The sequence below is a fragment of the Pseudorasbora parva genome, chromosome 14 (genome assembly GCF_024679245.1).
Source record: "Pseudorasbora parva isolate DD20220531a chromosome 14, ASM2467924v1, whole genome shotgun sequence".
Lineage (NCBI taxonomy): Eukaryota > Metazoa > Chordata > Actinopteri > Cypriniformes > Gobionidae > Pseudorasbora > Pseudorasbora parva.
The window spans coordinates 11,430,083-11,502,171 of NC_090185.1; the positions used below are offsets into that span (position 1 = coordinate 11,430,083).

The window sequence follows — 72,089 nt, forward strand, 5'->3', positions numbered from 1 at the left end:
CAATCGATTGGACCAGTACAACATTAATATAAGGCGGATAGGCTATACCGCACCCCATCAGTTAATTGGTTCTATACTGCCACCTCGTGGCGCAGTTGTGTCAACTTGGAAAATATGAACTCGACAAAACAACTTGTTATCATCACAAGATAATTAACTTGTGATCACGACATAAGACAGAAAAAAATATTATCCATGGCCGCTCAGGGCTTCCGTAATGGAGCGATGGTAGTTGTCAACAGAACTCCTGTGTTACCAAGTCTGCGTTTTTCTCGAGAATGTTTTTTCCATGTTCTTGTGTTGAAGTGAAGCGACCTCAATTACGTAATATATAGACCGTCACACAGGAATGCGAATTTTAGTAACATTAGGCAACCTTGGCAAAATAACACACACACATAAGTGAACACAGCATCAGGGTAAACGCAACCACTGAGGCTGCATTCACAGGTCAACGTCAAATAAATGCAGACTCAGACACTTCCTCTTTACGATGGCGTTGTTTGTTTCCGATGGCTGACGCGAAACTAACGTTTTGATGTGTCGAGATCACGAAGCGCAGGTGTTTCGAAACACTGCTCCGACCTGTCATTCAAAACACCAATTTCACGTGACTACGGTTAAATGAAGCTTCCAAGCGTTTGGTGCGCCTGTCGAAAATGTATTGTTCCCACCCTTTTTAATCAAACGCAATCACACATCTGTATGAACCTAGTTCCCCACGGTTTAAAAGTAAAGTTAATGTAACGAGTGTAAACGCACACAACCCGCAAATACACTGATGTCGAATATAAAGCGATTAGAGCACATTCAAAACAACAACAACAAACAACTTCTGCTAGCCTGGGATCCGAAAGAGAAATAAATCGAAATGTCTTACCATGGACACGTAAACACCAAAGTAATGATGGCAAAATAAAGAAAAACATTTTTCAGATTCCTATTAAAAATAAATGTAGGCTACGTTAGTTTTTAATCCATGAAAGTATTCTCTAGACCGTTTCGGTTTGATATCCACAACTTTCCTGCAAGTCTCTTAGTGGGCGTCGCCATGACACTCGATACTTCCGGTTGACAGTTTCGGTTTAGCACATAACAGTTATTCAGCGGTCACACTGGACGCGAGTGACCCGAATAAATAGCGCTATTCGCACGAAGTTGGACGCGTGAACATTTTTAAACCATTCACTACACAACAGACGCAAATTCGCGTCATGGGAGGGGCTTCTGCCAAGCAGCGGCAGTCGTCAGAAGGACTAGCCGAGTTAAGGCTGCTCTCGCCGGGGTTGATGAGCGCCGCGGAGCGCCTGGGTCTCACACCTCCGAAACCTGCTTGGACCTGCTTCCATAAAACATGCAACATAAACGGAGTGGACCCGTTTGACATGTTGCCTAGCACCCTACGCACTCCATTCAATGCCCAACAAGCTTCAAATAAACTCACAAATTGTGAAGTAATATTTGTATTTTAATATTTATAATTGTTGAAAAGTTGTTAATGTCAGACATTGTCAGTTTTTTTAATCAACATGAAAATAGATGCATGAACTTAAATTAACTTAAGTGCATTAATACAAATTAACGTTTCACTAATGTAAATTGAATTATGAGTCTATATTTAAAAAATAAAGAAATAAAAAAAAGAAACACGCAAACTAAGTTTATTTTAACTTTAAAAAACGCAATTTACTAGGATTTCCCCCCCCTAGCCTACATTTCACTGTGCCTACTTCAGAGATCACCTTTCCTACCTAATTTTGCCTGCATCAAATGCCTTACCTTTTTAGAAAGCTGAGACCCAGTAGTTTTTAGGAAACGAGCAGAATAATTGTGTGAAGTACTGGCACAGAGTTATAACGGTTAGAATGTTGTTGTTTTTACACAAGCTGCACGATTAAGTCGTTTATCGAAACGAAAAGCTGCAATTTCAACGTGCTAAAGCATCCAGATGTGTGGCCATGTTAATAAAGTTTGTAAGAAACCAAACCATTTGTAAATCCGTCAAGATTTTAGCGAGATAAGAGTATTTATGTTCGTACAGATCACTCACTTACATCAGGTTCCACAGAGCCCGACAGAAAGCTTGCCTGTGACAAGATGGATGACGATGGTCAAGACCACTCCCTACCATGCACGCTCCAGTCACAGATCAGCTGTTGCCAAACTGCTCCCCTGATGAAACTCACGTGCCTGACGCTTTCTAGCAGCTTAATTTTTTTTTTTTTTTTTTTTTAATTACTGCAAAAGAGAGATGACATGTTTATAATACACAAGTTTGTAACAATACACAATACAAAAGATTCATCAATAATATGTTCAATGTCATCAGAAAATAAAGGCAAGAAAGAATAAAGTAAAAGAGAAGAAAGATAATAGAACAAGAACATTAGAAAATGAGGGTAAGATATTTATACATCAGTTAGGGTATGCAGATTAAAGTCATTACATATAGAGGTCGTTTTACTTGCTTTCTTATTTAAAGAGGATGATATAGTGTTAAGATATATTTCAATTCTTTCAAAAAGACACAAACATGGCTTGTTGTTAGCGAATTTACATTTGTGGATATAAAATTTACAAAGAATAAACATTACATTTATAACAGAGAAAGTTGTTTTTACTAGGGTCGCAACCATAATGACCAAAAATAATGTCTTTAAAAGTTAAAGTTATGGATATGCCTTGCTGGATATTATCATTAATAAAGGCCTCAATATTTTTCCAAAGTTGTTTGACATAGCACCATGACCAAAATAAATGATAAACAGTTTCTATATGGACTTGACAAAATGAGCATCTTATATCAATATCTGTTTTATGTTTCTTCATGAAATGTTTAACAGGGTAAAATTGATTTATTATTTTGAAAGACACTTCTTTTACTTTATTAGTCAGAAAGGACCAAATCTTTTTCCAATTTAAATTTATAAATAAATTATTCCAATAAGAGATTGAGGGAGATACAGAGATGATGTTTTCAAGAAAAATGGATCTAACTTTATAATTTCTATCCCTCTTTCTAGAAAAACATATTGTACCTATAGGGGTTTCTGTTGGTTGAGGAATAGTAATATTAAGAGTAGAATGACTGATAGTTTTTAAGAGCATGCTAATTCCTGATGGTATTGCTCCCATAACTATAGCAAATTCTTTGGGGGCAACTGGCAAATTATATTCTGAAAGAAATTCAGTATAGGTCATTAATAAGCCTTGATTATTAAATAATTGATTTACTAAAAACAGACCATTTTTCAACCACTGGTCAAAAAAAGCATTCTATTTGTATATAAAATATTTGGATTGTTCCACATAAAACATTTATGGGGGGTAAAATTGTGTTTATATATTAAAGACCACGCCAAAAGTACCTGCTGGTGGAAATTTGAGAGTTTGATAGGAATTTTTGAAATACTGTAATTGCACATCAACAGAAAATTAATACCTCCAATATATGGAAAAGCTTGTTGTGGAAAAATATACCAAATGGAATGTTGATTTTTCAAATACTGATGAAGCCAATTAATTTTAAAAGTATAATTTAAGGAACTGACATCTATAAGATTTAAGCCACCTTTGTTATAGGTGTTCAGTATCACAGATCTTTTCAAATAATGTGTTTTGTTTTTCCAAACAAAATCTGTTAGGACTCTATGGATCATATTACCAGTAGGTTTATCAACATAGAGAGACTGGGCAGCATAAGATAGACGAGACAGCCCCTCGGCTTTAGTAAGCAAAACTCTTCCTTTAAGAGAGAGATCTCTTTGAAGCCAACAATTACATTTTTTCTTTGTTTTTGCAATAATTGATTTAAAATAAGTAGCGCATCTGTTTTTATCTTTAGTTATTTCTATACCAAGGTATTTAATCGTGCTTTTAACAGCTATCCCACAGATTGATGAAGCACTACAACTTTTAACGGGAAGTACTTCACATTTATTAATATTAAGACTTAGCCCAGAGGCTTTAGAAAATGTTTGAAGGGTGTTTAGGGCTATTCAAATTTGAGATGAATCTTCTAAAAATAATGCTGTCTCATCAGCTAATTGACTAATAATTAATTCTGTACTTCCAATTGTGATGCCTTTTAAATTACTCATTCTAATATGCATATTTAAAAATTGTACTGCAATTAAAAACAAATAAGGAGACACCGGGCATCCCTGTCTAAGTCCACGATCTAAAGAAAACCTGGGAGCGGTACCGTTGCTTAATTTAAATGAACTATTTCCATTTACATATAACACTTCAACCATTTTACAAAATAAATCACCAAAGCCAATTTTTTAAGTGCTTGAAATAAATTATGTTCTAAAGTATCAAATGCTTTATAATAATCAAAAAAAAGAAGAAGCTATTACTATGAATCATATCAGAGTAATGTCTAATATTAATCTTATATTATTAGATATGTGTCTGTTTTGCATAAAGCCAGATTGAGTTTCATCAATGATATAATGTAATACTCCTTTTAATCTTTTGGTCAATACTAAGGCAATAATTTTGCAATCATTGTTTAATAACGTTATTGGACGCCAATTATCTATTAAAGACAGGTTTTTATTTGCTTTGGGGATTAAGGTGATCAACCCTTGGCATAAAGTCGGTGGAAGGGAGGACTTATTTATGCTTTCCTTGTAAACATTCAACAAAAAAGATGTTATACTGATACTACATACATGGTAAAATTCGGATGTTAAACCATCTGTACGAGGGGATTTGTTTGTTTTCAAAGACTTAATTGCATCATCGATTTCTCTTAAAGTAGTAGGGGCTTCACAAAAAGCTTGATCAGATTCACTTAATTGATTTATAAAAGAAAATGATTCAAAGTCATGAGCATGTTGTTTGTTAAATTTAGAAGTATATAAATCATTGTAGAATTTGGCACAAAAATTGGGAATGACTTTCTGGTCTTCACAAAGAGTTCCATCAATCATAAACTTTTCAATGGTTATATTTAATTTGTTGTCTTTCCAATCTAAAAATGTAGGAGGAGTTTTGCTCATCTTTCTCAATCCATTTTTTCCGTGATCTAACAAATGCTCCCTCAGCTTTTTGTCTATAAAACTCAACGCATTTTGATGATGAGCAAGTTCAACCTTTTCAGCATCAGATAAAACTGTTTTAGATAGAAGATTTGAGATTTTGCATATAATACTCATCCTTTTTTTTTTTTTTTTTTAACTAATTGGCTACTAAAAGCACGTAGATATTTACCAATTTCGTATTTTGCTAATTCCCAATTACAGCAAAAACTGTTTTCCTTATTTGCTTTTTCCCAGTAATATACAATTATAAAATTTACTTTTTCCTTACTTCCTTATAATTAAGCAAGGAGATATTCATTTTCCAATATGAGGTAGTTCTATGTAAATTAGTAGTATCTGAAAAAGGAATGCATACTGAGATGCATTTGTGATCGGAGAGAGGCGATGGAATAATATTAGAGGATACATTATTTAAATCTCTAGAGATAAGCCACATATCAATACGAGACTGGTGTGAAAGAGAATTATTACTCTAAGTAAATATTTTTTGAGAAGGATGAGTATCTCTCCAGCAATCAACTAAAGAAAAACGTTGCATAAACATCTTTAAGTACAAATTTGAATTATCAGGAGACTTTGGAGGCCATCTGTCTAAGATGTTATCTAACGTCACATTAAAATCTCCTCCAAAAACTAAAAAAGAATTTGGGTATTTAGTTAACCATTTCAACACAAGTTCTTCCACTTGATCAAAAAGTTTTTCGTTTTTTTGTTGTTGATTAAACCCATAAATATTAACAATAACATATCTAACATTTGAAATTTCCATTACAAGACAGATATATAGTGTCCACTTGGGTCATAATCAGAGCAAACAATCTTCCCATTAAAACGGCTTCTAAGAATACAAACGCCAGCTGAATTACTTGTTCCATGAGCCATCCATAAATCTGATCCCCACTGGGATCTCCAAAAATTATAATCCTCTTTGGTTGAGTGACATTCTTGCAGCAAGCAAATATCTGAATTAAATTGTTTAAGATATAGAAAAAACGCTTTCCTTTTAGTCAGGTTTCTTAACCCTCTAGTGTTAAAAGAAATTAAAGATAGAGACATAAAACGAAAAAGAAGTCTATTATAAAGGTAGATTAAACAAGTCTCAGAAAATGTGTAATAAATATACACACAGAACGATGAGAACAGCAAACTCTATGTCAATGCAGATAATGTTGTTCAATCTCTAGGGCAGGATATAATATATATATATATATATATATATATATATATATATATATATATATATATATATATATATATATATATATATATATATATATATATATATATATATATATATATGTGTGTGTATACATATATACACATATACATAATAGAGCTGTTGCAGCCTTGCCTAATGCCTCTTTTGACTGAATCGTTTGTGGGCATGTGCCATGCTCCAAAGATACACAGCTGTTAATGTCATTGTAAAGCAGACTAATTAAATTTGTGAATTTCTGTCCAAAACTAAAATATTTAAATATAACTATTTAAATATGACTTTTTAAATATAACTCTGATTGTATTTGTCTGAAAGAAGAATGTCATACACCTATAATGACTTGAGGGAGAGTAAATCATAGGCTTGATTTCATTTTTGGGTGAACTAACCCTTTCAGCATTCATTTTCAACATTTAGCAAGGGCATATGTCAAATCTTCAGCAATAGATAAAGGCTTAAAGCAGGTTGGAACTGTTTTTCTTCGCGGAAGCTCTGCGTAAGAGCTAATAAAATATTTAATCTCAAGACAATATTTTGTGTCTAATTTATTTGAGACTATTAGCCGTGTAATAAGCGGGATAATGTGCACCCAGCCGGTTGTTATCGCAGAATAAACCCCGACAGAGTGATGCTCCGCTTTGCGTCGGGGTCCTGATCACTCTGTCGGGGTTTATTCTCCGATAACAACCGGCTGGGTGCACATTTTCCCTTACTTCAGAGAAGATTACATTCTTCTCTTCTTTTTTTTCATGACAATTTCCTTACTGAGCTGCTTTATGGAAAATTATCTAATCCTATATTTTACAAATTCCCATTTGTTGCAGAAACTATGTTCTTATTATTCTCTAATTGAAAATGTTGTGACTGATCACTGAAGTGACTGATCACATGAATTTTTCAGTTGGCCGAATTGAATTTCTGTGAATTCAAATTGCATCAATTCACAGAATTTCAATTCGGCCAACTAAAAAAATTAGATGTGATCAGTCACTAGAAATTTTCAATTGGATATTATTTATTTATTTTTACAGTGTAGTCAATCCTAGATTCGCAGGTGTTAATAGGTTTAAACCAGGTTTATCCTAAATGTACATTTCTCCATATATCTATCAGCTTATTTTTATTCATAAAATCCACAATTGTATGATTAAAGTGATAGCTTTCAAACTTAGTTGGCCATCTATCCTCCCATTCATCATATATTCCAGTCACCTCCCATTAAAATAAAGTCTGTTGGATAAAATGTTTTGAGCTCTAACATGTTTGCTACTGTTGTGAAGACCAGGAGAACTTGGGTATATCTTTCGGGCAGGCGAGAAACACACTTGCCATCTGTGGCTGCAGTCATCCAAGTCTAATTCTAAACAGTATACATTGTAATTTATCCACATTTCAGGGGAAGGGATTTACATGACAATCTAAACAAAGGAATGCATATGTTGTATAGGTAAAAGGGACACACCCAATGTCACCAGACCTAATCCTATCAGCATAACAGTGCCAATCAGACGAATAGATGCTCTGACAATGTTGCTTATAGATCAGGAAGTACATAAAGACGAAAGACTAATTAGCTTGATTTCGTTAGAATGTAGTCAATCTGTACCTCCAAACTGTAAAGCATTATGTACATATCTGTTTGTATTACATTGAAATCCTTGATATAACAATTTATAAATGTGTAATCCCACACTACTTCAAGCATTTGTATGTTTTGGGCAAGAGTACTATGACCATACACATAAGTTGATATAAAGAAATAGCCATACATTTTTAAGACCACCAGAAGCCAATGAACATGACCATCTGTCCGCATTTGAAGTGCGGATCGATGGGCACTCTAACGGCTGATATTGCCCACAACCCATTGCGAATCAGACGAGGATTCGATTAGAACTACAAACAAGCGTGACAAATGTGCGAGTCAGACAAGAGTGGAGAGGTTTAGATAAAGGGTTGAGTGATCAATTATCAGTATTTAACCTGATGAAAAGATATTTATTCAGTGTTGTCCACATTTATATTTCACCTGCAGCAGCATTGTGAACTTTTGCAATGATACATTTGGCCATTAACTTTTAAATGCATCCTTAGTAAAACTGCATTTGACCAATATTTGTGTGGTGGTAATTTTTGGTCTTCCACTTGAAGGAATGTTGAAGCAACATGGTTCATACCGAATGTGTGTGTATTTATCAGTTCACCATATTTGCGTGTGGACCATGTATGGCACTAAACACATTTTTCCAGTAAAGTATGATTTAGGGGGGGCCCTGACCACCTTAATCCGCTTCTGTATATATACACGTGTGTGCGCGCATATATAGGAGAGTAATGGAAGACATCGGGTAATGTGATATATATACACACACGTTGAAGCGGCAGTGGACTTCAGAAACCCCCTTTCAAATGTCTAAAATACTGCAAAATGGTTTTATATAAGGTGTGCACATGGGACATCCCATGTTTTGGCCATTAATTCATTTTTTTTTAGAGCTCAGAGGTGAGGTTTACTTGCACAGCAACTACTAGCTGGCCTCCTGTACACTATACAGGTCCTTCTCAAAAAATTAGCATATTGTGATAAAGTTCATTTTTTTCCATAATGTAATGATAAAAATTGAACTTTCATATATTTTAGATTCATTGCACACCAACTGAAATATTTCAGGTTTTGTTTTAATATGATGATTTTGGCATACAGCTCATGAAAACCCAAAATTCCTATCTCAAATAATTTGCATATTTCATCCGACCAATAAAAGAAAAGTGTTTGATACAAAAAAAGTCAACCTTCAAATAATTATGTTCAGTTATGCATTAAGAGTAAATCAGTGTCACTGTGTAGCCTACATTGTGACTAAAGTCATCTAAACATGCAATATCGTTGATGGAAAAAGACAAGTCTAAAATGTAGACTGAATGACACCAAGCAAAACATCTCAAATGGAGATTGCTGAAATGCAGCTTACTTGTTTATTGTTTTCAGATCATCTGCCCATGAGAGCTTGTGTGCATATGGTTGCCAGCAGTGTTGGGCAAGCTACTTGGAAAATGTAGTGAGCTAAGCTACCAGTTACTCTAGATTAAATTAAGCTTCACTACACTGAAGCTAAGCCCCTGGGAAATGTAGCAAGCTAAGCTACAGCAACTTGACAAAAGTAGTTTACTACATCTAAGCTACTTTTTATTTATTTAATTTTTTTTGAACCCACTTCATTCCAATCAATGCTATTTCAGTGATCAATAAAAGTCAAGCATATAGACACACTTTTTTTTAGTTATACAAAAACTGTCCGAAATCAATTCGGCAACAAAAACATGTGATCCATAATATTAACAAAACCAGGGGCCTATTGCACAAAACTAGGATAAGGGATTAAGCCGTGATATCTTGATCTTGTCATTTTTATGCAAAATTTAGTACACAGTCATGTAAACATACCCTGAAGGCAAACTCATACCAAGAACGATAACGATAATGAAAGACAACTGCATATTAGTGGATAAATTGAGCCAGGATCACCAAAATATCCCAGCTTCATCCCTTATCCTAGTATTGTGCAATAGGCCCCTGGTGTTGAGAGAGAGTGTGTGTGTTCATCTGTATGTGTATGATATGCATACGAAACTGTGTTTGCATTTATGCGCAATTTAGACTTGGGCACTTTTGCAGGACTGTAAGTTAATTTACAACTCAACTTGTACAAAAAAGTCCAGTCCAGAAAGTACAGTAGCAAAACAATTAAGCCCTGCTCCAAACAGTACCAACATGGCAAAAAAACAAACAAAAAAAAAAAAAGTCTGTGTGTGTCTCCCACACACATGAAACAAGTTTCAATCATATCAAGAGGTGGCCAGGCTGGACCCCGATACTTTTAACAAGAGGTGTTTATTCAAGAGACACAATAGATTTAAAAACTTTGCCGTTTCTCTTTTGTCACCGCGCGGACGATGCGCGTGCAACAGCGAATTGAGCGCTAGGAGAAAAAAAAACGTCAACTAGATAGTGCGAATGTGCACGCGCCTATCCCGTCTTTACGCGCTCACTGCCAAAGGAGTATTTTGAAAGGCTCGCGCACGCATCTGTGCGCGTCTGCGCGGGGCAGAAAGGAACGTAGAAAGTGAAGTATATCCGCATTCTTATCAGTTGTGTTTCCAACTTGAGCTTGATCCTCAGAAATGCTTGGGAAAATGTAACGTTAGCTTGTGTGGACGCTACCGCACTACTTGATCAACAGAAGAGCTTCGCTACTGAAAAGCTATTTCATTGAGTAAACAGCGACGCTACCACCACGCTACTGAAAAATGTAGTTAAGCTAGTAGCGTCACTACTTGTAGCGACGCTACTGCCCAACACTGGTTGCCAGATTAGACAAGTTTAGGTAAAACACTGGATGGTATACCTGTTCTTTTCACAGAAAAGCTCTGTTTAGGGGATTTAAATTACTGAAATCTGATCTGAAAACACCAATAAACAAGCTAGCTGCATTTTATCAATCTCCATTTGAGATGTTCTGCTTAAGTGTCATTTAGTCGGTCTGTGTTCTGTCAGGACGGTCAGGACTCATGAGCCGCTTCACTGAACTGCTGAACTACAGTGTGCTGTGAGCTGCTGAAATAAGCCAATCAGAGCAGAGCTTAACATTAATATTCATGACTCTTCCAAATAAGGCAAAAACAGAGCATTACATCCTAGGGACAATTTCTAGGGTTGTACATGGACCTGTAAAACTGTATCTGGACAATTTTTGCCCTTAAATAAGCCACATACCCTCTAAGTAGATATCAGAGAACAATTGAACTGTTTCAAATCATTCTAGGACACCTTTTTAGCCTGGAAGCCAGCCGAACTCAGCCCCGCCCAAAAATTGTTTAGGTCGGGCATCGCTCCATAGAGGAGTAATTATCTCCAAACAGAAACTGTTCGGACCAATGAAATCATAAAGCGGGCTTTAGACGATGACAGACAGATGATCAACAGCAATGTTATCACCACGTCAAAGGGGCTTGGATTATATTTGTTCGAATCCTAAACGGAGAGCTTGTTTGTATCTGTACAAGTTTGACATTTGACAATGTGTCGCTTCGTTGCTCTGATTGGTTGTTGGTCTATCCAATTGAGGTCTTTCCTGTTCGGTTGAAACACGCCCCATAATTACAGCCCAATGGAGCAGATTCAGACTCATGTTCTGACTAGAATTGAGTATGACCACGTCAGGGTAGCACCTTTTAGCATTTGCCAAATTATATCCAAACAGTGTATTTGTATAAAACACAGAACATGATATAATTTATGTGATTTATTTGTTGAAATTAATAGCTCAAGCAATCTCCCGATGACGAGGACTTGGATATTAAAGCACTGTTAACTGCATGCTCTGTTCAGGGCAACAGCGGCCATCATGGCAACGGTTCTCAGCACACGATCGGATTGAGACAGTCACCACCAGGCTTCACTGCAGAGAGACAGACACAGCTTTAGTCAGTCCATATAGCAGCATTCAATCTCTGATACAGAGCACAACATTTAGCTTATAGAGTGAACTGTATTCCAGTATTATAGAGGGTATGCAGCAACGCCATTTCTCCGTTGGCAAAAACCATTTGTCACTGGACAAACTCCAGAGGGGAATGGACCAGCGTCACCTGTAATTGACTAGATTACTCACCGAAGGGCAAACATGCTGGAAAGTTAATCATTTGACAAACACAAAAGACAGACACGCAATCTTTTGCCAACTTTCACTAAGAGACTACGACAGACCAGCAGTTATGGGCAGCTATTCCCTCTAAAAGCAATCACTAGCAGAAGCAGCGGCAGTCTGATTGAGAGAATTACCATCATCAAGTCCATCTCCCTCGGGCCAGAGGGGGCACCGGGATGTCAATGGGGTCCGTGGACCAGCCTCCCCCGATCCCCCCTCTGAAGACGGGTCTTGTGTTTTTCATGGCATTCATGCTCTAAAACCAACACATCCTTTCAGTCTTTTCCACTCAGTGAGCGTAACCAGTCACTCCGGCGGATGGAGACCTCACATGCATACCCTCTATTAGTCCATTTTTTAAAGCCACGACCTTCAAAACGGTGCCATGGGCCAAATTCAGGTACTTTAGGAAAGATAAAATACTGAAGACCGTGTGAGAATATAACAAATACCTTTATTTTGGAGCTCTACATTTACGTACACATCCATTGCTGCAGCATTTCTCAGCTTTCGGACAGCCAGTGTCATCAACGCACAACTTGACACACAATCCAAGATCAACTAATTTGTTTGGACACACTCCTGGCTTTGCTGTTATACAAACACACAACAGAAATCAGATCACTGAATGTCTCATTCTGGAAAAGGAAAAAAAATAAAGGCCCAGTGTAACATACCTTTATATGGCGCTGTACATTTACGTACACATCCACTTCTGCAGCATTTCTCAGCTTTCGGACAGTCAGTGTCATCAACACACAACTCAACACACATTCGAGGTATAGGGAATTTGTTTGGACACACTCCTGGCTTTGCTGTTAGAAACACAACAGAAACCAAGTCACTTAATGTCTCATTCTCTAATGAGAAGGAAAAAACCTGATCCATGCTGTGTAACATACCTTTATATGGGGCTATACATGTCCGCAAACATGAAGAAACGCTGCAGCACTTCTCAGCTTTCGGACAGTCGAGGTCATCAACACAGTCCTCCCCACACACTGTGACTGCAAGGATGCTGTTTGGACACACTCCTGGCTTTACTGTTATACAAACACAGAAACCAGATGACTGAATGCCTTATTCTCTTTAATGGGGGGAAAGGGGACAAGGAGAAAAGAAAAAAAAACCTTTATGTGGAGCTCTACAGGTATGTCCACATCCATTGCTGCAGCATTTCTCATCGTTCGGACAGTCGCTGTCAGAGGAACACATCTCCACACACACTCCGTCTACTCCAGGTTCGATTTTTGGACACACTCCTGGCTTTGGTTTATCTGTCGTGTATTTGTATAACAGCATATCACTGAATAATGACTGACTCCTCATTTAAAAAAAACAAAACAAAAAACACCACATGCCCCATGCTGGCAAAATGAGTATAATAAAATAAAAATAAAACTTCAGTCTCAAAAACCCTTCAAAAAGAAATAAATTAGCAACATCACCTTAAAATCCCTGGTAATAACACCAAATTTATCACAGCAAGTCAAAACCAAATAGGCTGAATTCAGGGTAATTGGGACACCAAGTCATCTCAAAGGCAAAAAGTATCCCATTCACCCTATAGAAAGACACTTTTATTACATTAATGAAACCGGCAGCCTATTTATTAAGACCTCATGTACTGCATGGGTCTAAAAATTAAATGTGACAGATAATCAAATGTTTATTTAAGACATTACAGATGTTTGTGTGAATAATCTGGATCTGTCAGTCAGCAAGAATTATTCCATGCATATTTGGACTTTGCCACCATGGGATATAGTATTTTATATGGAGGGGTTACAGACCCTTACGTCAGTATAATAACATACCTTCATATGGAGCTGTACATACATGCCCACCACATCCAGTGCTGCAGCATTTCTCATCGTTCGGACAGTCGCCGTCAGAGGAACAGCTCTCCGCACACACTCCTACTTCTCCGGGTTTGACTTTTGGACACACTCCTGGCTTCGCTAATATGCAGAAGCATAACAAAACCACAAGACACTGAATTCCTCAGTCACCATTTATATAAAAAAATAAAATAAAAAGTAACACATTAACACATTCTGTTGAACATACAGGTCACAAGTCACTTTTTAGATATCAGCAAATGCTGATATTGATTGGATCATTATTGCAGTGATTATGTTTCTATTATGCGTTTGGCAACAGTTCTTCCAACCCTAACTTATGGAGTGTGTAGTGTTTCATTTCTTAAACCACCATGTAAGACAAGGTCATATTCCAGGATGACAGTCAAGATTCAGACTCAAACTGTGAATAGTTGAGGAGTGAAGGATCATTGTCACATGAATCGGCACCTCTGAGTCCAGACCTCACAGTCACTGAAAGTCTTTGGGATGTGCTGGAGGAGACTGACAGAGTGCTGGACTCTTGCATTATCAGTAGAAGATCTTGACCAAAAATGTATAAACCTCTTGATTAAAATAAATGCTGTGTGTATAAAGAGCATCCAGAGAGCATTCACAGCGCTTCACTTTTTAGAAGCGAGGGAAATTAAATGAATTCATTTTTAAATAAAGTTGTACCAAATTGTGGACAAAGTGAAGTGCTGTGAAAACTTTCCAGATACACTGTGAGAAATCGTCACTGTGCATTTCTTGCACAACAGAAAGAGAAATAACACCAGCATCCGGAGAGGAAACCAGGAAAGACCGAACCAGGAAAGACATCAATTGGATAGACCTACAACCAATCAAAGCAACGTCAGAGCTCAACTGACAAACATTGAGAGAAATTGTGAAGGTGAATGCATATAAAAACAAACTCTCAGTTTAAGATTAACAAATATAATCCAAGCCCCTTTGATGACGTGATGATTACGTTACTGTTGATCATCTGTCCGTCATAGTGTAAAGCCTGCCCTGATGATTTCATTGGTCTGAACAGTTTCTGTTCGGAGATAATTACTCCTCTATGGAGCGAGGCCAGACCAAACCGCCAGACTTAAATGGTGTGGGCGGGGCTAAGTTAGGCTGGCATCCAGGCTACTTTTTAGTAGTAAGAGAAATTAAATTAACCTGTTTTGGAATAAGGTTGTAACAAAATGTTGACAAAGCACTGTGAATGCTTTCCAGAAACACTGTGTGAGAAATCTTCACTGCTTTTCTTGTACAAAGGAAAGACACCAATAACTTGACAACAGTGAAAACATCCTGTGAATGTTAATGCAGACCTACCTACAGTCATTATTATGTACATACGTCTTCACACAGTGTAACAAAATTAATGGGACCATTCACTTAAGACAAATGATTTACTCATGATTTACTCACACTCAAGTTCTCATCCTAGGTGTAGATGACATTCTTCTTGCAGACAAATAAAAGGGTTATATTAAAAAATGCTCTGGCTCTCCCAAGCTTTATAATGGCATTGACTTGGGTCATTTTTGAAGTCATGTGTAGCAGCTATGTGATGATAGATGCACTTTTAAGGACATAAAAAAACACCCAGCCAATGCCATTATAATGCTTCAGTATAACATTCCTCAGATGATTGTGGTCATCTTTAAGAAGAATGTCATACACCTCTGATGACTTGAGGGTGAGAAAATCATGAGCTGATTTTCATTTTTGGGTAAACTATCCCTTTAAAAGACCTCACCCGTTTCTACTCTTCCTTACCTTCAGAACCTGTTGAGCAGAAGCACACAGAGAAATATAAAACTATCAACGAGCAGAACAGTCGAGCCGCCATCTTCTCAACCAGCGAGCTCATAATAAACTCCGCTGAAAACACGCTCAATTTAAGGGTCAGGTTTTTTTTAAAGGTAACCTGTGTTTTAAACACCCAAAGAAGTCTTGCGCAAACGAAATCCTGATTCAACTCACGGGCCTGAAGCTTTAAATAGCTTAATCTTGAAGCCCTGATGAGCTGTTCAGGTGTGTTTGATTAGAGATGACGCGTTCAGGCAATTACCGCGTTACGCGTGACGAACGTGACGTCATTAGAGCATACGAAACAAATTGATTTTTTGTAATTAGCTTATATTTTATGTCCTCGTAAGTGGACACCAGGGTCCTGTACCTGGTAGTTTAACAAATTCAGGGTTACAGGATTAGTTTCGAGGATGACAAAACCAAACCAAACAATTCAGGCTTTGTTGGTCTCATGATGCTGATCATCAGCTTTCTCTGTCAACTCAGGTTTAGCTGTGACATCAGTAGTGAACAGCCAATCACACACTGTGGATCAGTCAAACTGAGATTTACTTATTACATGACTGAAAAATATTAAAACAATTTACACAGCAAGAAGATAAGAGCTGTCTATGAAAGAGGACATTTTAAAGAAAAATCTTACTACGTCAGAGCAAGTAAAAGTTAGTTTAGTTGATATAGAGAGAACTGGACATTAAAACTAACATGTAGTCATTTTATAGTGTTATTTATTGATTTTAAAGCTTATTTGTATGACCTTTATATTGGCTATATGTATTTAAACAAGTGCCTATTAATGGTTGATTATCTAAAAGTGAGTGTGTAGTTGATAAAGGGTATAATAATTGCATGATACCGAAATCATCCAAATTATTATTATAAATAAGCATTGTTTAAAGCTAGACACTTTTAAAAACTCCTTGCTATGTATTGACCTTTAATTTGGAGCAGAAACAGGGGGAGTGACTTATTACATCAGAGGTGTTTCACTTTACTCACAGCCTGGGCCGCATTAATGCACGGGGTTACCTCATAGGTTACCTGGGCTTAAGCCCAGGGCCCCGGGCTGGGGGAGGGCCCCGATGATGCCGGAAAATATTGTAACCGGATTGTATAATATGTTGGCTGTCCCTTTAAAATTACGCTTTATCGCGTTGAATGCACATGCGGGCTTTGCAAGTCCTGCTCGAGAATTGCTCAAAAAATCAAGCCCGACTCTACCGAGCCCCTTATTTTGTCCGAGCCCGGCCCTGCCCGACACATTAACTGTAATTATGAGCCCGATTTAAACCCGACCATTTGTCAATACAAGGGTTTTCTGATGAGAAAGATCGAGCTTGTAATGAGCGCAACGGACCGGTGTGACTCCGCTCAATGATCCCCAATCATCATGATCCCTCACTGGTAAAATTATGTTCGCTCAAAAGACGTATGTGAAAACTGGTGACACTTCTGTTAGATTCAGAGAGAAGTGCACTCTTGAATATCACGCGAAAATGTGGCGCTTTCAGCCGCGCTGTAGGCTATATCACTTCAAATAAAGCACAAAAGAAACTACCAACATGCAAAATCGTAGTATTTCAGTAATCTATTGAGGTATAAAATAAAACAAAACGTGTTTAAAGTTGCATCAAAACTGTGCTAAAATATTCTGCCATGTAATATAGCAATACAGCCTAAGGCATAAGCTGATAATATAATTTTTTTTAATGCTCAAATAAATGTGAGCACTGCATTTATACTGAAATATAGGCGCTTATTTTGCTTTAACTTGTAAAGTAGCCTACACAAACAACAATGTATAATATTTAAATGCATCAAATAAAATGTTGACTTTGTCCTGATTATATAATTTAAATAAATTCGTATTCTTAGGGATTCACTATTTTCATTACAAGAAAATAGTGCTCTTCTACGCTTCACTTTTGCATTGGCTGATGACAGTCTAAAGATATTCTGCTCAGAGCACATCATTGTTGTCTCTTACCGAGTTAGTGTCACAGGCTTTTGAAGAGTTTGGACTATTACACTATAGAAAAGTCTTTGCTTACATCATTTACTGTGCAAACATGCCGGTGCAAAATGGCAATTTCACTGTCGGTGAAACAGCTCTTGACTGATTATACTTAAAGATAAATCAATATGTAATTTATACTTTATGTATATGCCACTGATCCACAGCATGTGATTGGCTGTTCACAACTGATGTCACAGCTAAACTCAGGATCAAAGCCTGAGTTGACAGAAAGCTGATGAGCAGCATCATGAGACCAACAAAACCTGAAGTGACTGGTTGTCAACAACTAATCCTGAGTCAGTTAAACAACCATCATGATACAGGCCACATATAATGTAGTGACTAGTCTAGAACTAAAGTATCTTCCAGCACAAAGGTTATAAAACTCACTGCAATCAGCCAATCGGAAGCATTTGCCAAATTAAAATCAAAACTATTATATAACAAAAGAAACCACAGAAGATAAATCAAGTTTATTTGGTGAAAGAGCTCAGTCAATCTGCCGAGGACTCTTTCTGATGTTAAAGCACTGTTAACTGCATGCTCTGTTCAGGGCAACAGCGGCCATCATGGCAACGGTTCTCAGCACACGATCGGATTGAGACAGTCACCACCAGGCTTCACTGCAGAGATACAGACACACAGCTTTAGTCAGTCCATATAGCAGCATTCAATCTCTGATACAGAGCACAACATTTAGATTATAGAGTGAACTGTATTCCAGTATTATAGAGGGTATGCATCCGAAGGGCCCAAACCCCCTCAGCCGGACTGAGTGGCAGAAGAGCGGCCGCAGGAGTGGATTTAACAGAGGAAAACACGAGTAAAACAAACGGTTATCAGTTTAAACTAAAGCTTGGGCTCGATGGTGTTCTTAATAAAGACCCATGGCTCGACAAGAAGCCAGGAATTGTGTTTCCTGACATTTATACGAGCCTGATCATACATATTTAAATCACCGTCCGTCGGTTTCCAGAGTGAATTCTGCATGTAATATATGGGTCTGTGTATTGTGGCCACTTGTCAAGAATATGAAACGTTTGTTTTCCTCAAAATCTGAATACATTATAGGTTCACACAGTTCCATTATATTACCAGGGACTCAACGACACAATGGCCCTCATTTATCAATAGTGCGTACACCAAATTTCCAGCGTACACCCAAACCCGCGGTGACTTTGAGCTTAATCAATATGGACGTTGGCGTACGGCACGCTCAAATCCTACGCCAGCTCAGGAGGTGGTGTACGCACATTTGAGTTAGTGAGAAAATGCGCAGAAAAACAATTCCTAACACCACAAAACACACTGACAAAGATATGCTATATTATGACCCATTGTAAAAAAAAACAAAAAAAAAACAAAACAACAACAACATAAAACTTCTTTGTTTATTTTTGTGCAACATGGACTTCAATGTTTAATTTGTGTGACTATACTAAAGCATTTGATTTGTAGGCCTGTATTCCTCCAGCTGCGAGCCTGTGCGCTTTACCTGACGGGTCAGGGTTAGGCCCGGCAGCTGCGGACAGACTGGGATTGAAAATAATTCAGACTGACAAAATAATGACATTCTTTTAAATAATAAAATAAATTATAACGACAGTCTTCTAAATAACAATAAGCTTCATTAATAATACAAATCATAGCCGAATAATAAGAGTCTTACAAATTGTCATGCTATTATTAATCTGAATGGTACTCCACATCATATCGTACACCCAATAGCCTACATGTGCCGTGATACGAAATTAAAATGCTAATTGTTTCAAAACATGTGCTGTAAAATAATGAATTGTGATCGCTGTCTGGATGAGAAATTTAAACTGCTGGAGTGCGCTTCTCAACCCCCACACTATTAACAGTAGGCCTACTCATAACTTGGGTCCATATTTTGTTTTTGTGGATGCCTTTAAATCGCACTCTAAACTCCCAAATAAAACAATTTCATTTTTTTTGCACTTCCCTGGTGAGCGGCTCATTGGGCGCATCTCAATCATCTCACTTCAGTAGTCAGGGCACTGATCAGGGAGTCAGCCCATTGACTTATGTCCTAATCAGTGCCCTGACTAGTGGACTAGTGAGATGATTGAGACACGCCCGATCTCCACAGCGGAGAAGTGTCGCTTCTTTGCCGTCTTCCGTGTGTCCATGGCGTAAAATGAGGGCGTGGGGGAGAGAGACGTGAATATATAGGGGCGTGTTATTCTAATGACGATCGGTTTCAGCCGCTGCATTTATCAAGGGCAGGTATTGCGTACACCTGGATTGCAAAGGTGCACACAGCTTCATAAATCAGGCGGTGAGAGGAGTGTAAGCATAATCTTACGCCAACATATACGCCTGTTTCGACGCAAGATTGATAAATGGCCATTGAGTCTTTTATTTACGTCATGTCTACACTTAAGAGAGGATTAGTGTGTGCAGAACTCACTGGACAAAAGAATCTATTCACTGCTGGAGTTACCGTCATCACCTGTGATTGACCATTGCCTTTTAGAAATCAAGGACATAGGTGATTGGCTACGTTACTCACCGAAGGGAAAAGACGCTGGAAAGGGAATGATTTGACAAGCGCAAAGACAGACATGATCTTTTGGCAACTTTCACTAATAATAAGAGACTACTGCGAAGACAACAAACCCTAGACCAGCAGTTATGGGCAGCTATTCCCTCTAAAAGATATCCGTAGCAGAAGCAGAAGAGGTCTGAATGAGAGAATTACCATCATCAAGTCCATCTCCCTCGGGCCAGAGGGGGCACAGCCAGGGACGCCCATGGGGTCGTGGACCAGCCTCCCCCGATCCCCCCTCTGGCGACGGGCTTTGTTTTGTGTTTTTCGCAGCATTCACACTGAAAGGCCGTGTTAGTTTACAGTCTTTTTGCCACTCAGTGAGTGTAACCAGTCACTCCAGCAGATGGAGACGTCACGTGCATACCCTCTATTAGTCTATTTTGTAAAGCCATGACCTTGAAATGGTGCCATGGGTCAAATTCAGGTACTTTAGGAAAGATAAAATACTGAAGACCATGTGAGAATATAACATACCTTTATTTTGGAGCTCTACATTTACGTACACATCCATTGCTGCAGCATTTCTCAGCTTTCGGACAGCCAGTGTCATCAACGCACAACTTGACACACAATCCAAGATCAACTAATTTGTTTGGACACACTCCTGGCTTTGCTGTTATACAAACACACAACAGAAACCAGATCACTGAATGTCTCATTCTGGAAAAGGAAAAAAAATAAAGGCCCAGTGTAACATACCTTTATATGGCGCTGTACATTTACGTACACATCCACTTCTGCAGCATTTCTCAGCTTTCGGACAGTCAGTGTCATCAACACACAACTCAACACACATTCGAGGTATAGGGAATTTGTTTGGACACACTCCTGGCTTTGCTGTTAGAAACACAACAGAAACCAAATCACTTAATGTCTCATTCTCTAATGAGAAGGAAAAAACCTGATCCATGCTGTGTAACATACCTTTATATGGGGCTATACATGTCCGCAAACATGAAGAAACGCTGCAGCACTTCTCAGCTTTTGGACAGTCGAGGTCATCAACACAGTGCTCACCACACACTGTGACTGCAAGGATGCTGTTTGGACACACTCCTGGCTTTACTGTTATACAAACACAAACCAGATGACTGAATGCCTTATTCTCTTTAATGGGGGGAAAGGGAAAAAAAATAAAAATACCTCTATGTGGAGCTCCACAGGTATGTCCACATCCATTGCTGCAGCATTTCTCATCATTCGGACAGTCGCTGTCAGAGGAACACATCTCCACACAGACTCCAACATCTCCAGGTTTGATTTTTGGACACACTCCTGGCTTTGCTAATGCAGAAGCACAATAGAAAAACCACAAGTCACTGAATGCCTCATTCAACATTTTACAAAAAGAAAGTAATAATTTTAATGGTCCTTTAACATTCTGTTGAACGTTGCACACACGTCACAAGTCACTGTTTGGATTTAAACTGGCAAATGCTGAGCTATTGATTGGATCATTATTGCAGTGATTATGTTTCTATCATGTTATGAGTTTGGCAACAGTTCTTCCAACCCAAACTTATGGAGTGAGTAGCTTTTCATTTCTAAACCCACCATGTAAGACACAAGGTCATATTCCAGGATGACAGTCAAGATTCAGACTCAAACTGTGAATAGTTGAGGAGTGAAGGATCATTGTCACATGAATCGGCACCTCTGAGTCCAGACCTCACAGTCACTGAAAGTCTTTGGGATGTGCTGGAGGAGACTGACAGAGTGCTGGACTCTTGCATTGTCAGGACATGATCTTGACCAAAAATTGATGCACCTCTTGATTAAAATAAATGCTGTGTGCATAGAGCATCCGGAGAGCATTCACAGCACTTCACTTTTAAGTAGTAAGAGAAGTTAAATTAACCTGTTTTGGAATAAGGCTGTAACATAACATGTTGACAAAGCGCTGTGAATGCTTTCCAGATACACGGTGTGAGAAATAATTACTGCTTTTCTTGTAAAACAGAAAAACACTAATAACTTGAAAACTTAAAGCTACCAACATAACTAACATTTCACGGGATATTTGTGCTGAATATTTAATGCAGACCTAAAGTCATTATGTACTGATTTCTTCACACGTTGTAACAATTAAAGGGACCATTCACTTAAAAGACAAATTAGTCCACGATTTACTCAGCCTCAAGTTCTCATCCTAGGTGTAGATGGCATTCCTCTTGCAGACAAATAAAAGGGTTACATTAAAAATGTTTGAAGCCATGTGTAGCAACTATGTGATGATAGATGCACTTTTATGGACATAAAAAAAGCCATCCAGTCAATGCCATTATAATGCTTCAGTATGACATACCTCTGATGATTTTTGTGTTCGTCTTAAAGAAGAATGTCATAAATTACACCTCTGATGACTAGAGGGTGAGCAAATCATGAGCTGATTTTCATTTTTGGGTAAACTATCCCTTTAAAACACCTCACCTGTTTTTACTCTTCCTTACCTTCAGGAGCTGTTGTGCAGAAGCACACAGAGTAACACAATAAAACTATCAACGAGCAGAACAGTCGAGCCGCCATCTTCTCAACCAGCGACCTCACAATAAACTGTGCTGAAACCACACTGAATTTAAGGTTCAGGGGGATTTTAAAGCTAAACTGTGTTTTAAACACCCAAAGATCTTGCGCAAATGAAATCCTGATTAAACTCACGGGCCTGAAGCTTTAAATAGCTTAATCTTGAAGACCTGATGAGCTGTTCAGGTGTGTTTGATTAGAGATGATGCGTTCAGGCAATTACCGCGTTACGCGATGACGGAACGTGACGTCATTAGAGCGCACAAATTGATTTTTTTGTAATTAGCTTATATATTATGTCCTCGTAAGTGGACACCAGGGTCCTGTACCTGGTAGTTTAACAAACTCAGGGTTACAGGTTTAGTTTCGAGGATGACAAAACCAAACGATTCAGGCTTTGTTGGTCTCATGATGCTGATCATCAGCTTTCTCTGTCAACTCAGGCTTTGATCCTGAGTTTAGGAGTTTAGCTGTGACATCAGTCGTGAACAGCCAATCACACACTGTGGATCAGTCAAACTGAGATTCACTTATTACATGACTGAAAAATATTAAAACAATTTACACAGCAAGATGATAAGAGCTGTCTATGAAAGAGGACATTTTAAAGAAAAATCTTACTACGTCAGAGCAAGTAAAAGTTAGTTTAGTTGATATAGAGAGAACTGGACATTAAAACTAACATGTAGTCATTTTTATAGCGTTATTTATTGATTTTAAAGCTTATTTGTATGACCTTTATATTGGCTATTTGTATTTAAACAAGTGCCTATTAATGGTTGATTATCTAAAAGTGAGTGTGTAGTTGATAAAGGGTATAATAATTGCATGATACCGAAATCATCCAAATTATTATTATAAATAAGCATTGTTAAAAGCCAGGCACTTTTAAAAACCTTTATTGACCTTTAATTTGGAGCAGAAACAGGGGGAGTGACTTATTACATCAGAGGTGTCACTTTACTCACAGCTGATTGGTCCAATTTCAGTTTGAGATGTCTTATCCAGTACATAACCTGACCCAGAGCAGGTTAGCCGTGGAGGAGCTAAAGCCCAGGATTGGCACAAAGTAAGTTTAAACATATCTAGCAGACAGCTAAACCTGCTTCATGGTATAGGCCTCAGGTATTTGTTGGTCAAAGGCAGTCCTTTCAGTTCTCAAAACCAGACACCCCTCGCTGCAGCCTGTAGCACGATGACGTTGCTGGATCAGATCCAATACGTACTGGATGGTGGATCGTTATGGCAATGTCATTCATACAGATCTCTGAGTTAATTTATCATGCGTATGTGCTAGTCATAATGTATGATCATTATTGTATATAGATGATGTTCTAAACTGTGTAGTTGTAGTACTGATAAATAGTATTAAGTCATTATTGATTAATAAATCTTTTCATAAATGTGATGCTTAAATTATCCTAGTTTCGCTGTGCATGCATGCAAAACAGTTACTTTTTTATATATTCTGATCATACTTGCTGTTGAGCGGAAGGAAAAATGAGTCAAGTAATTGTCTGTAATTTTAATCCTCAATGCAAAACGATCTGTAAAGAACTTTAAAATACCAGTAGCCTAAACATTCAAGGAAAAAATGCAAAACGCGTGTCCTGATGGCGTGAGCATGTTATTAATCATTTTTGTGCGAGCGGTTTGAGTATTTATCTATCCAGCAAACTCTCCTGTGCATTCAATGTCCCCAAAACTCTTCTGCGCATGCGTATATGACGTCATCGAATTGTGAATGAAACCACCGCGCATGCGCGTCCAGTACGCGTTGGATCTGATCCAGTACGTCATCATGCTACAGGCTGCAGCGAGGACTTCTTGCTCAAAACAGCAAAGCGCCAACAATCCACCTGAACACACCTGGTTTTCAGACCAGCTCGCTGATGGGTGAACAGAAGACCACGAGTGCATTTGAGATTTAAACAACATGGAGCTAGAAATGAAAAAGATAACTGTGTCGGGCTGAAACTAGAAAAAAAAAAGCACTTGTGTCTATTTGAATACGTTTATGCATATGCCACTGATCCACAGCATGTGATTGGCTGTTCACAACTGATGTCACAGCTAAACTCAGGATCAAAGCCTGAGTTGACAGAAAGCTGATGAGCAGCATCATGAGACCAACAAAACCTGAAGTGACTGGTTGTCAACAACTAATCCTGTAACCCTGAGGCGGTTAAACAACCATCATGATACAGACCACAGATATTGTACTGACTAGTCCAGAACTAAAGTATCTTCCAGCACAAAGGTTATAAAACTCACTGCAATCAGCCAATCGTTGAATCGGAAACATTTGCCAAATTAAAATCGAAACTGTATTGTATCACAAAAACAAAAGAAACCACAGAAGATAAACAGTAATTTATTTGGTGAAAGTAAGAGCTCAATCAATCTGCCGAGGACTCTCTGATGTTAAAGCACTGTTAACTGCATGCTCTGTTCAGGGCAACAGCGGCCATCATGGCAACGGTTCTCAGCACACGATCGGATTGAGACAGTCACCACCAGGCTTCACTGCAGAGAGACAGACACACAGCTTTAGTCAGTCCATATAGCAGCATTCAATCTCTGATACAGAGCACAACATTTAGATTATAGAGTGAACTGTATTCCAGTATTATAGAGGGTATACATCCAAAGGGCCCAAACCCCCTCAGCCGGACTGAGTGGCAGAAGAGCGGCCGCAGGAGTGGATTTAACAGAGGAAAACACGAGTAAAACAAACGGTTATCAGTTTAAACTAAAGCTTGGCCTTGAGCATGTTCTTAATAAAGACCCATGGCTCGACAAGAAGCCAGGAATTGTGTTTCCTGACATTTATACGAGCCTGATCATACATATTTAAATCACCGTCCGTCGGTTTCCAGAGTGAATTCTGCATGTAATATATGGGTCTGTGTATTGTGGCCACTTGTCAAGAATATGAAACGTATGTTTTCCTCAAAATCTCAATACATTATAGGTTCACACAGGTCCATTATATTACCAGGGACTCAACGGCCCTCATTTATCAAAAGTGCGTACACCAAATTTCCAGCGTACACCCAAACCCATGGTGACTGATAATTATCAATATGGACGCTGGCGTACGGCACGCTCAAATCCTACACTAGCTCAGGAGGTGGTGTACGCACGTTTGAGTTAGTGTGAAAATGCGCAGAAAAACAATTCCTAACACCACAAAACGCACTGACAAGATATGCTATATTATGACCTACTTTAAAAAAAAAAAAAAAATTATAACTTCAGTGTTTATTTTTGTGCAACATGGACTTCAATGTTTAATTTGTGTGACTATACTAAAGCATTTGATTTGTAGGCCTGTATTCCTCCAGCTGCGAGCCTGTGCGCTTTACCTGACGGTTCAGGGTTAGGCCCAGCAGCTGCGCACGGACTGGGATTGAAAATAATTCAGACTGACAAAATGACACTTTTAAATAATAAAATAAATAATAACAACATTTTAAATAACAATAAGCTTCATTAATAATAAAAATCATAGCCGAATAATAAGAGTCTTACAAATTGTCATGCTATTATTAATGTGAATGAATGGTACTCCACATATCGTACACCCAATAGCCTACATGTGCAGTGATACGAAATTAAAATGCTAGTCGTTTCAAAACATGTGCTGTAAAATAATGAATTGTGATAGCTGTCTGGATGAGAAATTATTTAAACTGCTGGAGTGCGCTTCTCAACCCCCACACTATTAACAGTAGGCCTACTCGTAACTTGGGTCCATATTTTTTTTGCACTTCCCTGGTGAGCGGCTCATTGGGTGCATCTCAATCATCTCACTTCAGTAGTCAGGGCACTGATCAGGGAGTCAGCCCGTTGACTTATGTCCTAATCAGTGCCCTGACTAGTGGACTAGTGAGATGATTGAGACACGCCCGATCTCCACGGCGGAGAAGTTTTGCTTCTTTGCCGTCTTCCGTGTGTCCATGGCGTAAAATGAGGGCGTGGGGGAGGCGGAGACTTGAACATATAGGGGCGTGTTATTCTAATGACGATCGGTTTCAGCCGCTGCATTTATCAAGGGCAGGTATTGCGTACACCTGGATTGCAAAGGTGCGCACAGCTTCATAAATCAGGCGGTGAGAGGAGTGTAAGCATAATCTTACGCCAACATATACGCCTGTTTCGACGCAAGATTGATAAACGGCCATTGAGTCTTGTATTTACGTCATGTCTACACTTAAGAGAGGATTAGTGTGTGCAGAACTCACTGGACAAAAGAATCTATTCACTGCTGGAGTTACCGTCATAACCTGTGATTGACCATTGCCTTTTAGAAATCAAGGACATCTGTGATTGGCTACGTTACTCACCGAAGGGAAAAGACGCTGGAAAGGGAATGATTTGACAAGCGCAAAGACAGACATGATCTTTTGGCAACTTTCACTAATAATAAGAGACTACTGCGAAGACAACAGACCCTAGACCAGCAGTTATGGGCAGCTATTCCCTCTAAAAGATATCCGTAGCAGAAGCAGCAGCGGTCTGAATGAGAGAATTACCATCATCAAGTCCATCTCCCTCGGGCCAGAGGGGGCACAGCCAGGGATGCCCATGGGGTCCGTGGACCAGCCTCCCCCGATCCCCCCCTCTGGCGACGGGCTTTTTGTGTTTTTCGCAGCATTCACACTGAAAGGCCGTGTTGGTTTACAGTCTTTTTGCCACTCAGTGAGTGTAGCCAGTCACTCCAGCAGATGGAGACGTCACATGCATACCCTCTATTAGTCTATTTTGTAAAGCCATGACCTTGAAATGGTGCCATGGGTCAAATTCAGGTACTTTAGGAAAGATAAAATACTGAAGACCGTGTGAGAATATAACATACCTTTATTTTGGAGCTCTACATTTACGTACACATCCATTGCTGCAGCATTTCTCAGCTTTCGGACAGTCAGTGTCATCAACGCACAACTTGACACACAATCCAAGATCAACTAATTTGTTTGGACACACTCCTGGCTTTGCTGTTATACAAACACACAACAGAAATCAGATCACTGAATGTCTCATTCTGTAAAAGGAAGAGAACAAAAGAAAAAAACCTGACCCATGCATCAGTGTAACATACCTTTATATGGCGCTGTACATTTACGTACACATCCATTGCTGCAGCATTTCTCAGCTTTCGGACAGTCACGGTCATGAACACACAACTCCGCACACAAGCCAAGTACAGGGAATTTGTTTGGACACACTCCTGGCTTTGCTAATATGCAGAAACACAACAGAAAAAAAAAAAAAAGTCACTGAATGCCTCATTCCGCATATACATGTATTATATTAACATTTATAAAAAATAAAAAAAAACACTTAATTTTAATTATCCTTTAACACATTCTGTTGAATGTCACATACAGGTCACAAGTCACAGATATTTATTGGATCATTAGTGCAGTGATTATGTTTCTCATGTTATGCATTTGGCAACAGTTCTTCCAACCCAAACTTATGGAGTGTGTAGTGTTTCATTTCTTAAACAACCATGTAAGACACAAGGTCATATTCCAGGATGACAGTCAAGATTCAGACTCAAACTGTGAATAGTTGAGGAGTGAAGGATCATTGTCACATGAATCGGCACCTCTGAGTCCAGACCTCACAGTCACTGAAAGTCTTTGGGATGTGCTGGAGGAGACTGACAGAGTGCTGGACTCTTGCATTATCAGTACAAGATCTTGACCAAAAATGGATGAACTCTTGATTAAAATAAATGCTGTTTTATATAGAGCAGTCACAGCATCTCATTTTTAAAATAGTAAAATTAACCCATTTTAGAATAAGGCTGTAACAAAATGCTGACAAAGTGCTGTGAACGCTTTCCAGATACACTGTGTGCGAAATCGTCACTGCTTTTCTTGTACAACGGAAAAACAAACCAATAACTTGACTAAGAGTTAAGAGACCAACATAACTTTAAATATTCAGTACAAACACCTTCCGTGAATGTTAATGCAGACCTACCTAAAGTCATTATGTACATATTTCTTCACACAGTGTAACAAAGTTAAAGGGACCACTCAGACAAATTAGTCCATGAGTTTCTCACCCTCAAGTTCTCATCCTAGGTGGAGATGACATTCCTCTTTCACAAAAATAAAAGGGTTACATTAAAAATGTTCTGTCTCCCAAGCTTTATAATTGCATTGACTTCGGTCGTTTTTGAAGCTGTGTTGAGCAGTTATGTGACGATAGATGCACTTTTATGGGCATTAAAAAAACATCAGGTTAATGCCACTATAATGCTTCAGTATAACATACCTCAGATGATCGTGTTCGTCTGAAAAAAAGAATGTCATACACACCTCTGATGACAAGGGTGAGTAATCAGGAGCTGATTTTACCTTCAGAACCTGTTGTGCAGAAGCACACAGAGTAAAACAAAACCATCAACGAGCAGAACAGTCGAGCCGCCATCTTCTCAACCAGCGACCTCACAACGAACTCTGCTGAAAAACGCGCTGAATTTAAGAGTATTTTAAAGCTAAAACGCGTTTTCAACATCCAAGGAGGTCTTGCACAAATGAAACCCTGATGAAACTCACGGGCCTGAAGCTTTAAATAGCTTAATCTCGAAGCCCTGATGAGCTGTTCAGGTGTGTTTGATTAGAGATGATGCGTTCAGGCAATTACCGCATTACGCGATGACGAAACGTGACGTCATTAGAGCATACAAATTGATTTTTTTGTAATCAGCTTATATTTTATGTCCTCGTAAGTGGACACCAGGGTCCTGTACCTGGTAGTTTAACAAACTCAGGGTTACAGGTTTAGTTTCGAGGATGACAAAACCAAACCAAACGATTCAGGCTTTGTTGGTCTCATAATGCTGATCAACAGCTTTCTCTGTCAACTCAGGCTTTGATTTTTTTTTTTTTCTTTATTTTTTATTAATGCAAAAGAGAGATGACATGGTTTATAATACACAAGTTTGTAACAATACACAATACAAAAGATGCATCAATAATATGTACAAATGTTATCAGAAAATAAAGGCAAGAAAGAATAAAGTAAAAGAGAAGAAAAGAACATTTTTCTTTTTTTTTTTTTTTAAGTTTATTTACTTTGTGTTTTATTAGTTTTTTTTTGTTTTTTTTTATTGAAGGTGATATTGGGTACAAAGGTGCAAAACCAACAATATACAAACAAATATTAATACAGATATACCATACCGGAAACAAAACAAACAAACAAAAACAAAAAAACAAACATACATAGAGGTAGAAAAAAGAGAACATTAAGAGGATTCGGGAAATAGGTCATAATATTTATACAGAAGTTTTCCATTCTTCTTGTTCTTAACAAGCTTGAGTGATTTAAGAAGCATATTAAGTTCCAAAATATAAAGTTTAAAATATAAGGAAGACTTATTAAATTTCTGCTTGTGTATAAAGAACTTAGCATTTAAGATTATAAAATTTAATACAAACTCCAGAGTGCCATTTTTTGGGAAACAAAAGTAACAAATAATATCTTTCAGGGTAAAAGAGTGAGTTATATTTTGAGATTGGAGAAAGTGAGTACCCAAATCTTCCCAAAACCTTTTGGTAACTGGACAATTAAAAAATAAATGAGGAATAGTTTCAGTGTCCTGTTTACAAAAGCTGCAGGATGTGTCAATATCTCGAAACTTAGCAATAAAACAATTTGTAGGGTAAATGTTATGCAAAAGTTTAAAATGGTCTTCTTTAGCTTTATTAGAGATACAGTATTTGTGAGGAATTAACCATGTTTTTTTCCAATTTATTTCACTTATTAAGGAATTCCAATAAAACTTCCCCCTTGGAGCAACAGAGTCACCACTTTGCAGATGTCTGCGAATATGCTTATTGTTACATTTTTTATCAGACAGTTCTACACCATCCAACATAAGTGAAGGTTGTCTGATATCTTTGTTTCCATAGCTCAGATGATTTTTAATTAATTGTCTAATTCCGACAGGGATGGCATCAGTGATAGATTTAAAGTCTTTAAAAGGTATTGGGAAATCATGAACTTCCATAAATTGTTCATAAGAGAACATGGTGCCAGAATCATCAAATAAGCAGAGTACATGGTTAATTCCTCTATCAAACCATTTAGGGAAGAATACTGATTTATTCCTAATAAGAATGTCACTGTTGCTCCAAAGGAGAGACTTGTGTGGTGAGAAGTTGTGACTGAAGGATAATTTCCAGGCCAAGAGGGACTGTTGATGGAAGTTGGACAGTTTGATAGGCAGTTTATTAGGTAGAAAATTGCACTTTAGAAGAAATGAGAGCCCACCCAGCTTATTAAAAATAAAGTTCGGAATGAAGAAAAAGATAGAATCAGGATTTCGAATGCACCTTTTTAACCAATTAATTTTGAATGTGTTGACCACATCTATAAAATCCAAAACCTCTAGACCTCCTTTTTCTTTTGGGTTAGAGAGAACATTCTTTTTAAGCCTATGAGATTTGTTCTTCCAGATGAAATCTAAGAAAGTCTTGTTGACTTGATTAGCAGTTGAGTCCTTTACAAATAGAGACAAAGAAGGGTAAAAGAAGTGAGAAAGGCCTTCTGCCTTGGAGAGCAATACTCTTCCCAAGACGGACAAGTCTCTTTGTAACCAGCAGTTGAAAATTAATTTGGTTTTCTGTATCCTATTTGAAAAATTTAAGTTCTGTCTAACTATAATATTTTTACATACATGTATACCTAAATATTTTACATTCTGTTTAACTGGAATGTTATCAATAGTAGAATCATCACAACAATGAAGTGGCAACAGCTCACACTTGGATCGATTAAGCTTTAAACCAGACGCATAAGAGAATTTCTCCACCAGTTCAAAGACAATGCTCAACTGGTCCTTGTTTTTCAGAAAAAGGGTGGTGTCGTCCGCCAGCTGTGAGATCTTTATTTCTTTTCCAAAAATCTTTATTCCTTCAAAATGAGCTTCTTTAACTAAATGTATAGCTAGTAGTTCGGTTACTAAGATAAATAAAAAGGGAGAAATATTGCACCCCTGCCTGACCCCCCTATTAATCTGAAATCGTGGAGAAGTATTTTGATTAATTATAACAGAACTGTTTATATCTTTGTAGAACATGCTGACAATGTTGATGAAAGGGCTTCCAAAACCAAATGCCTTGATGGCTTGTATTAAAAAGGGATGTTCGATTGTGTCGAACGCTTTGTAAAAATCAAGAAACAAAACGAAGGCGTCAGAATCAACATTGTCAGCATAGTCAAGCAAGTCTAAAACAAGCCTTATGTTATTGCTAATGTGGCGGTTTTTCATGAATCCTGTTTGAGTTTCTGCTATTATTGAATTTAAATCAGATTTTAATCTATTTGCATATACAGAGGCCAGAATTTTATAATCTATAGTTAATAATGTGATTGGACGCCAATTATCAATTAAGTGAGGGTCTTTACCAGGTTTCGGGATCAAGGAGATGATGCCTTGCTTTATTGTTGTGGTCATTTCCCCTTGATCAATACACTCCCTAAACATGTGCATTAAAGGGAGTTGAATAAGCTCCCAGAAATGAATATAAAACTCCGCACCTAGCCCATCTATCCCGGGAGATTTCCCTTTCTTCATAGCAAACAAAGCATTTTTAACCTCATTTAAAGAGACATCAGCGTCACAAGATGCTTTATAATCTTCATTAATAATAGGGATATTGTGCTGATTTTTTTCTAAAAAATGCACAGTTTTTTCTCTGTTAAAATTAGATTGATATAAATTACTATAAAACGAGCTAACAAATTTAGAAATGACAGTTAGATCCTTAGAAAGGGTGCCATCAATGTAGAGCTCAGTTATAGAATTTCTTTTAGCATTCCTTTTTTCTAAAGCAAAAAAATAATTGGTGTTCTTTTCACCCTCTTCCAACCACTTAGCCCTTGACCTAATAAATGCCCCTTTTGCCATTTCTGTATATATTTGGTCTATCTGAATTTGGATGGCTTTTAGCTCAATTTCTTCTTCTGGGTTAATGTTTCCTTTTGACATTAATTGAGTTAACTTATTCATCAAGATATGTTCCGCCTCATATTTTTCTTTCTTTATTTCCTTAGATCTTTTTATAGCCAATTGTCTAATTTTGTACTTAAAGTACTCCCACTTATTCTTGTGTCCATTATTAATGTCAATCTCGAAGATCTCTTTCGCTATAAGCTTAACAGATTCATTAAAGGAGTCGTCATTCAAAAGTGTATTGTTAAATTTCCAATAAACTCTTATGCCCGATTGCGGGTCAATGGAGCCTAGTTTCAAAATAATTAATTTGTGGTCCAAAAGGGGTGCATAAACATGTTTAACCTCATTAACAAAATGAAGAGCAGAAGAAGAAACTAAAAATAAATCAATTCTCGACTTCAAAGTCAGACTTCTATTACTCCAGGTGAAATCTTGGATGCCTGGGTTAAAAAAACGCCATGCATCAGTTAAGGATAGGTCTGAGCACAGAGAAGAGATTAAATCACTTCCTTGGGAGGAGCGAGCCGTTCTAGGTGGGTATCTATCCTCCATTTCGTCAGGACATTCATTGAAATCCCCAGAAAGAATTATAAAGGCATTCAAGTATTTTCCTCTCAGATTCCTTAGCTTGCCAGTAATGGAATTGAATAAGTTTTTGTTGTCAAAGTGTGAATTAAATCCATATACATTGCAAACTATGAAAACTGTATTGTCCTGTTTAACTACAATTGTTATCCATCTTCCGTCACTAGAGGGCACAACTTCCAAAATATCCCCCTTGAAACCATGCACAAGAATTGAGACACCCGCCGAATGATTAGAGGCATGACTAAAGTGAACAACATTACCCCATTGAGCTTTCCAGAACCTTGTATCAGAGTCACAAGAGTGCGTTTCCTGTAATAAAATCAAGTCAGCTTCAGACCTTTTACAAAATAAAAATAATGCTTTCCTTTTCGTTAAGTCCCGAATACCTCTCACATTTAAAGACAAGACGTTAAAACGTTTAAACAAAAAGTCCATAAGGAACAGAGATATAGAACAGAGATTACCTGAAAGTGCTAATGAACGCAAAAAGTATGCAACGACCTTACAAGAAGGTGATGATAACCTGCCTTAAAATAGCAGAACCCTGTTGTACAAGTAGTCGTCAACTTAGAAACAAGAACGTTCGAGACGACTGCCCTTTTAGTAAATGAAACCAACATGAACTTAAAGCCCGACATTGACAAGTCATAATATATAGTTGTGAAAAGAGAGAGAGAGAAGAAAGAGAAAAAAAAGAGCAAAATCTGTTAAGGTAGCATTAGTATTAAGTGCTCAACCATCTCAATCAGTTCGGGCGCTGGCAAAGTGTTCATGGCCTACCTATGGCTTGGTAAAAGAAGATGCTCAGCCAACGAGGCTATTCCGGACAGTCAATAACTTTTCCATTGATGACAGCCGAAGCACCACGGAATGAAGCTTTTTTCCCTTCTTCACGCGCCTTCTTGATCAAAGGCCAGAGCTTCTCCCGAGCCGTTCTGTCCTCCGGAGAAAGAGCTTCGGTAATCCTGAGACGATTCTCTTGCAGATACTGAGAGTTTTTAGCCTCTTTCCAGACGGCATCACGAAGGCGACGCAAGGCAAACAAAACTATAGTTGATCTCGCAGCGCCGTCATCTCTCAGTTTTCCCACGCGATGGACGATGTCAATGCCTTGTTTCAAGTCTTCACGAAGCTTTGGTGCCATTTTCCCAAGGATGTCGATTATCTTGCCTCTGATGTCTTCATCTCTTGACTCCCTTACGCCGTGCATCTCAAGCGACCACCTTCTGCTATAGCGTTGACACTCGGCAACAGCTTCTCTCAGGTGCTTATTTTCTTCTTGGAGCTTTGTATTGGCAACTTTTATTTTCTCCAGTGTTTGCTTATGTTGTAGAACATCCAGTGACAGCTGTTTGACAGTTGTCGTCAGCTCTTCAACACGTTTGGAAGTGGCTTCAGTGGTTATGCCTATAGCAGAGACTCTCCGGAGTGTTTCATCCTGCTTGCTGGTCATGGCTCGTATCGCCTCCATGAGTTCAGCCTTAGCCATCTCCCAGTTTTGCCCACCTGACTGAGCTTCACGATTCCTTTTCTTGGCAGGCTTCTCTGGTGTCTCCACCGCCAAAATGGGAAACAGCCCGGTGTCTGACAGTGGCTCTGGGGTGGTTTCATACCAGCACATTTCGTCTCCACTCAAAGGATTCTGGGCTACCGACTCTTGAGACTGGTTATCGTCCATGTTTAGCGGCACGTGTAGAGAAATCGTTGACCTTTCAAAGTTCCTCTTTTTCTTTTTAGACTTGGGCATTCGTGGTAGCCTACTAAGTCTTGCTATATGATCGTTTTTCTGTTTTTGTTTTCTTCTCTCCCCTAATTTTCAAGGTTCTGCCATCAAATTATTTAAAAAAATGGCAGTAATATCATAAACCCTTCGAAATTGCTCGCAGAGCGACAAGCACACGTCCTCCTACAACGCTGCCATCTTGGGAGCCTCCTCAGGCTTTGATCCTGAGTTTAGGAGTTTAGCTGTGACATCAGTCGTGAACAGCCAATCACATGCTGTGGATCAGTCAAACTGAGATTTACTTATTACATGACTGAAAAATATTAAAACAATTTACACAGCAAGAAGATAAGAGCCGTCTATGAAAGAGGACATTTTAAAGAAAAATCTTACTACGTCAGAGCAAGTAAAAGTTAGTTTAGTTGATATAGAGAGAACTGGACATTAAAACTAACATGTAGTCATTTTATAGCGTTATTTATTGATTTTAAAGCTTATTTGTATGACCTTTATATTGGCTATTTGTATTTAAACAAGTGCCTATTAATGGTTGATTATCTAAAAATAAGTGAGTGTGTAGTTGATAAAGGGTATAATAATTGCATGATACCGAAATCATCCAAATTATTATTATAAATAAGCATTGTTAAAAGCCAGGCACTTTTAAAAACCTTTATTGACCTTTAATTTGGAGCAGAAACAGGGGGAGTGACTTATTACATCAGAGGTGTGTCACTTTACTCACAGCTGATTTGTCCAATTTCAGTTTGAGATGTCTTATCCAGAACATAACCTGACCCAGAGCAGGTTAGCCGTGGAGGAGCTAAAGCCCAGGATTGGCACAAAGTAAGTTTAAACATATCTAGCAGACAGCTAAACCTGCTTCGTGGTACAGGCCTCAGGTATTTGTTGGTCAAAGGGAGTCCTTTCAGTTCTCAAAACCAGACACCCCTCGCTGCAGCCTGTAGCACGATGACGTTGCTGGATCAGATCCAATACGTACTGGATGGTGGATCGTTATGGCAATGTCATTCATACAGATCTCTGAGTTAATTTATAATGCGTATGCGCTAGTCATAATGTATGATCATTATTGTATATAGATGATGTTCTAAACTGTGTAGTTGTAGTACTGATAAAAAGTATTAAGTAATTATTGATTAATAAATCTTTTCATAAATGTGATGCTTAAATTATCCTAGTTTCGCTGTGCATGCAAAACAGTTACTTTTTTATATATTCTGATCATACTTGCTGTTGAGTGGAAGGAAAAATGAGTCAAGTAATTGTCTGTAAATTTAATCCTCAATGCAACACGATCTGTAAAGAACTTTAAAATACCAGTAGCCTAAACATTCAAGGAAAAATGCAAAACGCGTGTCCTGATGGCGTGAGCATGTTATTAATCTATGTTTGCGCGAGCGGTTTGAGTATTTATCTATCCAGCAAACTCTCCTGTGCATTCAATGTCCCCAAAACTCTTCTGCGCATGCGTATATGACGTCATCGAATTGTGAATGAAACCACCGCGCATGCGCGTCCAGTACGCATTGGATCTGATCCAGTACGTCATCGTGCTACAGGCTGCAGCGAGGACTTCTAAAACAGCAAAGCGCCAACAATCCACCTGAACACACCTGGTTTTCAGACCAGCTCGCTGATGGGTGAACAGAAGACCATGAGTGCATTTGAGATTTAAATAACATGGAGCTAGAAATGAAAAAGATAACTGCATCGGGCTGAAACTAGAAAAAAAAAAGCACTTGTGTCTATTTGAATATGTTTATGCATATGCCACTGATCCACAGCATGTGATTGGCTGTTCACAACTGATGTCACAGCTAAACTCAGGATCAAAGCCTGAGTTGACAGAAAGCTGATGAGCAGCATCATGAGACCAACAAAACCTGAAGTGACTGGTTGTCAACAACTAATCCTGTAACCCTGAGTTTGTTAAATAACCATCATAGTACAGGCCACAGATATTGTACTGATTAGTCCAGAACTATAGTATCTTTCAGCACAAAGGTTATAAAACTCACTGCAATGATTGTATAAACAAAAACAACAACAAAAGAAGCCACAGAAGATAAACAGTGATTTATTTGGTGAAAGTAAGAGCTCAATCAATCTGCCGAGGACTCTCTGATGTTAAAGCACTGTTAACTGCATGCTCTGTTCAGGGCAACAGCGGCCATCATGGCAACGGTTCTCAGCACACGATCGGATTGAGACAGTCACCACCAGGCTTCACTGCAGAGATACAGACACACAGCTTTAGTCAGTCCATATAGCAGCATTCAATCTCTGATACAGAGCACAACATTTAGATTATAGAGTGAACTGTATTCCAGTATTATAGAGGGTATGCATCCGAAGGGCCCAAACCCCCTCAGCCGGACTGAGTGGCAGAAGAGCGGCCGCAGGAGTGGATTTAACAGAGGAAAACACGAGTAAAACAAACGGTTATCAGTTTAAACTAAAGCTTGGCCTTGAGCATGTTCTTAATAAAGACCCATGGCTCGACAAGAAGCCAGGAATTGTGTGTCCTGACATTTATACGAGCCTGATCATACATATTTAAATCACCGTCCGTCATCGGTTTCCAGAGTGAATTCTGCAGGGGTATAATATATATGGGTCTGTGTATTGTGGCCACTTGTCAAGAATATGAAACGTTTGTTTTCCTCAAAATCTCAATACATTATAGGTTCACACAGGTCCATTATATTACCAGGGACTCAACGGCCCTCATTTATCAAGTGCGTACACCAAATTTCCAGCGTACACCCAAACCCATGGTGACTGATAATTATCAATATGGACGTTGGCGTACGGCACGCTCAAATCCTACACTAGCTCAGGAGGTGGTGTACGCACGTTTGAGTTGGTTTGAAAATGCACAGAAAAACAATAACACCACAAAACGCACTGACAAAGATATGCTATATTATGACCTACTTTAAAAAAAACAAAAAAAACAAAAAAATTATAACTTCAGTGTTTATTTTTGTGCAACATGGACTTCAATGTTTAATTTGTGTGACTATACTAAAGCATTTGATTTGTAGGCCTGTATTCCTCCAGCTGCGAGCCTGTGCGCTTTACCTGACGGTTCAGGGTTAGGCCCGGCAGCTGCGGACAGACTGGGACTGAAAATAATTCAGACTGACAAAATAATGACACTTTTAAATAATAAAGACGTTCTCCTAAATAACAATAAGCTTCATTAATAATAAAAATCATAGCTGAATAATAAGAATCTTACAAATTGTCATGCTATTATTATTGTGAATGAATGATACTCCACATATCGTACACCCAATAGCCTACATGTGCAGTGATACGAAATTAAATGCTAATCGTTTCAAAACGTGCTGTAAAATAATGCAGTGATAATTTCTCATCCAGACAGCCATTTAAACTGCTGGAGTGTGGTTCTCAACCCCCACACTATTAACAGTAGGCCTACTCGTAACTTGGGTCCATATTTTGTTTTTGTGGATGCCTTTAAATCGCACTCTAAACTCCCAAATAAAACAATTTCATTTTTTTTGCACTTCCCTGGTAATCGGCTCGATGGGCGCATCTGAATCATCTCACTTCAGTAGTCAGGGCACTGATCAGGGAGTCAGCCCATTGACTTATGTCCTAATCAGTGCCCTGACTAGTGGACTAGTGAGATGATTGAGACGCGCCCGATCTCCACGGCGGAGAAGTTTCGCTTCTTTGCCATCTTCCGTGTGTCCATGGCGTAAAATGAGCACGTAGGGGAGACTGAGACTTGAACATATAGGGGCGTGTTATTCTAATGACGATCGATTTCAGCCGCTGCATTTATCAAGGGCAAGTATTGCGTACACCTGGATTGCAGAGGTGCACAGCTTCATAAATCAGGCGGTGAGAGGAGTGCAAGCATAATCTTACGCCAGCATATACGCCTGTTTCGACGCAAGATTGATAAATGGCCAATGAGTCTTTTATTTACGTCATGTCTACACTTAAGAGAGGATTAGTGTGCAGAACTCACTGGACAAAAGAATCCATTCACTGCTGGAGTTACCGTCATCACCTGTGATTGACCATTGCCTTTTAGAAATCAAGGACATCGGTGATTGGCTACGTTACTCACCGAAGGGAAAAGACGCTGGAAAGGGAATGATTTGACAAGCGCAAAGACAGACATGATCTTTTGGCAACTTTCACTAATAATAAGAGACTACTACAAAGACAACAAACCCTAGACCAGCAGTATGGGCAGCTATTCCCTCTAAAAGATATCCGTAGCAGAAGCAGAAGCGGTCTGAATGAGAGAATTACCATCATCAAGTCCATCTCCCTCGGGCCAGAGGGGGCACAGCCAGGGACGCCCATGGGGTCGTGGACCAGCCTCCCCCGATCCCCCCTCTGGCGACGGGCTTTGTTTTGTGTTTTTCGCAGCATTCACACTGAAAGGCCGTGTTGGTTTACAGTCTTTTTGCCACTCAGTGAGTGTAGCCAGTCACTCCAGCAGATGGAGACATCACGTGCATACCCTCTATTAGTCTATTTTGTAAAGCCATGACCTTGAAATGGTGCCATGGGCCAAATTCAGTTACTTTAGGAAAGATGAAATACTGAAGACCGTGTGAGAATATAACATACCTTTATTTTGGAGCTCTACATTTACGTACACATCCATTGCTGCAGCATTTCTCAGCTTTAGGACAGTCAGTGTCATCAACGCACAACTTGACACACAATCCAAGATCAACTAATTTGTTTGGACACACTCCTGGCTTTGCTGTTATACAAACACACAACAGAAATCAGATCACTGAATGTCTCATTCTGTAAAAGGAAGAGAACAAAAGAAAAAAACCTGACCCATGCATCAGTGTAACATACCTTTATATGGCGCTGTACATTTACGAACACATCCATTGCTGCAGCATTTCTCAGCTTTCGGACAGTCACGGTCATGAACACACAACTCCGCACACAAGCCAAGTACAGGGAATTTGTTTGGACACACTCCAGGCTTTGCTAATATGCAGAAACACAACAGGAGAAAAAAAAAAAAAAACACAAGTCACTGAATGCCTCATTCACCATATACATGTATAATAAATGCTGTTTTTATATAGAGCAGTCACAGCATCTCACTTTTAAAAATAGTAAAATGAACCCATTTTAGAATAAGGCTGTAACAAAATGCTGAAAAAGTGCTGTGAACGCTTTCCAGATACACTGTGTGAGAAATCGTCACTGCTTTTCTTGTACAACGGAAAAACAGACCAATAACTTGACAACATAACTTTAAATATTCAGTACAAACACCTTCCGTGAATGTTAATGCAGACCTGTACCTAAAGTCATTATGTACATATTTCTTCACACAGTGTAACAAAGTTAAAGGGACCATGACAAATTAGTCCATGAGTTTCTCACCCTCAAGTTCTCATCCTAGGTGGAGATGACATTCCTCTTTCACAAAAATAAAAGGGTTACATTAAAAATGTTCTGGCTCTCCCAAGCTTTATAATTGCATTGACTTGGGTCGTTTTTGAAGCTGTGTTGAGCAGTTATGTGACGATAGATGCACTTTTATGGGCATTAAAAAAAACATCAGGTTAATGCCACTATAATGCTTCAGTATAACATACCTCAGATGATCGTGTTCGTCTGAAAAAAAGAACGTCATACACACCTCTGATGACAAGGGTGAGTAATCATGAGCTGATTTTACCTTCAGAACCTGTTGTGCAGAAGCACACAGAGTAAAACAAAACCATCAACGAGCAGAACAGTCGAGCCGCCATCTTCTCAACCAGCGACCTCACAACGAACTCTGCTGAAAAACGCGCTGAATTTAAGAGTATTTTAAAGCTAAAACGCGTTTTAAACATCCAAGGAGGTCTTGCACAAATGAAACCCTGATGAAACTCACGGGCCTGAAGATTTAAATAGCTTAATCTTGAAGACCTGATGAGCTGTTCAGGTGTGTTTGATTAGAGATGACGCGTTCAGGCAATTACAGCGTTACACGAGGACGACACGTCAGAGCATAAGAAACAAACGGATTTTTTAAATGAGCTCTTATTTACATTTACATTTATGCATTTAGCAGACGCTTTTATCCAAAGCAACTTACATTGCATTCAAGGAACACATTTTACATCTTGTCAATTCTTCATCAATTCAAAGCTTATGTTTTAGGCTATGTTATATTTTATGTCATCATAAGTGGACACCAGGTGCCTGTACTATGATGGTAGTTTAACAAACTCAGGGTTACAGTAGTATCGTTGACAAAACCAAACCAATCAATACAAGCTTTGTGAGAAGGGTATTCCTGCAGTTTTAGGACCCTAGTTTTTTTGTGACAGCACCACCTACCGAATTTAAGATGGACGATGGACACTGATCAGACTGTGAGTACCGATATTCAGTCAAGTTTTATTTTATAACCTTTAAGCTAACTATGAATTAAGAATTAATTCACACGAATTAAGAATTTGTGTGCTAGTTTTATTAATTACTATGATGTTCTTGATCGTGGCGTGGCCATGATTTATTAAATCCTTCTTGATTTTTAATGACTATAATTTATAGTCATTAAAAATCAAAAAGGATTTACTAAATCATGGCCACGCCACGATCATATAATACATCTAGCCAGCACATTATTAAACTTAAAACGATGACAAATGCATGTTGGTGTAAGGGTGTGTGATTTACCTGTAGCTTACTGTATTAGAGGGCAAACTTGCTGAATACTCATTGTTTTACCATAGTTAAGAATAAAATATTCTAACATAACTGCTCTGACTCCCTGGTTGCACTACAATATTAGCCTGTCTAAATGATGCATAATGTTTGACAAGTTCAGCCATTTATACTTTGGCTACGTTCTTAAAGCCTGTACTGATATATTTTTGCTGTGAAGGATTAAAAAGATAAAAATTAATCCTTTAATAAAAAAAAATAAAAATAATTCTGTATGAATCTTGCACAATTGTTTTTTGTTATCCTTGGAGCTGGACTAAATAGATTGAGCATAATATTGCAGTGATTAATATATGCATATGTAGCTACTTCAAACAAATACTATTGTATTCCATTCTGCATTATCATGTAAATTTCATAATGTAACCGAGATGGCAATGGCTTTTGACATGTATGTTACCTTTTTTTTTTTTGCTTTTAGGGATTGCCACGCCATCACTGTGGAAATGACAGTGGGATTTTCATGTTAATGGTAAAGTCTCAGTGTTTTTTTGTTGTTGTTTATTGACATGGCTTTCATTAGAAAGTGGTGGTGTCTTCTTCTGATGAGCGCTTCAAAATAGAAGGGAATTATAACAATATATATTTGTATATTCATCTCTGTAACACTAGCTGGTTTTTATAAATTGTGCAGTTTTTTATTAAATTTGTTATCATCTACAGTTCATTTTGTGCCTTGACTCATTTATCAAAATCACCATGTTCACCAGATTAGTATAATGACTGTCAGTCGTCATCCATTTAGCTAAGTAAGGTGTATGGGAAATGTTTACAATAGTTGCCTCACGCTGTATGCAGCTTCAACTGTATAGTCTCAATTGGTGGGTATTGCTCTTATAATTTGGAATTAGACACGAGTAACATTAATATTCTGTTATATATATATATATATATATATATATATATATATATATATATATATATATATATATATATATATATATATATATATATATATATATATATATATATATATACCGCCACTCCGTCTGTGCAGCAACTGATGAAAAAAGGGGTCTTTTTGATGCTGTTGTTATTGCAAAAATGACATAAATATATATTCTTCAATCATTCTTGAGTCTTGTCTTGCCTCTCTGCAATCTTTATAATATCTGACTGTAATTTAGTGACTGCATATTCTGATTCCATCTTTATTTTACCTGATAATGAACCAATATACAGTATAATTAAAAAAAAACTAAGATTTTGAAGGAATTCCACTTTTTTTAAAAGATTGATATACATTTTTAAATTATATTTTGTGTAAACTAATGTGTTAAAATCTAAAATTGTGACTCAAAGCAGGTATTTCACACTTTGTAATTAACCTCTGATGCATTTTGAATTTAAAAAATCACATAAATATACTCCTGAGATTAAACATTTTGATACTATGTAGCCTACTAACTAAACCACCTGGGTCGTAGAACTGAGGTCCTGAAACTGCAGCACACCATATCATCCAGCTCTGAAGGTGGCGCCGTCACAAAAAAATGAGGGTCCTAGAATTGCGGTCCTGAAACTGCAGCCTCCGGTTGTGCAGGAATATACTACTGGGCTTTGTTGTCTCATAATGCTGATCATCAGCTTTCTCTGTCAACTCAGGCTTTAATCCTGAGTTTAGGAGTTTAGCTGTGACAACAGTAGTGAACAGCCAATCACATGCTGTGGATCAGTCAAACTGAGATTCACTTCTCTCTTCTGCAGAATATTACATGACTGAAAAATATTAAAATAATTTACACAGCAGCAAGAAGAAAAGAGCCGTCTGTGAAAGAGGACATTTTAAAGAAAATCTTACTACGTCAGAGCAAGTAAAGGTTATGAAGTTAGTTTAGAGAACTGAACATTAAACTGCATTGTATTTATTGTATTGTATTTAACCGAGTGCCTATTAATGGTTGATTATCTAAAAGTATACATGTGTAGTTGATTAAGTGTATAATAATTGCATGATACCTAAGTCATTATTTTTTTTAAATTATAAATAAGCATTGTTAAAAGCTAGACACTTTTAAAAACCTTTATTGACCTTTAATTTGGAGCAGAAACAGGGGGAGTGACTTATTACATCAGAGGTGTCACTTTACTCACAGCTGATTGGTCCAATTTCAGTTTGAGATGTCTTATCCAGAACATAACCTGACCCAGAGCAGGTTAGCCGTGGAGGAGCTAAAGCCCAGGATTGGCACAAAGTAAGTTTAAACATATCTGGCAGTCAGCTAAACCGGCTTCGTGGTATAGGCCTCAGGTATTTGTTGGTCAAAGGCAGTCCTTTCAGTTCTCAAAATAGCAAAGCGGCAACAATCCACCTGAACACACCTGGTTTTCAGACCAGCTCGCCGATGGGGAGCGCGAGTGCATTTATATTTAAATAACGTGGAGCTGGAAGTGAAAAAGATAATTGCGTCGGGCTGAAACTAGAAAAAAAGCACTTGTGTCTCGCCGGGTGTATGATGTCCCACTTCAGACCTCAGTGAGTTCCAGCCAATCACAGGTCACGTTCACTGCACGATGCCACCATCACACGAGAGCGTATCGTGTGTTCAACTACGGCAACAACAGAATAAAATCAAACCACTAGAAACAGGAGTGTTGAGGAGGACAGCTGATGAACTCTGCAGGACAGTGACCCTCCAGGACCCAGTTTGGACACCCGTTCTAAGAGTTCTTTGATTAGACGTCGTGTTCATATTGTTGATGATTGAGTTGAACAGTTCGCTTGAATAAGGTCAAAGGTTGAATCCTAAAATGTAATGGTGAAAGTTCACCAGAGTGTTGAATGTACAATGATCACTCGTTAGTTGAGCTCAGTTACTTCTGATACAAATCATCACACATTCACAGATTTCAGACCGGTTTTAATGGCATCTGTCACATGAACAGAGAGCTTTCAAGTTCATTTTCATTATAAGAAAATAGTGCTCTTATACGCTTCACTTTTGCATTGGCTGATGACAGTCTGAAGATATTCTGCTCAGAGCACATCATTATTGTCTCTTACCGACTTGGCGTTACAGGCTTTTGAGGAGTTTGGACTATTACACTATAGAAATGTCTTTGCTTACATTGCAAGGCCGACCAAAGCGTCCAAATGGAGGCTAACGGTGGTGGGTGAAGGTGCATCAGTTTTGATGATGGCTTGATGAAGTACTTTATGACTCTGTAAAGCAGCTTGATCAAGAAAGTAAGTCAGAGTTTCATTAGAGCAGGAAAGGAAGAAGCCTTTGTGCTGCAAACTGAACACAGATCAAACAAGATGTCTGTCCATCGAACAGATCAAACTATCTGAAGAAACCCGACCGCAGCAGGTTTCAGTTTGACTCAGTAGCTGACAAGAAGTGTAGACTAACAGTGTGAGACGGTACACAGTTTTAGCCTTTTTTATTTCTTTTTTCCATATACACAATTATTCGGTTGAATTATGAAACCATTTTAAATCATGATATATTTTAGCATGTAATTCAAAGATATTGACACAATATTCCACTCTTCTATTTTAATATAGTCAGACATATTTGCCATTTTAAACATTTATGTAACCATTTCTAACGTGTGTTTGTGTGTGTGTGTCTGTCTCTCTCTCTCTCGCTCTCTCTCTGTAAGCGTCTATGTGCGTGCCTCTGTGTTAGTGTGTGTGAGTGCGTCTGTGTGTTAAGCTGTTGAGGGAGGCTTCACAGAGGTCGAGTGTTTTTTTAAATTTTTTAGCAGTCAGTGTTATTAGATCAGACACTGAATGGGTAAAGAAGATGTTTCTCATTTTTGTTTTGTTGCGTTTGAGCTGGTGGTGTGTGATCGGTAAGTTTTGATTCATAAAACATTGTCTGTTTCCGAACAAAGTGACAAACTACTGCTATAGTTTTGATTACACCATGTATGCTTTTGGTTATCTCACGCCAAATATTATATTATCAACAAATATTATTTTGACAGTTTTTTTTTCAGGTATTTTTATTTATTTATATTTTTTTATTATATATATTTAAATATATTAATTTTGAGTATTGTTGCCGACTAAATTGAAATCCTGCCCAGCTATATCTTGAAAGTGATTATAAAGTAATATAAATTATTTAATCAAAATAAAATGTACATTTATTTTCCATCAGAAGTCTTAATCTGTGTGAAATCTGTTTGTTTATCAGGTGTGTTTGGTGCTTCAGTGTCAGTGATGGAGGGAGATTCTGTCACTCTAAACCAAGATGATACTGAAATACATGAAGACGATGACATACTATGGAAATTTGAATATGAAAACTCTCCCATAGCTAAAATTAATAGAGAGAATCAAATGTCCTCCACATATAACGGCACTGATGGGCGATTCAGAGACAGACTGAAGCTGGACGATCAAACTGGATCTCTGACCATCACAAACATCTCAACTGAACACGCTGGAGTTTATGAAGTGAAGATAATCGGAGAAAAATGGTCGTCAAAAACATTTAATGTTTCTGTCTATGGTGAGTAGAGATCATTTGTCAAAATGTTTGCATATTGTTTTATTTGAAAGAATATTTTGCGTTCAGTACAAAAATGTGGTATAATCAACATATTTGTTTTTCTGAAGGAAATACATTTTTGTGATAATCTATTATGTCGCGAATGCTTTAGACTGAGCAATACTGAACTCTCAATATTCCTTTGCATACAGTGGGGCTAAAAAGAGCTAAAAAGCCACCAAGTGCGCAAGTTCTCCCATTTAAAAAGATGAGAGAGGCCTGTAATTTTCATCATTGGTACAATTCAGCTATGAGAGACAGAAAGAGAAAAAAAATCCTGAAAATTACATTGTGTGATTGTTAAAGAATTGATTTGCAAATTATGGTGGAAAATAAGTATTTGATCACCTACAAAAAAAGCAAGATTTCTGGCTCTCACAGACCTGTAACTTCTTCTTTAAGAGGCTCCTCTGTCCTCCACTCATTACCTGTACTAATGGAACCTGTTCTCGTTATCAGTATAAAAGACACCCGTCCACAACCTCAAACAGTCAGACTCCAAACTCCACTATAGCTAAGACCGAAGAGCTGTCAAAGGACACCAGAAACAAAATTGTAGACCTGCACCAGGCTGGGAAGACTGAATCTGCAATAGGCAAGCAGCTTGGTGTGAAGAAATCAACTGTGAGAGCAATTATTAGAAAATGTAAGACATACAAGACCACTGATAATCTTCCTTGATCTGGGGCTCCACACAAGATCTCACCCTGTGGGGTCAAAGTTATCACAAGAATGGTGAGCAAAAATCCCAAAACGACACTGGGGGACCTAGTGAATGACCTGCAGAGAGCTGGGACCAAAGTAACAAAAGATACCATCAGTAACACACTACGCCCCCAGGGACTCAAATCCTGCAGTGCCAGACGTGTCTCCCTGCTTAAGCCAGTAGTACATGTTCCGGGCCCGTCTGAAGTTTGGTATAGAGCATTTGGATGATCCAGAATAGGATTAGAAGAATGTCCTATGGTCAGATGAAACCAAAATAGAACTTTTTGGTAAAAACGCAACTTGTCGTATTTGGAGGAGAAAGAATGCTAAGTTGCACTATACCTACTCTGAAGCATGGGAGTGGAAACATCATGCTTCGGGGCTGTTTTTCTGCAAAGGGACCAGGACACCTGATCCGTTTAAAGGAAAGAATGAATGGGTCCATGTATCGTGAGATTGAGTAAAAACCTCCTTCCAGCAGCAAGGGCATTGAAGATGAAACATGGCTGGGTCTTTCAGCATGAAAATGATCCCAAACACACCGCCCGGGCAATGAAGGAGTGACTTTGTAAGAAGCATTTTAAGGTCCTGGAGTGGGCTAGCGAGTTTCCAGATCTCAACCCCATTGAAAATCTTTGGAGGGAGTTGAAAATCCGTGTTGCCCAGCGACAGCCCCCAAACATCACTGCTCTAGAGGAGATCTGCATGGAGGAATGGGCCAAACTACCAGCAACAGTGCGTAAAAAGCTTGTGGAGACTTACATAATTTTTTTTACCTCTGTCATTGCCAACAAAGGGTATATAACAAAGTATTGAAATTAACTTTTATTATTGACCAAATACTTATTTTCCACCATAATTTGCAAATAAAATCTTTAAAAATCAGACAATGAGATTTTCTGGATTTTTTTCTCATTCTGTCTCTCATAGTTAAAATGTACCTATTATGTAAATTGCAGGCCTCTTTCATCTTTTTAAGTGGGAGAGCTTGCACAATTGGTGCCTGACTAAATACTTTTTTGCCCCACTGTAAATTTGAAATCATTTTATAGTCTGAGATGTCATTATATATATATAATATATTTATTATAATTATCTCATATTGTCCAGCTCCACTCATTACTCCTAAGATTACCAGAGACTGTTCATCATCATCCTCATCCTCATGTTCACTGGTGTGTTCATCAGTGTTGAATGTGAGTCATGTGACTCTCTCCTGGTTCAAAGGAAACAGTTTATTGTCCAGCATCAGTGTGTCTGATCTCAGCATCAGTCTCTCTCTTCCTCTGGAGGTGGAATATCAGGATAAAAACACCTACAGCTGTGTGCTGAACAATCCCATCAGCAACCAGACCAGACATCCCGACATCACTCAACTCTGTCACACATGTGCAGGTACGCCAGCACGGCTGATTTAATGTGTGTTTATACAATGACCTGATCTCTGACTTCTGTTGTAGATCAGACTGATGCAGTCACTTTATCATTATAGAGCTGGACACACAGTCTCCATCTCATCCTCCAGTCTTTCTGATAGTGTTGATCTCTGCCGGATCTCTGATGGTTGTTGCTGTTGTCGTGATGTTCTGCATCTGCAGGAAATGTGAAAAAACAGGTCAGGAGGGAAATTATTACCTACAAATAATGCATCTGAAGCCAAAATATTTATCCTTTACAAATATACACATTTCTGTATAAAACTGCAAGCTTTGTTGTTTTAACAGTCTGTTTTATTGCCAATGTAGTCGAGACTCGGGAGGAAGACGGAACTGATTCAGCACTGTGTAAACCAAAGAAAACAAAAAAGGTAAGAAGTTGCCACTTCCGATTTGGTGTTTGTGTAAAGAGGCCTTTATTTTAGGAGACATCATGGTCTGTTTGTCTCAAGATTTGTGAGGTGCATTTAGTTGACGAACAATGGCCTATTCTAATTTTTGACATGCCTGAAAATTTTAAAGGTGTCATGACGCTCGTGTGTTTTTTACATTTAAAAACATCATAACTAATAAGTAATAGGCTATTTTCTACACTGGTTTTCTGAATGCTGGGTTTTGATGGGCGTGATGCACTGGAGACTTGGAAGTAAACGCCCACGCCTAAGATTGGATAAGATTAGCATATTTAATTAGCTTCAGCTCATCTTTCAGTTCAGTTCACATGAGGGAGGGATTGTTTTGAAAGCAGCAACCAGAATGATTCTCTCAATCACAGGGCTCATAAACATCTTTATCAAACAAACCTAATGATTTATTTCTCATCCACCTGCGACTGATTCAAATAATATTTCTGTATTACATGGCCTGCCCGACCAGTGGATATAAGCGCAAACCGTGCGCACCAGATCAAGAAAGAAATATTATTTCACTAGATTCATCGGCCTGCCGACGGGCTTCCATTTTGGTAGCCCGTCTGGAAAACACATAGCCCCGGGAACTACTATTACATATAAAAAAAGACGTTTTACTCACATAAGTTTGTTGCACCATTCCTGTCGGATCCAATATAGAAGGCACGGCATTGTGTCTGCAAATCCACCTGAGACTTGTTTACAAACAATTCCGCGGTGAAATGAAGCAAACACGTACGGTCTTCCCCCCGTGAGCTGGAACTTCATTAAAAATAAATGAAGTATCACACATTCCTAATATTAGGATCGAAGGAAGCTTATGCAGTGACTGTTATTCCACAATATCTTGCCATCTTCTTCAGCTTGTTTATTGCTGCTGGCCAGCGTGATCCGATGAGTCGGTGGACGGGGCTACTGAATTACACGTGCTTATTATTCTGTTCAGGCTTGTTTCGTCACGCGATGACCTAAGGATGAAGCACATGATCGTTTTCCTAATCAACAGTAGGGGCGTGTCCTCTCTTGATGGGGGAGGAGACAGAGTGAGCCAATCAGCAGTAGTTAATATTAATATTATATTTCAAATATTAACGTTAACCACGTTAATATTTGAAAAGCTTTCCAGCACTGAAGAGACCTAAGCTGGAAGGCCTGTAATGGACCCAGAGGTTTTGTTGTTTCTGCTCCATTTTAGAATAACAGAACCTAGATATGCAGTTGTTGTAATGTTAGCTAACAGGACAGTTTTGAACGTCTTTGGTTGTCTGGAGGTGGGGCTTCTGGCGACTAACTCTTGCTTATATATATATATATATACTCTTGTGTACTGTATGCTCATTTTTGGTTCTTCTTTGTCATTCGTGTCACCTTTGCTTTATTTTTTTGCAAAGCTAAAAATAAAGAGACGCCCACGCTTCAGCAGTCATTGTGTGTTCATGCATTTTGGGGGCGGAGCAATGAGGTGAGGGGTGTGTGTGCGTTTGTTTGGGTAGATTTTAAATATCAACAGTGTTTCTCTGAAATCGCTTACTACACCTTTATAATTAGATCCCTGTCTTGAAAAAAAATATTATTTGACAGAGTTTACAGAAGAATACTATGGCCTTCTTGTGACTTGTGTCTGCAATTAATATTCCTTTTAAAAACTGTCACATCACCCAGTTCCTGACTGAGTTTGTGTTTCCTTACAGAGATCAAAGACGGATGATGTGTATGCAAATGTACCTAAAAAATGATCACATACTGTATCTTCTGGAATGTTACAGCTCATATGGGACAGTACCTCACAATTTTAGTTTTGTTCACATTTATTCTCTGACAGGATATGTCTGTTTTATCTTCTCTCTTTCTATGTTATCTTTTGATGTCATTGTGAGGTAGGAATGCATTTAGTGATTCATCAGTAGTATAGCACACAAAAACTCAACTAAAATGTTCTATTTTTTGTTTATCATATGGAAATGTACCTGCTATGTGTTATTAAATATTAATCACATCATTTAGTGTGCTTTCATGTCATTATATTCTTTTTGAAAAAAAAATGAAAAAAAATAATGTAATAATACTGGATATTTTGGTGTAAGGCTGGCGACACACTGCACACATGACATGAGTGTCTTGGCTGCATGGCGTGTCCGTTTTTTTTCGGCTCCCATGTTAACAGGTTGGAGCTTGCACACTGCCTGCATGGCCCGAGAAATAGAACCGACGCCTATTTTTCATGCATTTCCAGGGAAAATACAATAGGAAAAGATGTTTAGATGTCATTTTGACATGAATACATATTAATAAATGAAATTGATGTGTGATCAAAAAAAATTTGATCAAAAACTTTTTGATGAAAGTCTTCAGCTTTTGACATAAATGCAGATATAACCTAGCCTGACAAGCCAGTCCCACATCAAGATGTTTGGTCTGGAAACTCACCATTGACAGCTCAATCCGAGGGGCGGGATAAACGGTTGTCTTTCAAACTCCCTCTGCACGCGATTGGATAGCGCTACAACCAACCAGGTGAAGCAGAGCTAGTTGACAGATTAAACTTTCGTCGTATCCTGTCCGCAAAACTCTGAACACATCTTCCCTTCTTAGAGAAAAGCTTTACTCCAAGTCTTCCAGAGTTGTGGTCAAAGCTGATTCGAAAGACCGCCGTTCGCCAGTTTCTGTGTTTACTAGAAGCACGCAAGCGAAACTCAGCCGTCATTATGTTAAACCCCGCCCACCAACTCTATACACCATGTGATTGGCCTGACCAGAGTTTGGCTTTTACAGCTCAGAAGGGTATTGAGAATTGCTAGACACTTGCGGCAGATTAGATTTGCTGGTACTAGGATCTAGATTTCTAGGCTAGATATAACAAAGATTTAAATAATTATGGATTTTGAAATCGCACGTCAATACAGAACAAAATATTCTGCAGCCTATTTTGCCATCAATACCATAGTATGGTCAATACTGCTGACGTTGTCTTTGCTGTATCAATAGGCTATATATTGAAGTATAGGGCTTCCCTGTACGTTGTGTGTCAACCACAGGGTGGCTGCGTGGCGTTTTCTCTGTCTTTGCACACCAGAAGCGTGTCTAATGCGCCGCCGCTGTGGATATTGATGTACAGGGAAGCCCTATACTTCATGTTAAATATATTGCTTATTGATACAGCAAAGACAACGTCGGCAGTAGCCTATTGACCATACATATGGTACTGACGGCAAAATAGGCTAGAATATTTTGTTCTGTATTGACAAGTGCAATATTTCAAAATCTATAATTATGTTGTTTCTTATTAAAATTAGACCTATATCAGCATTTATGTTAAGCTTGAGACTGTCAAACATGAAAATGTAATTTATTAATATGCATTCGTGTCAAAATTAAATCCTGTAACCCCGAGTTTGTTAAACTACCAGGCCCCTGATCTTGTACTGACAGTGTGAGAGTCCAGAACTAAAGTCTCCTCCAGCAGGAAGAAGTTTATAAAACTCCCTGCTAATGATCCAATCATTGGCTCTTAAGAATTTGCCCAATTAAATCCAAACAGTGTATAAAATACAAAAACACAGAACATGATAGAAAGATGTGATTTATTTGGTGAAATAAGCGCTCAATCAATCTGCCGAGGACTCTCTGATGTTAAAGCACTGTTAACTGCATGCTCTGTTCAGGGCAACAGCGGCCATCATGGCAATGGTTCTCAGCACACGATCGGATTGAGACAGTCACCACCAGGCTTCACTGCAGAGATACAGACACACAGCTTTAGTCAGTCCATATAGCAGCATTCAATCTCTGATACAGAGCACAACATTTAGCTTATAGAGTGAACTGTATTCCAGTTTTAAAGTCTAAGATCTAACAATTTGCTGCGGACGCGCGAATGGATTCAAGATGTTGACGCTTCAGACTAGACGCCATTTTGACGCTCAAGTCGCATTTGGTGTGAAAGCAGCGCAAGGCTTCCTGGTATACAGCTGTGAGGTCCAAGGTCACAAAACGGCAGACCAACATCAGTGGATGACATGGCAAACCAAACCATCACTGACTGTGGAAACTTTACACTGGACTTCAAGCAACATGGATTGTGTGCCTCTCCTCTCTTCCTCCAGACACCAGGACCCTGATTTAGAAAGGAAATGCAAAGTTCTTTCATCAGGGAACTTTAGACCATTCAGCATTAGCCTAGTACTTTTTGTCTTTAGCCAAGGTGAGATGCTTCTGATGCCGTTTGTTGTTCAAGAGTGGCTTGACAAGGAATGCGACAGCTGACACCCATGTCTTGAACATGTCTGTGGGTAGTGCTTCTTAAAGCACTGACTCCAGCTGCAGTCCACTCTCCAGAATCTCCCTCACATTTATGCTGTAAACCAATGCGGCCTTTCTATCTTTTTGCCACTCAGGTGCTGGACGACACGTCACGTGTATACCCTCTATTAGTCCATTTTGTTAAGCCACAAGCTTGAAATGGTGCCATGGGCCAAATTCAAGAACTTTGAGAAAGAAAATACTGAAGAGAAAGTGCGTGAGAATATAACACACCTTTATTTTGGAGCTCTACATTTACGTACACATCCGTTGCCGCAGCATTTCTCATCGTTCGGACAGTCGCTGTCAGAGGAACATCTCTCTGCACACACTCCGTCTACTCCAGGTTTGATTTTTGGACACACTCCTGGCTTTGGTTTCTCTGTGGTGTGTTTGTATAACAGCATATCACTGAATGATGCATGACTCAGCATTTAAAACATACATGTGACCCGTGCTGGCAAAATGAGGCACGATGAGCACAGGTCCAAAATTGTGGTATTTTTAGTCTCTATTAAAAACCATTCAAACCATAATTTAAGACATTATTGATGTTTTCACCTGACCCATGCATCAGTATTACATACCTTCATATAGAGCTGTACACTGATGTCCACATCCGTTGCTGCAGCATTTCTCCGCTTTTGAACAGTCACTGTCACAGGAACACAACTCCGCACACACTCCTACTACTCCAGGTTTGATTTTTGGACACACTCCTGGCTTTGGTTTCTCTGTGGTGTGTTTGTATAACAGCATATCACTGAATGATGAATGACTCAACATTTAAACATACATGCGAGTCCCATGTTAGCAAAGTGAGTTACAATGAGCAGTTTCAAAATTGTCAGTCTCAGTCTATTAAAAACCCATCAAAATGTAATTTAAGACAATATTTACGCGAATACTCGCCAAGACAGATATTGTCACCTGACCCATGCATCAGTATTACATACCTTCATATGGAGCTCTACAGGTATGTCCACATCCGTTGCTGCAGCATTTCTCATCATTCGGACAGTCGCTGTCAGAGGAACAGCTCTCTGCACACACTCTGTCTACTCCAGGTTTGTTTTTTGGACACACTCCTGGCTTTGGTTTCTCTGTGGTGTGTTTGTATAACAGCACATCACTGAATGATGAATGACTCAGCATTTAAACATACATGTGACCCGTGTTAACAAAATGAGGCACAATGAGCACGGTTTGAAATTGTGTAAATTTCAGTCTATTAAAAACCCTTCAAAAGTGTAGCGACCAAATTTAAAGGGTTACTTCAGCGATTAGCATATGGCTTTGTATCAGTAGAAGCCCTGGAGTATATTCAAATGGTTGTGCCCCCCCCCTCCTCATATCCCCGAGACAAGAGATTTATGCATTTTATTTCTGGAAAAATTCCTCCGATGACGCAAATATCGTCAATTAGCGTCATGGGAGGATTTTTTGGCCAGAGGCTAAAGACTACAGCCAGCAGAGGGAGCCATTTCCACATGTTTTCAACGTGAGTGGTCGCGGTTACCTCAGCTCTCGTCACGAGATCTCATTCAGCTCATCACGAGTGTATGTAATTCGACTTGTGCAGTTTGTGCTGTGAGACACTCCCTCAGCGGCTAAGTCACATATTGAACAGACATTCAGTTTAATTGCAGCGACTGTTCTCTAACTGAACTGATTTTAGGAAAATTAGTGCGGTGGGAAAGTGATCCAGTCACAGTGATTCAGTAGCGGTGGCTTTGGGAGTGGCCTTTCATCCCCTGAGACAAATACATTTTCTGTCTTTTCTCAGTCTAGAAAGCACCAAATTCAAAAATAATTTCACATTTCTACTACATTAATGACCAAGTTTAAATGCAGATTCAGCGTCACAGCACTGAAGTACTAGCCTGACAAGCCAGACCCACGTCAAGATGTTTGGTCTGGAAACGAACCATAGACCGGGCTCAATCCGAGGGGCGGGATAAACGGTTGCCTTTCAAACTCCCTCTGCACGCGATAGGATAGCGCTACACCAACCAGAGCAACGAAGGTGAAGCAGAGCTCGCTGACAGATTAAACATTCACCGTATCCGGTCGGCTAAACTACAAACACATCTTCCCTTTTTAAGAATGACTTCAGTGCCGTTCTTTGTTCTTTTCTCAGAGAAAAGCTTAACTCCAAGTCTTCCAGAGTCGCGGTCAAAACTGAGTCAAAAGACCGCCGTTCTCCAGTTTCTGTGTTTACTAGAAGCACCCAAACGCAACTTGACCGTCGTCATTATGGCCCCGCCCGCCGACTATACACGATGTGATTGGCCCGTCCAGATTGTGAGGAATACAGCTCAGAAGGGTATTGAGAGTTCCTAGAGGACACTTGCGGGAAAAATAAATGTGCTGCCGCTAGGGTGCGTCTAGATTTCTAGGCTACTGAAGTACTCCTTTAACAACAAACTCCAAATTTAGCACAAATCAAGTCAAAAGCAAAAATCTAGAGAGAAAAAAAAAAAACGTGTCCCAGATACACACTTGTGTAATGAAAGTGACTAAATTAAATCTATAAATGCCTCCCGTCCCACACAGATATTAAATAAAAGGTTTCACATCAGATGGTTTTGCCCAACAGTTAATCAAACGTTTAACTAAGACATAACAGATGGAGTGAGTGAATACTCGCCTAGACTGATATTTTGAAGCAATTCTGTGTTTATTGGGATCACGTGCCGACCAAAGCGCCTTTGTTTGCGTGTCAGATCAGAGTCAGCGAGAACAGTCCTGTGCATATTCCAACTTCGGCAACATGGGATATTATATAACATATAGAGGGGTTACTGACCCATGCATCAGTATTACATACCTTCATATGGAGCTGTACACTGATGTCCACATCCATTGCTGCAGCATTTCTCCGCTTTTGAACAGTCGCTGTCACAGGAACACAACTCCACACACACTCCTACTACTCCAGGTTTGATTTTTGGACACACTCCTGGCTTTGGTTTCTCTGTGGTGTGTTTGTATAACAGCATAATCACTGAATGATGAATGACTCAACATTTAAACATACATGCGAGTCCCATGTTAGCAAAAGGACAAGTTTCAAAATTGTCGTTTTCAGTCTATTAAAAACCCATCAAAATGTAATTTAAGACAATATTTACGCAAATACGCGCCAAGACAGATATTGTCACCTGACCCATGCATCAGTATTACATACCTTCATATGGAGCTCTACAGGTATGTCCACATCCGTTGCCGCAGCATTTCTCATCGTTCGGACAGTCGCTGTCAGAGGAACATCTCTCTGCACACACTCCTACTACTCCAGGTTTGATTTTTGGACACACTCCTGGCTTTGGTTTCTCTGTGGTGTGTTTGTATAACAGCACATCACTGAATGATGAATGACTCAACATTTACACATACATGTGACCAGTGTTAGCAAAATGAGGCACAATGAGCAACGTTTGAAATTGTGTAAATTTTAGGGATGGGAACTGTCAATTTTTCATTTCGATCATCCATACGTCTCAAAAACGAGTAATCGATTAACCATGGGCGGGGCTTGTGCGGGGGGCAGGGCATCTCCGACATGGAGATATGAAACCATTTTAAGACTGTTATGAAAATATATGCGACAAAAACATGAGATGTCTATGCAAATATGAACATATGACTAAAATAAAAATAACTTACATTATGATGCATAAATGTCTTAAAGAAAAAGAAACTAAACAGGCCTAACGGTCTCAAATAACCCAGTCAATGATATCGGGCATTGTATTTGAGTGGCAACTGTGAATACGCGACCCCGCAGAGCTTTGCTAGAGAATTAATAAACTCAGTCAAACGCATCCTATATGAGATTAATCAGATATATGCCTGTAGTAGCAATAATCTGTGTTTTCCTCAGGCAAAGAATTGACTCGGGTCATTCAAATATCAATGTTTTACTGAATGTTCTTGTACAATAAACAGAAATAAAACTCCGGTCAAAAAACTGTAGCTCCGTCTTTCTTTCGTTCTTACAAAAGGGCTAAACCCATAGACAGTAAAAGAAATGGACGGAGTGATCCCATTGCCTTCTACGGCGTTAAGTGATGTCAGTAAAGGAGCACTCACTTCCTGATGGCTGAGCGAACTGCGCAGGCTCAGACTGAGCTTGACGACGTAGATGTGACGTGAGCCTCCTGTCTGACAGCTGTAGGTCTTCTAGTAGTTGTGGAAAATGAAATCTGAATCCGGTTGTTAAAATATTTTATCCCGTTGCTTTTGGCTCACTATGGGCTTCTCCCCATTCTTCCCCCTTGACTTTATCAGACTAGTCTCCAGGACATGTCTCCACGTCCCCCCGACTGTCTCATAGACAGTAAAAGATTGCCTGCGAGCGTCTCCTCAGGTCTATACCGTAATTTCTCAACTGTGCGACAGAGTCGTGTTGGTTATGACGCAATCATTAGCCTATTTTTACAAAAACAGCTTCTGCGGGGCGATAGTGTAAGATACAAGGTAACGGAGCCTTTTATGCATTGTCGTGTTTCTTTAGAAATAAACAATGGACAAATGGAGTCTTTAAACGCCTCTGATGTAAAGTTATTCACTGTCAAAGTGACTCAAAAATGAATGGGAGTCAATGGGATGCTAACAGCAGGTGATGGCTTGGTTAGCAATGGCAGCCCCTAGGGGTGGAACGCTTTCCGAGCGCTAGATTACCCTCTTGGCTAAACCAAAGGCGCTGAAGCAGTCCAATAATAAAACCGAGCGAAGCATTACAGAATAAACATAGGGGAGAATAACAAATATACATATAAATCCAAACACTTTAAAATCTAAACCTTAATCATATTCATGCATTTCTAACTTTAATATTAAATTTTATTATTCAAACAATGGCTCTTATAATGCCTATTACAATTTACATCTGCCCAAAAGGACACGGATGCGCAGATGAACTTGGCCGCGCTCTGACTCTGGTTGGGGATTTCCTTTATTAACAGCCCGCGCTGATCCACGGGGAGCTAAAGCACGGAGAATACAACATTATATGACAATCGTGTTCTCATTATAATGCTGTGTATGTGACAGATTGGCTGCCGCACATCTTGCGCTGTATTTCATGATCATTCACAGTGCGTCAGGCATCACAGCACGCTTTAGTTTCACTTTATTTCGCGGTCTGGAAGGCGTGCTGTCTAATGCTAACCAATCAGACCTCAGTTACCATTCAAAATGCCGCAATAACCAATCCGAGAAATATACAAATGTATGTTTTAAAGTCAGGGCGATCATCGTTTTCATGATCGATCATCACTGTCACGTTCGAGTAATCGAGTACTCGACCACTGTTGCCCATCCCTAAATTTCAGTCTCTATTAAAAACCCTTCAAAAGTGTAGCGACCAAATTTAAAGGGTTACTTCAGCGATTAGCATATGGCTTTGTATCAGTAGAAGCCCTGGAGTATATTCAAATGGTTGTGCCCCCCCCTCCTCATATCCCCCTGAGACAAGAGATTTATGCATTTTATTTCTGGAAAAATTCTTCCGATGACGCAAACATCGTCAATTAGCGTCATGGGAGGATTTTTTGGCCAGAGGCTAAAGACTACAGCCAGCAGAGGGAGCCATTTCCACATGTTTGCAACTCAGGCATGGGGGATGGAGATCACACTCACAGCTCAGCTCGCAGCCTCTGGCAGTCACGGAAACGGTGCGGACGGAGGAGCAAAGTAATTGTTTCAACTTCTCAAATTAATTCCTATGAAAGTTAAGCTTCCAAAGGTTTGAACTGATACCGCGCTGTGAATATCCCGCGAGTGTGGTCGCGTTCACCTCAGCTCTCGTCACGAGATCTCATTCAGCTCATCACGAGTGTATGTAATTTGACTCGTGCAGTTTGTGCTGTGAGACACTCCCTCAGCGGCTAAGTCACATATTGAACAGACATTCAGTTTTTAATTGTAGTGACTGTTCTCTAACTGAACTGATTTTAGGAAAATTAATGTGGTGGAAAAATGATCCAGTCACAGTGATTCAGTAGCGGTGGCTTTGGGAGTGGCCTTGTAGGGCAGCGAAGCATTCTGGGAATTGTTGCCTTTCATCCCCTGAGACAAATACATTTTCTGTCTTTTCTCAGTCTAGAAAGCGCCAAATTAAAAAATAATTTCACATTTCTACTACATTAATGACCAAGTTTAAATGCAGATTCATCTTCCCAGCACTGAAGTACTCCTTTAACAACAAACTCCAAATTTAGCACAAATCAAGTCAAAAATCTATAGAGGAGAAGGAAAAAAAAACGTTTTCCCAGATACACTTGTGTAATGAAAGTGACTATTAATTAATCTATAAATACCTCCCGTCACACACAGATATTAAATAAAAGGTTTCACATCAGATGGTTTTGCCCAACAGTTAATCAAACGTTTAACTAAGACATAACAGATGGAGTGAGTGAATACTCGCCTAGACTGATATTTTGAAGCAATTCTGTGTTTATTGGGATCACGTGCTGTCTGAAGTGCCTTTTTTTGAGTGTCAGCGAGAACAGTCCCGTGCATATTCCAACTTCGGCAACATGGGATATTATATAACATATAGAGGGGTTACTGACCCATGCATCAGTATTACATACCTTCATATGGAGCTGTACACTGATGTCCACATCCATTGCTGCAGCATTTCTCCGCTTTTGAACAGTCGCTGTCACAGGAACACAACTCCGCACACACTCCTACTACTCCAGGTTTGATTTTTGGACACACTCCTGGCTTTGGTTTCTCTGTGGTGTGTTTGTATAACAGCATAATCACTGAATGATGAATGACTCAACATTTAAACATACATGCGAGTCCCATGTTAGCAAAAGGAGTTACAATGAGCAGTTTCAAAATTGTCCTTTTCACAGTCTATTAAAAACCCATCAAAATGTAATTTAAGACAATATTTACGCGAATACTCGCCAAGACAGATATTGTCACCTGACCCATGCATCAGTATTACATACCTTCATATGGAGCTCTACAGGTATGTCCACATCCGTTGCTGCAGCATTTCTCATCGTTCGGACAGTCGCTGTCAGAGGAACAGCTCTCTGCACACACTCTGTCTACTCCAGGTTTGATTTTTGGACACACTCCTGGCTTTGGTTTCTCTGTGGTGTGTTTGTATAACAGCATATCAGTGAATGATGAATGACTCAACATTTAAACATACGTGACCTGTCTTAGCAAAATGAGGCACGATGAGCACGTTTTGAAATTGTGTAAATTTCAGTCTCTATTAAAAACCCTTCAAAAGTGTAGCGACCAAATTTAAAGGGTTACTTCAGCGATTAGCATATGGCTTTGTATCAGTAGAAGCCCTGGAGTATATTCAAATGGTTGTGACTATAAATTAAATCTATGAATACCGCCCGTCCCACACAGATATTAAATAAAAGGTTTCACATCAGATGGTTTTGCCCAACAGTTAATCAAACGGTTAACTAAAGCCCTATTCAGACTGGATTAGTTTAACATGGGGACATGGGGGTAAAGTCATTTTACCTCAGGACATCTGTAATATTAATGGCCAATTCGCACGGGATAAGACATCTCAGTAAAACTAGCAGAAGTGGGAGGAGTAACTCGCTTTACGCACCTCCTTGACGTCATGTGTGTATGACGTTACCGTTATAACGCGAGCAAACACACAACCTGAGCGCCAGTCTGAACTCCGTCTCCAATATATATGTGTGTTTTAATAAACATTAGGTCCAGTCTAACGATTCTGATTGGATTATGTTGGTAATAGACACTTTCCTAGAGCTAAAATGTGTTGTGCCTCTAATAAGTGCTTTTAATCTTCTTTTTGCTTTAAATGATATGCGGAAACTACCGGACATTTTCCACACAGATTTGTCCCACCACCTACAACGCAACCGAATGCTTCAATCGCCTCCAAGGTCGCAAAATGTACTCTTTTTTTAACTTTTAAACAGGAAAGGATGGAATTTTACCATACATTTTTACAGCAGGTCTATTCGAACAGGATTAGTATTACCTGAGGTCATTTTTCTGGACCTTTTTACAGAAGGTAAAAGTCTCTGTAATCTTTACTGACATTGTCCGTAATGATTACCGAGATGGCACAGTCGGACGGGACTAAAATCACAGAGAACCTCTGGTTATAATTACTTTACCCCCACGTCCCCATGTTAAACTAATCCAGTCCGAATAGGGCTTAAGACATAACAGATGGAGTGAGTCGCCTAGACTGATATTTTGAAGCAATTCTGTGTTTATTGGGATCACGTGCTGTCTGAAGTGCCTTTGTTTGAGTGTCAGCGAGAACAGTCCCGTGCATATTCCAACTTCGGCAACATGGGATATTATATAACATAGAGGGGTTACTGACCCATGCATCAGTATTACATACCTTCATATGGAGCTGTACACTGATGTCCACATCCATTGCTGCAGCATTTCTCATCGTTCGGACAGTCGCCGTCAGAGGAACACATCTCCGCACACACTCCTACTACTCCAGGTTTAATTTTTGGACACACTCCTGGCTTTGGTTTCTCTGTGGTGTGTTTGTATAACAGCATATCACTGAATGATGAATGACTCAACATTTAAACATACATGCGAGTCCCATGTTAGCAAAATGAGCAGTTTCTAAATTGTCGGTTTCAGTCTATTAAGAACGCATCAAAATGTAATTTAAGACAATATTTACGCGAATACTCGCCAAGACAGATATTGTCACCTGACCCATGCATCAGTATTACATACCTTCATATGGAGCTCTACAGGTATGTCCACATCCGTTGCTGCAGCATTTCTCATCGTTCGGACAGTCGCTGTCAGAGGAACATCTCTCTGCACACACTCCTACTACTCCAGGTTTGTTTTTCGGACACACTCCTGGCTTTGGTTTCTCTGTGGTGTGTTTGTATAACAGCATAATCACTGAATGATGAATGACTCAGCATTTAAACATGCATGTGACCCGTGCTGGCAAAATGAGGCACAATGAGCACGGTTTGAAGTTGTGTAAATTTCAGTCTCTATTAAAAACCCTTCAAAAGTGTAGCGACCAAATTTAAAGGGTTACTTCAGCGATTAGCATATGGCTTTGTATCAGTAGAAGCCCTGGAGTATATTCAAATGGTTGTGCCCCCCCTCCTCATATCCCCCTGAGACAAGAGATTTATGCATTTTATTTCTGGAAAAATTCTTCCGATGACGCAAACATCGTCAATTAGCGTCATGGGAGGATTTTTTGGCCAGAGGCTAAAGACTACAGCCAGCAGAGGGAGCCATTTCCACATGTTTGCAACTCAGGCATGGGGGATGGAGATCACACTCACAGCTCAGCTCGCAGCCTCTGGCAGTCACGGAAACGGTGCGGACGGAGGAGCAAAGTAATTGTTTCAACTTCTCAAATTAATTCCTATGAAAGTTAAGCTTCCAAAGGTTTGAACTGATACCGCGCTGTGAATATCCCGCGAGTGTGGTCGCGTTCACCTCAGCTCTCGTCACGAGATCTCATTCAGCTCATCACGAGTGTATGTAATTTGACTCGTGCAGTTTGTGCTGTGAGACACTCCCTCAGCGGCTAAGTCACATATTGAACAGACATTCAGTTTTTAATTGTAGTGACTGTTCTCTAACTGAACTGATTTTAGGAAAATTAATGTGGTGGAAAAATGATCCAGTCACAGTGATTCAGTAGCGGTGGCTTTGGGAGTGGCCTTGTAGGGCAGCGAAGCATTCTGGGAATTGTTGCCTTTCATCCCCTGAGACAAATACATTTTCTGTCTTTTCTCAGTCTAGAAAGCGCCAAATTAAAAAATAATTTCACATTTCTACTACATTAATGACCAAGTTTAAATGCAGATTCATCTTCCCAGCACTGAAGTACTAGCCTGACCCACATCAAGATGTTTGGTCTGGAAACGAACCATAGACAGGGCTCAATCCGAGGGGCGGGATAAACGGTTGCCTTTCAAACTCCCTCTGCACGCGATAGGATAGCGCTACACCAACCAGAGCAACGAAGGTGAAACAGAGCTCACTGACAGATTAAACATTCACCGTATCCGGTCGGCTAAACTACAAACACATCTTCCCTTTTTAAGAATGACTTCAGTGCCGTTCTTTGTTCTTTTCTCAGAGAAAAGCTTAACTCCAAGTCTTCCAGAGTCGCGGTCAAAACTGATTCGAAAGACCGCCGCCGTTCTCCAGTTTCTGTGTTAACTAGAAGCACCCAAACGCAACTCGGCCGTCGTCATTATGGCCCCGCCCGCCGACTATACACGATGTGATTGGCCCGTCCAGATTGTGAGGAATACAGCTCAGAAGGGTATTGAGAGTTCCTAGACGACACTTGCGGGTAAATTAAATGTGCTGCCGCTAGGGTGTGTCTAGATTTCTAGGCTACTGAAGTACTCCTTTAACAACAAACTCCAAATTTAGCACAAATCAAGTCAAAAGCAAAAACCTATAGAGAAAAAAAAAACGTTTCCCAGATACACACTTGTGTAATGAAAGTGACTATAAATTAAAACTATAAATGCCTCCCGTCCCACACAGATATTAAATAAAAGGTTTCACATCAGATGGTTTTGCCCAACAGTTAATCAAACTTTTAACTAAGACATAACAGATGGAGTGAGTGAATACTCGCCTAGACTGATATTTTGAAGCAATTCTGTGTTTATTGGGATCAAGCACCGTCCAAAGCGCCTTTGTTTGAGTGTCAGCGAGAACAGTCCTGTGCATATTCCAACCTCGGCAACATGGGATATTATATAACATATAGAGGGGTTACTGACCCATGCATCAGTATTACATACCGTCATATGGAGCTGTACACTGATGTCCACATCCGTTGCTGCAGCATTTCTCCGCTTTTGAACAGTCACTGTCACAGGAACACAACTCCGCACACACTCCTACTACTCCAGGTTTAATTTTTGGACACACTCCTGGCTTTGGTTTCTCTGTGGTGTGTTTGTATAACAGCATAATCACTGAATGATGAAGGACTCAGCATTTACAAAACAGCCACGACCACTTCATTTTAATGGTCCTTTAAGACATTCTGTCGACCGTCACATACAGGTCACACAAAACTCACTGTTTGGATTTAGATTGGCAAATGCTGAGATACTGATTAGATCATTAGTGCAGTGATTATGTTTCGATCATGCTATGCAACAGTTCTTTCAACCCCAATTTATGGAATGCGTAGCTTTTAATTTCTTAAACCACCATGTAAGACAAGGTCATATTCCAGGATGACAGTCAAGATTCAGACTCAAACTGTGAATAGTTGAGGAGTGAAGGATCATTGTCACATGAATCGGCACCTCTGAGTCCAGACCTCACAGTCACTGAAAGTCTTTGGGATGTGCTGGAGGAGACTGACAGAGTGCTGGACTCTTGCATTATCAGTACAAGATCTTGACCAAAAATGTATAAACCTCTTGATTAAAATAAATGCTGTGTGTATAAAGAGCATTCACAGCGCTTCACTTTTTAGAAGCGAGGGAAATTAAATGAATTCATTTTGAAAAAGTTGTCACAAAATATGGATAGAGTTAAGTGCTGCGAATACTTTCCAGATACACTGTGTGAGTAATCTTCACTGAGCTTTTGTACAACAGAAAGAGAAATAAACCAATATCTTGACGACTTAGAACTTAAAAATAATACATTTAAATACTGTACAAACAGCCAATGAACATTAATGCTGGCCTACTTAAAGTCATTATGTTTAGGTTTGCTACTCATTTAATTATTTCTTCAGGCAGTGTAATACAATTAAAGGGACCATTCACCCAAAAACCAAATAGCCCATGATTTACCTGTATGACATTGTTCTTTCAGGCAAATAAGATATATTAAAAATGTTCTGGCTCGAAGCTTTATAATGGCACTGCTCAACCCAGCTTCAAAAATGACCCAAGTCAGTTTTATAATGATAGATGCACTTTTAAGGACATTAAAATAAAATAAAAACCAATAACAAAAAAACCTAAAGTCAGTGCCATTATAATGCTTCAGTGTAACATACCACAGATGATTGCAATTCGTCTGAAATAAGAACGTCATATACACCTAGGATGAGGAGCTGAGAGTGATAAATCATGAGCTGATTTTCATTCTTGGGTGAACTGTCCTTAAGGTTAAAACACCTCACCTGTTTCTACTCTTCCTTACCTTCAGGAGCTGTTGTGCAGAAGCACACAGAGTAACACAATAAAACTATCAACGAGCAGAACAGTCGAGCCGCCATCTTCTCAACCAGCGACCTCACGACGAACTCTGCTGAAAAACGCGCTTAATTTAAGAGTATTTAAAAGCTAAAACGCGTTTTAAATATCCAAGGAGGTCTTGCACAAATGAAACCCTGATGAAAGTCACGGGCCTGAAGATTTAAATAGCTTAATCTTGAAGACCTGATGAGCTGTTCAGGTGTGTTTGATTAGAGATGACGCGTTCAGGCAATTACCAGGCTTGTTTGAGATGCGCCTTGCCTCGCCTGAAAAAAAAAAGGCGAGACTAAGACACCCAAAGTTTTTGTTATTTATTTATGTAGAATGGAGTCTAATGGGCTTCGGTGTGTTTCAGGGGCCTGTACCATGAAGATGGTTTAGCTAGCTAGCCAGATTTGTTTAGGCTTAGTTTGTGCCAATCCTGGGTTGGTACCATTAAAGTGGTTTGGCTTTTAGCTGTGTTCATCACCATAGTAACTTACGCTCCACGGCTAACCTGCTCCAGGGCAGGTTATGTTCTGGATTAGAGATCTCAAACTGAAATTGGGCCAATCAGCTGTGAGTAAAGTGACACACCTCTGATGTAATAATGTCACTCCCCTGTTTCTGCTCCAAATTAAAGGTCACTACATAGCAAATGTTTTTTAAAGACTAAAGCGTCTGACTTTTAACAAGGCTTATTTATAAAAATAATAATTTTGAATGGTTTAGATATAATTTATGTAATTATTATACCCTTCATCAATTACACATTTATCATTTTAGTTAATCAATCATTAATAGGCACTTTGTTAAAATTAATATAAATAGCCTACATAAAGTCATATAAATAAGCTTTAAAATCAATAAATAAAACTTTTAAAAAAAGCTTACTGAGCTTAAATGTTCAATTTTCTCTATATCAAATAAACTAACTTCATAACTTTTACTTGCATTGACGTATACTATTTTTCTTTAAGTTGTCCTCTTTCATAGACAGCTTTTCTTCTTGCTGTGTATTTTTTTTAATTCTTAATATTTTTCAACCACGTAATATTCTGCAGAAGAGAGAAATTAATCTCACTGCTTGTCTCGCGAAAAGTGAATCTCAGTTCCACAGCGTGTGATTGGCTGTTCACTGCTGATGTCACTGTTAAACTCCTGAACTCAGGATCAAAGCCTGAGTTGACAGAGAAAGCTGATGATCAGCATCATGAGACCAACAAAGCCTGAATACAATGGATTGGTTTTGTCAACTCAAAACTAATCCTGTAACCCTGAGTTTGTTAAACTACCTTCATGGTACAGGCCCCAGGTCTTCTTGTGACGGTTGGTCTGCAATTAACATTCACTTTGTTAAACTGTCCCATCAGCAGGTCCCTGAATGAGTTTGTGTTTCCTTACAGAAAACAAAGACGGATGCTGTGTATGAAAATGTCCACAAAAAACGGTGATCACATACTGTATCTACTGGAAATGATGTTAGAGCTCATTAGGGGACAATAACTCACACTTTTGCATTTGTTCACATTTATTCTCTGACAGGATATGTCCGTTTTATCTTCATTCTTTGTATCAGATGTTTTGGTGTCATTGTGATGTATGAATACATTGACATACAGTGGTTGATCAGTAGCACACAGCGCCATTGATAAATCTGTTTGAAACAATTTCTGTGTTCCCTCACAAATATCTTTTTGCAAAAAAGTTTTGCTTGGGAACGCAGTTTCTCGAGGGAATGCAACATTTTTGAAAAATTACTTTCATTCTCATCCTAATTTTTTTCTACCACCACGTCTGAATGTTGAATCCTAAAATGTTAAAGTTAGGTGCATGAAATCAGCCAGAATGCAGACACACACAATGATCACTCTACAAACGGTTCAACGTTAGCTTCATTTATTTCTGATAAACAAAAACAAAAATGGACAAACTCAGATTACAGTTGTAAGCCCGACCAAATCGTCCCAATGGAGGCTAACGATGGCGGGTGAAGGTCACCGCGCGTTCTGTGTTTTCAGTTGGGCATAAAGGATTTTGTTCCAATTCGTATTAATCTGACTCCATTTAATCATAATTTAGAATTTAGGTTCGAATGCCAATTGGTTATTTGGTCATTTATATTTAATAGTTTACGTACACATTTAATTATTCCGTTTAACCCTTTGTTGAAATTATGTCCGTTCGTAACCTGAATAATTCCAGAGCAAGTCAGAATCAATCAAAGTGTAACAACTTATTAACAGTCAGGTAAATGTATAACGCCAAATACATAATCAATTCAAAGGTAATCCAAACATAACATCAAATACTCTGAGGTAAAGAATGAGATGTATACCCGACTTATCAAGGTTACATAATGCTGCATGGGTTAAACTTCCAGCATTACGAGCTGACCTGAGTACAGTATCGAGCCCTGAGCTCTTTGCAACATTTCCTTAAATACCCAGAACCATTAAAACTCTTTCAAATGGAAACGCCAGTTCACAATAAGAATTTGCATTGATCAAGGCCTATAGACTTGAATGGAAGAAAGGCCAAATGGCTGAAAGCCACACCCACCATACACCAAGAAAAGATATCTTTAAACTCTTAAAACATTTACGGTATGTTTACTTCTGTAGAGTTGAGATATTTGTACCAGTCGCACCAAGACATTTCAAATGATATCAAACACATATAATACTGTATCGTGAGGATTGACATTGTAACAGAGATTTCTGCTGCATTTCAGGTGATCTCAATATGAGGGGGAGCAGGAGTTTGGGGGAAGTTTCCATGTGAAAGGAAAGGCATGCGTAGCGAATTCGCCCTTAAGGGAAATATTAATAATTATTCATAACTCATTATGATTAATTATGAATATTTGAATCATTTAAATAGATTAACTTTATGTAGCTACATTAATATTGCAATCAATCAATCAGTTCATTTGTGAACATTTAGTATTGATTATTACTTAATTCTAAGAAAAGGATATTTTTCATGGCTACAGAAAAAGTATTCTTCCTTTGTATTTACATAAGCGCTTAGAGAGCATAACCCGATCGATCATTTAAGGGACAATTTGTTTGCAGGCAGGGAGTCAGAACCAAACATATATTGTGCACAAAATGTAATATCTATAAATCCCGAATGAGACATGAAACGCATACATACACAAAACATACATAGCAAGAGTTGAAGTGAAAGTGGTTAGAAGAACCGGGTCAGTACAGATGGATGAAGTCTAAAGAGTCTAAAACCTTGAGAGAGAAACCATCGGTGACTACAAGCCCCTTTGTCTGAACAAAGGGGTTTACAGTTTTACTCACTACACAGCAATTTGTTTTGTGTACGATACTTGCATATGGCTTGAGCCGTAGAAGACCATCCAGGTGGAAATTGCAGGAGAAAGTTCGATGGTTTGGTCTGATGGGTTTTAGCACACATGATTCCTTCCGTGGTGAGTGAAGGAACGATGGTGAACTTGCAGAGTCTCTGATGGTGGAAGAAGAAGAAGGTCGACATGAAGTGTTGGGGCCTGTTGGCATAATAGCCGTGTGTGGGCACCGGGTTTCTGGTCCCGCACAGCACATGGCTCTGTGTATGGAGGGCCTGCATTGGTGGCCTGGCTCAAGGGCCAGCCACAATGACGTGTTGGTTCAGCCAGAGAGAGAAGAGAGAGGGAGGGCATCCGAGCACCTCTCTTTTTAAGGTCTGGGAGTAGTCACACCCTCCTGAGGTTGACTTGACCAATGAGATTGTTGGGATTTCCAAGCGGGAAATTCCTCTGGAGATTTTATGGCTCTTTGTTTCAAGCTTGAATCAATGGGTCTCTGCCTATTCGTACTCTAATTAATGCAACAAACACACACTGCATTCTCTGAATAAGTGATATACATGGAAGTGTAAGTCGTGAAGTGAGCATTAATTTGATAGGAGACATGACATATATGAGGTTACCTGAACTAGTAATTTGTTAAGACAAAGACAAAAAGATGCAAAATACCATACAGAAGAAATATTTTACAAGACAGTTATGTGTTTACATACAATGTCCTGGGGTGCATGTTCATTTATGGATGGTTGTCTATAATTTGAGGCAAAAGTGTGTGTTTTACCAGCTTTGTGTCTTTAACTCTGGACTTTTCATGTGGCCAAATTCTTTTGGGCCGTAAAACGTCTTATCAGATGGTTTCCAGGGTAACGGAGAATCTTTCTCTGTTGTGTTGGGGGAAGGTCTGTTACGAAGCACAAAGCATTCAAAACATATTTGTTAAATGTAACTGGCGATTGTGTGTTTGATTCACCTGAGTCACTACACATGTAAATTAGTGTCTTTCATAGACGGTTCACTCAGTGTGATGTCGTCTCGGACACACTCGTCTCATAACTGTATGAATGAGTTCAGATGCTAATTTCCTTTGTTTTCTCAGAGCGATTAGACATTTCAGCATCAGCTAGTTTTTCCAGCCTTACACAGTCTTTATGAGTAAATCATCTGACGTTTTTAATACTACTTTTCACATAAGCATACAAAAGAGCTTTAGAAAAAAAGAATAGTTGAAGGTGCCCTAGAATGATTTGAAACAATATGTTAAACTGTTCTCTGATATCTAGAGGGTATTTGGCTTATTTAAACAGCTAGCCAATAAGTGGATAAATCACTACTTACTGCTTGAAGGAATACAGTTGCCACTTTCTTCAGTTTACGACGCCGAGCGAAGCTTGCTTGAAATGGGCCGAACAAACGAACGTTTTTGAATTGAATTCTTGTGGTATCGGATTATAATAAACCTCAACCATGACTGTTGACACAGCCTGGATCATAATGTGTGTCCGAGCTGCCGTTTTTGCTATCCTCGAGTGTCGTTTGATGATTCGGCTCCGGCAGTTCCGCCTGACAATGAACATGTTTGGACAGATGCAAATGTTGGGGGCGTCCATATAAATGATCCCCAACTCTTGCGTCACGGTTGGGTTTATGTTGAGAAGCACTTTTTTCCCATGGTGTTTTTGATTCACGAGATTTACATGAGAAGTAGGAGGCAATGGTGTTTGAGACTCACAGTATGTGATGTCCATGTACTGAACTCTTATTTCACTATGGCAAGGTCAATTAAATGTTTCATTCTAGGGCACCTTTAAAAGCAAATTGCAAAAATCATTAAAAAAAATAGAAAAAAGAATATTCTATTCAACATGCTCATGGTAGGCTTTTGGGTGGATTTTTGCCTATTAATGTTGTAATTAAATTAAGGTGACAAAGTAATGTCTATTTATCAGAAATGCTCAGTTCTAAAGTCAAATCATTCAGTTAATTATCACATTCATTTAAGTAGGAACAATGAACACAATGAAATGTGGCAGTTTCTAACTACAAAACTAATTTAGGCTACTAGTATTTCAGCTCTGGAAATGACATTGGATTACATTCCTTGTACCAATGGACAGTTTCTCTAACCAGAGCTGATGTATTTTATGGGCAGGAGATGAGTTGTTTGAACCGGTGACACTGAACATCCCCACATAGTTAGATTTATATTGCGCTTTTCTTGGTCCTCGAAGCGCTTTACATGGAGGGTCTCCTCAACCCCCACCGATGTGGAGCGTCCACCTGGATGATATGATGGCAGCCATATTGTGCCAGAACGCTCACCACACTAAAAAAATGAATTAATATTCAGAGAAAGCTTATGCCGAGCTTTGAGAAACAGTCTAAACCAGGTTGGATTTATCTGGACATCAACTCTTAAACTCAGTTTGTTCAGCTAGCTTCATGCAACAGGCCTCTGATCAACATCATGAGAACAAAGCCTGAAGAGATTGGTTGTCTCAACTCAAAACAATCCTGTAACCCCGAGTTTGTTAAACTACCAACATTTTACAGGCCCCTGATCTTGTACTAACAGTGTGAGAGTCCAGAACTAAAGTCTCCTCCAGCAGGAAGAGGTTTATAAAACTCACTGCTGTAATGATCCAATCATTGGCTCTTAAGAATTTGCCAAATTAAATCCAAACATTGTATAAAACACAGAACATGATAGAAAGATGTGATTTATTTGGTGAAATAAGCGCTCAATCAATCTGCCGAGGACTCTTTCTGATGTTAAAGCACTGTTAACTGCATGCTCTGTTCAGGGCAACAGCGGCCATCATGGCAACGGTTCTCAGCACACGATCGGATTGAGACAGTCACCACCAGGCTTCACTGCAGAGATACAGACACACAGCTTTAGTCAGTCCATATAGCAGCATTCAATCTCTGATACAGAGCACAACATTTAGATTATAGAGTGAACTGTATTCCAGTATTATAGAGGGTATGCATCTGAAGGGCCCAAACCCCCTCAGCCGGACTGAGTGGCAGAAGAGCGGCCGCAGGAGTGGATTTAACAGAGGAAAACACGAGTAAAACAAACTGTTATCAGTTTAAACTAAAGCTTGGGCTCGATGGTGTTCTTTAAGACTTCTGACATGCAGCCAGGAATCATGTTTCGATTTCCTGATTAGAAATATTTAAATCACTGTCAGTCAGCGGTTTCCAGAGTGAATCCCGCATGCAGATATGGGTCGCTGTTGAAGCGTGTGGCCGCTAAAAGAATATGAAACACTCGTTTTGCTAAAATTCTGAATATTCAGGTGCTGGTCATATAATTAGATCATCAACATCAAAATGTATTTATTTCACTAATTCCACTCA

The 72,089-nt window shown here is 39.0% G+C and overlaps 4 protein-coding genes and 4 long non-coding RNA genes across 9 annotated transcripts in view; 1 reads left to right on the forward strand and 7 right to left on the reverse strand.

The window, feature by feature from the left end:
- LOC137040074 (muscle M-line assembly protein unc-89-like) overlaps positions 1 to 1,006 on the reverse strand; it is a 14,344-nt gene extending 13,338 nt beyond the window's left edge. The window contains exon 1 of the mRNA XM_067415488.1: positions 881 to 1,006. The gene's annotated coding sequence lies outside the window, so the exon portion shown is untranslated. The remainder of the gene's footprint in view (positions 1 to 880) is intronic.
- A 10,552-nt stretch (positions 1,007 to 11,558) lies between these two features.
- LOC137040080 (WAP four-disulfide core domain protein 3-like) lies at positions 11,559 to 15,805 on the reverse strand. Its single transcript, XM_067415499.1, has 7 exons — positions 15,617 to 15,805; positions 13,796 to 13,939; positions 13,109 to 13,255; positions 12,881 to 13,021; positions 12,656 to 12,793; positions 12,431 to 12,569; positions 11,559 to 11,729 (listed from the first exon to the last, which is right to left on the reverse strand). Exons 1-6 carry the CDS (start codon positions 15,708 to 15,710, stop codon positions 12,433 to 12,435), a joined length of 801 nt encoding a protein of 266 aa, XP_067271600.1. The 5' UTR covers positions 15,711 to 15,805; the 3' UTR covers positions 11,559 to 11,729; positions 12,431 to 12,432.
- Positions 15,806 to 18,127: 2,322 nt separating this feature from the next.
- On the reverse strand, positions 18,128 to 22,901 carry LOC137039415 (perlwapin-like). The gene is made up of 6 exons (XM_067414728.1): positions 22,695 to 22,901; positions 21,388 to 21,528; positions 21,169 to 21,309; positions 20,944 to 21,081; positions 20,719 to 20,857; positions 18,128 to 18,292 (listed from the first exon to the last, which is right to left on the reverse strand). Exons 1-5 carry the CDS (start codon positions 22,768 to 22,770, stop codon positions 20,721 to 20,723), a joined length of 633 nt encoding a protein of 210 aa, XP_067270829.1. The 5' UTR covers positions 22,771 to 22,901; the 3' UTR covers positions 18,128 to 18,292; positions 20,719 to 20,720.
- A 2,224-nt stretch (positions 22,902 to 25,125) lies between these two features.
- LOC137039416 (uncharacterized) lies at positions 25,126 to 29,345 on the reverse strand. The gene is made up of 4 exons (XR_010897641.1): positions 29,145 to 29,345; positions 27,872 to 28,009; positions 27,629 to 27,767; positions 25,126 to 25,293 (listed from the first exon to the last, which is right to left on the reverse strand). It is a non-coding gene; the product is annotated as an uncharacterized lncRNA (long non-coding RNA).
- A 7,803-nt stretch (positions 29,346 to 37,148) lies between these two features.
- LOC137039417 (uncharacterized) lies at positions 37,149 to 41,123 on the reverse strand. Of its 2 annotated transcripts, none has more exons than XR_010897642.1 (4): positions 40,792 to 41,122; positions 39,951 to 40,088; positions 39,708 to 39,846; positions 37,149 to 37,316 (listed from the first exon to the last, which is right to left on the reverse strand). It is a non-coding gene; the product is annotated as an uncharacterized lncRNA (long non-coding RNA). The 2 variants fall into 2 exon arrangements; XR_010897643.1 differs by lacking the exon at positions 37,149 to 37,316 and adding an exon at positions 39,511 to 39,628 and having other exon boundaries at positions 40,792 to 41,123.
- A 5,942-nt stretch (positions 41,124 to 47,065) lies between these two features.
- LOC137039722 (CD276 antigen homolog) lies at positions 47,066 to 50,843 on the forward strand. The gene is made up of 5 exons (XM_067414997.1): positions 47,066 to 47,134; positions 48,172 to 48,436; positions 48,534 to 48,656; positions 48,787 to 48,848; positions 50,579 to 50,843. Exons 1-5 carry the CDS (start codon positions 47,066 to 47,068, stop codon positions 50,621 to 50,623), a joined length of 564 nt encoding a protein of 187 aa, XP_067271098.1. The 3' UTR covers positions 50,624 to 50,843.
- A 1,608-nt stretch (positions 50,844 to 52,451) lies between these two features.
- Positions 52,452 to 53,537, reverse strand: LOC137039418 (uncharacterized). The gene is made up of 2 exons (XR_010897644.1): positions 53,421 to 53,537; positions 52,452 to 52,619 (listed from the first exon to the last, which is right to left on the reverse strand). It is a non-coding gene; the product is annotated as an uncharacterized lncRNA (long non-coding RNA).
- A 17,890-nt stretch (positions 53,538 to 71,427) lies between these two features.
- LOC137039419 (uncharacterized) overlaps positions 71,428 to 72,089 on the reverse strand; it is a 3,197-nt gene continuing 2,535 nt past the window's right edge. The window contains exon 2 of the long non-coding RNA XR_010897645.1: positions 71,428 to 71,597. This is a non-coding gene — a long non-coding RNA (uncharacterized lncRNA). The remainder of the gene's footprint in view (positions 71,598 to 72,089) is intronic.

What these genes read in the sequence shown, in the direction of transcription:
- LOC137040080 (XM_067415499.1), bottom strand. Translation starts at nt 15,710, where the DNA reads ATGAGCTCGCTGGTTGAGAAGATGGCGGCTCGACTGTTCTGCTCGTTG. An exon ending in CTGTAGAGCTCCACATAAAG is followed by an intron (nt 13,022 to 13,108) that starts GTTTTTTTTTCT and finishes TTTGTATAACAG; the next exon opens with TAAAGCCAGGAGTGTGTCCA. An exon ending in ATGTATAGCCCCATATAAAG is followed by an intron (nt 12,794 to 12,880) that starts GTATGTTACACA and finishes TGTTTCTAACAG; the next exon opens with CAAAGCCAGGAGTGTGTCCA.
- LOC137039415 (XM_067414728.1), bottom strand. Translation starts at nt 22,770, where the DNA reads ATGGCGGCTCGACTGTTCTGCTCGTTGATAGTTTTATTGTGTTACTCT. An exon ending in CTGTGGAGCTCCACATAGAG is followed by an intron (nt 21,310 to 21,387) that starts GTATTTTTATTT and finishes TTTGTATAACAG; the next exon opens with TAAAGCCAGGAGTGTGTCCA. An exon ending in ATGTATAGCCCCATATAAAG is followed by an intron (nt 21,082 to 21,168) that starts GTATGTTACACA and finishes TGTTTCTAACAG; the next exon opens with CAAAGCCAGGAGTGTGTCCA.
- LOC137039722 (XM_067414997.1), top strand. Translation starts at nt 47,066, where the DNA reads ATGGTGAGCAAAAATCCCAAAACGACACTGGGGGACCTAGTGAATGAC. An exon ending in TGCAGAGAGCTGGGACCAAA is followed by an intron (nt 47,135 to 48,171) that starts GTAACAAAAGAT and finishes ATTACTCCTAAG; the next exon opens with ATTACCAGAGACTGTTCATC. An exon ending in ACTCTGTCACACATGTGCAG is followed by an intron (nt 48,437 to 48,533) that starts GTACGCCAGCAC and finishes TTATCATTATAG; the next exon opens with AGCTGGACACACAGTCTCCA.